Source organism: Halictus rubicundus, unplaced genomic scaffold, assembly GCF_050948215.1.
Source record: "Halictus rubicundus isolate RS-2024b unplaced genomic scaffold, iyHalRubi1_principal scaffold0127, whole genome shotgun sequence".
Lineage (NCBI taxonomy): Eukaryota > Metazoa > Arthropoda > Insecta > Hymenoptera > Halictidae > Halictus > Halictus rubicundus.
The window spans coordinates 592,418-664,506 of NW_027488668.1; positions in this window are offsets into that span (position 1 = coordinate 592,418).

Here is a 72,089-nt window from a genome sequence, read left to right on the forward strand (position 1 = left end):
ATCCTATCCTCTATCCTATCCTATCCTCTACCCTATAATACCATGTATCCTATCCTATTCTCTATCCTACCCTATCCTATCCTCTACCGTATGCTCTATCATATCCTATCAACTATCCTATCCTATCCTCAATCCTATCCTCTCCTCTATCATATCCTATCCTCTACCCTATCCTATCCTCTATCCTATCCTATCCTATCCTCTATCCTATCCTTTCCTCTATCCTATTATATCCTCTATCCTATCCGATCCTCTATCCTATCCTATCCTCTATCCTATCCTATCCTCTATCCTATCCTATGCTCTTACTAATCCTATCCTCTATTATATCCTATCCTCTATCCTATCCTATCCTCTATCCTATCCTATCCTCTATCCTATCCTATCCTCTATCCTATCCTATCCTCTATCCTATCCTATCCTCTATCCTATCCTATCCTATCCTCTATCCTCTATCCTATCCTATCCTCTATCCTATCCTATCCTCTATCCTATCCTATCCTCTATCCAATCCTATCCTCTATCCTATCCTATCCTCTATCCTATCCCATCATCAATCCTATCCTTTCGTCTATCCTATCCTCTATCCTATCCTATCCTCTTACTTATCCTATCCTCTATCCTATCCTATCCTCTATCCTATCCGATCCTCTATCCAATCCTATCCTCTATCCTATCCTGTCCTCTATCCTATCCTATCCTCTATCCTATCATTTCGTCTATCCTATCCTCTATCCTATCCTATCCTCTTACTTATCCTATCCTCTATCCTATCCTATCCTCTATCCTATCCGATCCTCTATCCAATCCTATCCTCTATCCTATCCTGTCCTCTATCGTATCCTGTCCTCTATCCTATCCTTTCCTCTATCCTATCCTATCCTCTATCATATCCTAACCTCTATCCTATCCTATCCTCTATCCTATCCTATCCTATCCTCTATCCTATCCTTTCCTCTATCCTATCCTATCCTCTATCCTAGCCTCTCATCTATCCTATCCTATCCTCTATCCTATCCTATGCTCTTACTAATCCTATCCTCTATTATATCCTATCCTCTATCCTATCCTATCCTCTATCCTATCCTATCCTCTATCCTATCCTATCCTCTATCCTATCCTATCCTCTATCCTATCCTATCCTCTATCCTATCCTATCCTCTATCCTGTCCTATCCTCTATCCTATCCTATCCTCTATCCTATCCTATCCTCTATCCTATTATATCCTATCCTCTATCCTATCCTATGCTCTTACTAATCCTATCCTCTATTATATCCTATCCTCTATCCTATCCTATCCTCTATCCTATCCTCTATCCTATCCTATCCTCTATCCTATCCTATCCTCTATCCTATCCTATCCTCTATCCTATCCTATCCTCTATCCTATCCTATCCTCTATCCTATCCTATCCTCTATCCTATCCTATCCTCTATCCTATCCTATCCTCTATCCAATCCTATCCTCCATCCTATCCTATCATCTATGCTATCAAATCCTCTATCCTATCCTATGCTCTTAGTAATCCTATCCTCTATCATATCCTATCCTCTATCCTATCCTATCCTCTATCCTATCCTATCCTCTATCCAATCTTATCCTCTGTCCTATCCTGTCCTCTATCCTATCCTATCCTCTATCCTATCCTATCCTCTATCCTATTATATCCTATCCTCTATCCTATCCTATGCTCTTACTAATCCTATCCTCTATTATATCCTATCCTCTATCCTATCCTATCCTCTATCCTATCCTCTATCCTATCCTATCCTCTATCCTCTCCTATCCTCTATCCTATCCTATCCTCTATCCTATCCTATCCTCTATCCTATCCTATCCTCTATCCTATCCTATCCTCTATCCTATCCTATCCTCTATCCAATCCTATCCTCCATCCTATCCTATCATCTATGCTATCAAATCCTCTATCCTATCCTATGCTCTTAGTAATCCTATCCTCTATCATATCCTATCCTCTATCCTATCCTATCCCCTATCCTATCCTATCCTCTATCCAATCTTATCCTCTGTCCTATCCTGTCCTCTATCCTATCCTATCCTCTATGCTATCCTATCCTCTATCCTATCCTATGCTCTTACTAATCCTATGCTCTTACTAATCCTATCCTCTATTATATCCTATCCTCTATCATATCCTATCCTCTATCCTATCCTATCCTCTTTCTTATCCTATCCTCTATCCTATCCTATCCTCCATCCTATCCTTTCCTCTATCCTATCCTATCCTCTATCCTATCCTATCCTCTATCCTATCCTATCCTCTATCCTATCCTATCCTCTATCCTATCCCATCATCAATCCTATCCTTTCGTCTATCCTATCCTCTATCCTATCCTATCCTCTTACTTATCCTATCCTCTATCCTATCCTATCCTCTATCCTATCCGATCCTCTATCCAATCCTATCCTCTATCCTATCCTGTCCTCTATCCTATCCTATCCTCTATCCTATCATTTCGTCTATCCTATCCTCTATCCTATCCTATCCTCTCACTTATCCTATCCTCTATCCTATCCTATCCTCTATCCTATCCGATCCTCTATCCAATCCTATCCTCTATCCTATCCTGTCCTCTATCCTATCCTATCCTCTATCCTATCCTTTCCCCTATCCTATCCTATCCTCTATCATATCCTAACCTCTATCCTATCCTATCCTCTATCCTATCCTATCCTATCCTCTATCCTATCCTTTCCTCTATCCTATCCTATCCTCTATCCTAGCCTCTCATCTATCCTATCCTATCCTCTATCCTATCCTATGCTCTTACTAATCCTATCCTCTATTATATCCTATCCTCTATCCTATCCTATCCTCTATCCTATCCTATCCTCTATCCTATCCTATCCTCTATCCTATCCTATCCTCTATCCTATCCTATCCTCTATCCTATCCTATCCTCTATCCTGTCCTATCCTCTATCCTATCCTATCCTCTATCCTATCCTATCCTCTATCCTATTATATCCTATCCTCTATCCTATCCTATGCTCTTACTAATCCTATCCTCTATTATATCCTATCCTCTATCCTATCCTATCCTCTATCCTATCCTCTATCCTATCCTATCCTCTATCCTATCCTATCCTCTATCCTATCCTATCCTCTATCCTATCCTATCCTCTATCCTATCCTATCCTCTATCCTATCCTATCCTCTATCCTATCCTATCCTCTATCCAATCCTATCCTCCATCCTATCCTATCATCTATGCTATCAAATCCTCTATCCTATCCTATGCTCTTAGTAATCCTATCCTCTATCATATCCTATCCTCTATCCTATCCTATCCTCTATCCTATCCTATCCTCTATCCAATCTTATCCTCTGTCCTATCCTGTCCTCTATCCTATCCTATCCTCTATGCTATCCTATCCTCTATCCTATCCTATGCTCTTACTAATCCTATGCTCTTACTAATCCTATCCTCTATTATATCCTATCCTCTATCATATCCTATCCTCTATCCTATCCTATCCTCTTTCTTATCCTATCCTCTATCCTATCCTATCCTCCATCCTATCCTTTCCTCTATCCTATCCTATCCTCTATCCTATCCTATCCTCTATCCTATCCTATCCTCTATCCTATCCTATCCTCTATCCTATCCCATCATCAATCCTATCCTTTCGTCTATCCTATCCTCTATCCTATCCTATCCTCTTACTTATCCTATCCTCTATCCTATCCTATCCTCTATCCTATCCGATCCTCTATCCAATCCTATCCTCTATCCTATCCTATCCTATCCTCTATCCTATCCTTTCCTCTATCCTATCCTATCCTCTATCCTAGCCTCTCATCTATAATATCCTATCCTCTATCCTATCCTATGCTCTTACTAATCCTATCCTCTATTATATCCTATCCTCTATCCTATCCTATCCTCTATCCAATCCTATCCTCCATCCTATCCTATCATCTATGCTATCAAATCCTCTATCCTATCCTATGCTCTTAGTAATCCTATCCTCTATCATATCCTATCCTCTATCCTATCCTATCCTCTATCCTATCCTATCCTCTATCCAATCTTATCCTCTGTCCTATCCTGTCCTCTATCCTATCCTATCCTCTATGCTATCCTATCCTCTATCCTATCCTATGCTCTTACTAATCCTATGCTCTTACTAATCCTATCCTCTATTATATCCTATCCTCTATCATATCCTATCCTCTATCCTATCCTATCCTCTTTCTTATCCTATCCTCTATCCTATCCTATCCTCCATCCTATCCTTTCCTCTATCCTATCCTATCCTCTATCCTATCCTATCCTCTATCCTATCCTATCCTCTATCCTATCCTATCCTCTATCCTATCCCATCATCAATCCTATCCTTTCGTCTATCCTATCCTCTATCCTATCCTATCCTCTTACTTATCCTATCCTCTATCCTATCCTATCCTCTATCCTATCCGATCCTCTATCCAATCCTATCCTCTATCCTATCCTATCCTATCCTCTATCCTATCCTTTCCTCTATCCTATCCTATCCTCTATCCTAGCCTCTCATCTATAATATCCTATCCTCTATCCTATCCTATGCTCTTACTAATCCTATCCTCTATTATATCCTATCCTCTATCCTATCCTATCCTATCCTCTATCCTATCCTATCCTCTATCCTATCCTATCCTCTATCCTATCCTATCCTCTATCCTATCCTATCCTCTATCCTATCCTATCCTCTATCCTATCCTATCCTCTATCCTATCCTATCCTCTATCCTATCCTATCCTCTATCCTATCCTATCCTCTATCCTATCCTATCCTCTATCCAATCCTATCCTCTATCCTATCCTATCCTCTATCCTATCCCATCATCAATCCTATCCTTTCGTCTATCCTATCCTCTATCCTATCCTATCCTCTTTCTTATCCTATCCTCTATCCTATCCTATCCTCTATCCTATCCGATCCTCTATCCAATCCTATCCTGTATCCTATCCTGTCCTCTATCCTATCCTATCCTCTATCCTATCCTTTCCTCTATCCTATCCTATCCTCTATCATATCCTATCCTCTATCCTATCCTATCCTCTATCCTATCCTATCCTATCCTCTATCCTATCCTTTCCTCTATCCTATCCTATCCTCTATCCTAGCCTCTCATCTATAATATCATATCCTCTATCCTATCCTATCCTCTATCCTATCCCATCATCAATCCTATCCTTTCGTCTATCCTATCCTCTATCCTATCCTATCCTCTTTCTTATCCTATCCTCTATCCTATCCTATCCTCTATCCTATCCGATCCTCTATCCAATCCTATCCTCTATCCTATCCTATCCTCTATCCTATCCTCTATCCTATCCTATTCTCTATCCTATCCTATCCTCTATCCTATCCTATCCTCTACCCTATAATACCATGTATCCTATCCTATTCTCTATCCTACCCTATCCTATCCTCTATCGTATGCTCTATCATATCCTATCAACTATCCTATCCTATCCTCAATCCTATCCTCTCCTCTATCATATCCTATCCTCTATCCTATCCTATCCTCTATCCTATCCTATCCTATCCTCTATCCTCTCCTTTCCTCTATCCTATTATATCCTCTATCCTATCCGATCCTCTATCCTATCCTATCCTCTATCCTATCCTATCCTCTATCCTATCCTATGCTCTTACTAATCCTATCCTCTATTATATCCTATCCTCCATCCTATCCTATCCTCTATCCTATCCTTTCCTATATCCTATCCTATCCTCTATCCTATCCTATCCTCTATCCTATCCTATCCTCTATCCTATACTATCCTCTATCCTATCCTATCCTCTATCCTATCCTATCCTCTATCCTATCCTATCCTCTATCCTATCCTATCCTCTATCCTATCCTATCCTCTATCCTATCCTATCCTCTATCCTATCCTATCCTCTATCCTATCCTATCCTCTATCCTATCCTATCCTCTATCCTATCCTATCCTCTATCCTATCCTATCCTCTATCCTATCCTATCCTCTATCCTATCCTATCCTATCCTCTATCCTATCCTATCCTCTATCCTATCCTATCCTCTATCCTATCCTATCCTCTATCCAATCCTATCCTCTATCCTATCCTATCCTCTATCCTATCCCATCATCAATCCTATCCTTTCGTCTATCCTATCCTCTATCCTATCCTATCCTCTTACTTATCCTATCCTCTATCCTATCCTATCCTCTATCCTATCCGATCCTCTATCCAATCCTATCCTCTATCCTATCCTGTCCTCTATCCTATCCTATCCTCTATCCTATCATTTCGTCTATCCTATCCTCTATCCTATCATTTCGTCTATCCTATCCTCTATCCTATCCTATCCTCTATCCTATCCTATCCTCTATCCTATCCTATCCTCTATCCTATCCTATCCTCTATCCTATCCTATCCTCTATCCAATCCTATCCTCTATCCTATCCTATCCTCTATCCTATCCCATCATCAATCCTATCCTTTCGTCTATCCTATCCCATCATCAATCCTATCCTTTCGTCTATCCTATCCTCTATCCTATCCTATCCTCTTTCTTATCCTATCCTCTATCCTATCCTATCCTCTATCCTATCCGATCCTCTATCCAATCCTATCCTGTATCCTATCCTGTCCTCTATCCTATCCTATCCTCTATCATATCCTATCCTCTATCCTATCCTATCCTCTATCCTATCCTATCCTATCCTCTATCCTATCCTTTCCTCTATCCTATCCTATCCTCTATCCTAGCCTCTCATCTATAATATCCTATCCTCTATCCTATCCTATCCTCTATCCTATCCCATCATCAATCCTATCCTTTCGTCTATCCTATCCTCTATCCTATCCTATCCTCTTTCTTATCCTATCCTCTATCCTATCCTATCCTCTATCCTATCCGATCCTCTATCCAATCCTATCCTCTATCCTATCCTATCCTCTATCCTATCCTCTATCCTATCCTATTCTCTATCCTATCCTATCCTCTGTCCTATCCTATCCTCTACCCTATAATACCATGTATCCTATCCTATTCTCTATTCTACCCTATCCTATCCTCTATCGTATGCTCTATCATATCCTATCAACTATCCTATCCTATCCTGAATCCTATCCTCTCCTCTATCATATCCTATCCTCTATCCTATCCTATCCTCTATCCTATCCTATCCTATCCTCTATCCTATCCTTTCCTCTATCCTATTATATCCTCTATCCTATCCGATCCTCTATCCTATCCTATCCTCTATCCTATCCTATCCTCTATCCTATCCTATGCTCTTACTAATCCTATCCTCTATTATATCCTATCCTCCATCCTATCCTATCCTCTATCCTATCCTTTCCTATATCCTATCCTATCCTCTATCCTATCCTATCCTCTATCCTATCCTATCCTCTATCCTATCCTATCCTCTATCCTATACTATCCTCTATCCTATCCTATCCTCTATCCTATCCTATCCTCTATCCTATCCTATCCAATCCCCTATCCTATCCTCTATCCTATCCTATCCTCAATCCTATCGAATCCTCTATCCTATCCTATCCTCTATCCTATCCTATCCTCTATCCTATCCTATCCTCTATCCTATCCTATCCTCTATCCTATCCTATCCTCTATCATATCCTATCCTCTATCCTATTCTATCCTCTATCCTATTCTATCCTCTATCCTATCCAATCCTATATCCTATCCTCTATCCTATCCTATCCTCTATCCTATTCTATCCTCTATCCTATCCAATCCTATATCCTATTCTCTATCCTATCCTATCCTCTATCCTATCCTATCCTCTATCGTATCCTATCCTCTATCCTATCCAATCCCATATCGTATCCTCTATCCTAACATATCCTCTATCCTATCCTATCCTCTATCCTATCCAATGCTATATCGCATCCTCTATCCTATCCTATCCTCTATCCTATCCTATCCTCTATCATATCCAGTCCTCTATCCTATCCTCTATCATATCCTATCCTCTTTACTATAATATCATCTATCCTATCCTATCCTATCCTCTATCCTTTCCTATCCTCTATCCTATCCTATCCTCTATCCTATCCTATCCTATCCTCTATCCTATCCTATCCTCTATCCTATCCTCTATCCTATCCTATCCTCCATCCAATCCTATCCTCTATCCTATCCTATCCTCTATCCTATCCAGTCCCGTATCCTATCCTCTATCATATCCTATCCTCTTTACTATAATATCATCTACCCTATCCTATCCTATCATCTATACTATCCTATCCTCTATCCTATCCTATCCTCTATCCTATCCAATCCTCTATCCTATCCTATCCTCTATCCAATCCTATCCTCTATCCTATCCTATCATATCCTCTATCCTATCCTATCCTCTATCCTATCCTATCCTATATCCTATCCTATCCTCTATCCTATCCAATCCCCTATCCTCTCCTCTATCCTATCCTATACTCTATCCTATTCTACACTCTATCCTATCCTTTCCGCTATCCTATCCTATCCTCTATCCTATATTATCCTCTATCGTATCCTATCCTCTATCCTATCCACTCCTACATCGTATCCTCTAGCCTATCCTATCCTCTATCCTATCCTATCCTCTATCCTATCCTATCCTCTATCCTATCCTATCCTCTATCCTACCCTATCCTCTATCCTATCCTATCCTCTATCCTATCCACTCCTACATCGTATCCTCTAGCCTATCCTATCCTCTATCCTATCCTATCCTCTATCCTATCCTATCCTCTATCCTATCCTATCCTCTATCCTACCCTATCCTCTATCCTATCCTATCCTCTATCCTATCCTATCCTCTATCCTATCCTATCCTCTATCCTATCCTTTCCTCTATCCTATCCTATCCTCTATCCTATTCTATCCTCTATCCTATCCTATCCTCTATCCTATCCTATCCTCTATCCTATCCTATCCTCTATCGTATCCTATCCTCTATCCTATCCTATCCTCAATCCTATCCAGTCCTCTATCCTATCCTATCCTCTATCCTATCCTATCCTCTATCATATCCTATCCTCTATCCTATTCTATCCTCTATCCTATTCTATCCTCTATCCTATCCAATCCTATATCCTATCCTCTATCCTATCCTATCCTCTATCCTATTCTATCCTCTATCCTATCCAATCCTATATCCTATTCTCTATCCTATCCTATCCTCTATCCTATCCAATCCCATATCGTATCCTCTATCCTAACATATCCTCTATCCTATCCTATCCTCTATCCTATCCTATCCTCTATCCTATCCTATCCTCTATCCTATCCTATCCTCTATCCTATCCAATGCTATATCGCATCCTCTATCCTATCCTATCCTCTATCCTATCCTATCCTCTATCATATCCAGTCCTCTATCCTATCCTCTATCATATCCTATCCTCTTTACTATAATATCATCTATCCTATCCTATCCTATCCTCTATCCTTTCCTATCCTCTATCCTATCCTATCCTCTATCCTATCCTATCCTCTATCCTATCCTATCCTATCCTATCCTCTATCCTATCCTATCCTCTATCCTATCCTCTATCCTATCCTATCCTCCATCCAATCCTATCCTCTATCCTATCCTATCCTCTATCCTATCCAGTCCCGTATCCTATCCTCTATCATATCCTATCCTCTTTACTATAATATCATCTATCCTATCCTATCCTATCCTCTATCCTTTCCTATCCTCTATCCTATCCTATCCTCTATCCTATCCTATCCTCTATCCTATCCTATCCTATCCTCTATCCTATCCTGTCCTCTATCCTATCCTCTATCCTATCCTATCCTCCATCCAATCCTATCCTCTATCCTATCCTATCCTCTATCCTATCCAGTCCCGTATCCTATCCTCTATCATATCCTATCCTCGTTACTATAATATCATCTACCCTATCCTATCCTATCATCTATACTATCCTATCCTCTATCCTATCCTATCCTCTATCCTATCCAATCCTCTATCCTATCCTATCCTCTATCCAATCCTATCCTCTATCCTATCCTATCATATCCTCTATCCTATCCTATCGTCTATCCTATCCTATCCTATATCCTATCCTATCCTCTATCCTATCCAATCCCCTATCCTCTCCTCTATCCTATCCTATACTCTATCCTATTCTACACTCTATCCTATCCTTTCCGCTATCCTATCCTATCCTCTATCCTATATTATCCTCTATCGTATCCTATCCTCTATCCTATCCACTCCTACATCGTATCCTCTAGCCTATCCTATCCTCTATCCTATCCTATCCTCTATCCTATCCTATCCTCTATCCTATCCTATCCTCTATCCTACCCTATCCTCTATCCTATCCTATCCTCTATCCTATCCTATCCTCTATCCTATCCTATCCTCTATCCTATCCTTTCCTCTATCCTATCCTATCCTCTATCCTATTCTATCCTCTATCCTATCCTATCCTCTATCCTATCCTATCTATCCTATCCTATCCTCTATCCTATCCTATCCTCTATCCTATCCTATCCTCTATCCTATCCTCTATCCTATCCTATCCTCTATCCTATCCAGTCCCGTATCCTATCCTCTATCATATCCTATCCTCTTTACTATAATATCATCTACCCTATCCTATCCTATCATCTATACTATCCTATCCTCTATCCTATCCTATCCTCTATCCTATCCAATCCTCTATCCTATCCTATCCTCTATCCAATCCTATCCTCTATCCTATCCTATCATATCCTCTATCCTATCCTATCCTCTATCCTATCCTATCCTATATCCTATCCTATCCTCTATCCTATCCAATCCCCTATCCTCTCCTCTATCCTATCCTATACTCTATCCTATTCTACACTCTATCCTATCCTTTCCGCTATCCTATCCTATCCTCTATCCTATCCTATCCTCTATCGTATCCTATCCTCTATCCTATCCACTCCTACATCGTATCCTCTAGCCTATCCTATCCTCTATCCTATCCTATCCTCTATCCTATCCTATCCTCTATCCTGTCCTATCCTCTATCCTACCCTATCCTCTATCCTATCCTATCCTCTATCCTATCCTATCCTCTATCCTATCCTATCCTTTCCTCTATCCTATCCTATCCTCTATCCTATTCTGTCCTCTATCCTATCCTATCCTCTATCCTATCCTATCCTCTATCCTATCCTATCCTCTATCCTATCCTATCCTCTATCCTATCCAGTCCCGTATCCTATCCTCTATCATATCCTATCCTCTTTAGTATAATATCATCTACCCTATCCTATCCTATCCTCTATACTATCCTATCCTCTATCCTATCCTATCCTCTATCCTATCCAATCCTCTATCCTATCCTATCCTCTATCCAATCCTATCCTCTATCCTATCCTATCATATCCTCTATCCTATCCTATCCTCTATCCTATCCTATGCTCTATCCTATCCTATCCTCTATCCTATCCTATCCTCTATCCTATCCTATCCTCTATCCTATCCTATCCTGTATCGTATCCTATCCTCTATCCTATCCAATCCCATATCGTATCCTCTATCCTATCATATCCTCTATCCTATCCTATCCTCTATGCTATCCTATCCTCTATTCTATCCTATCCTCTATCCAATCCTCTATCCTATCCTATCCTCTATCCAATCCTATCCTGTATCCTATCCTATCATATCCTCTATCCTATCCTATCCTCTATCCTATCCTATGCTCTATCCTATCCTATCCTCTATCCTATCCTATCCTCTATCCTATCCTATCCTCTATCCTATCCTATCCTGTATCCTATCCTATCCTCTATCCTATCCAATCCCCTATCCTGTCCTCTATCCTATCCTATACTCTATCATATCCTAACATCTATCCTATCTTATCCTCTATCCTATCATATCCTCTATCCTATCCTATCCTGTATCCTATCCTATCCTCTATTCTATCCAATCCCCTATCCTATCATATCCTCTATCCTAGCCTATCCTCTATCGTATCGTATCCTCTATCCTATCCTATCCTGTATCCTATCCTATCCTCTATCCTATCCAATCCTCTATCCTATCCTATCCTCTATCCAATCCTATCCTCTATCCTATCCTATCTTATCCTCTATCCTATCCTATCCTCTATCCTATCCTATGCTCTATCCTATCCTATCCTCTATCCTATCCTTTCCTCTATCCTATCCTATCCTCTATCCTATCCTATCCTGTATCGTATCCTATCCTCTATCCTATCCAATCCCATATCGTATCCTCTATCCTATCATATCCTCTATCCTATCCTATCCTCTATGCTATCCTATCCTCTATTCTATCCTATCCTCTATCCTATCCTCTATCCTATCCTATCCTCCATCCAATCCTATCCTCTATCCTATCCTATCCTCTATCCTATCCTATCCTCTATCCTATTCTATCCTCTATCCTATCCAAACCTATATCCTATTCTCTATCCTATCCTATCCTCTATCCTATCCTATCCCTCTATCCTATCCTATCCTCTATCCTATCCTTTCCTCTATCCTATCCTATCCTCTATCCTATCCAGTCCCGTATCCTATCCTCTATCATATCCTATCCTCTTTACTATAATATCATCTACCCTATCCTATCCTATCATCTATACTATCCTATCCTCTATCCTTTCCTATCTTCTATCCTATCCAATCCTCTATCCTATCCTATCCTCTATCCAATCCTATCCTCTATCCTATCCTATCATATCCTCTATCCTATCCTATCCTCTATCCTATCCTATGCTCTATCCTATCCTATCCTCTATCCTATCCTATCCTCTATCCTATCCTATCCTGTATCCTATCCTATCCTCTATCCTATCCAATCCCCTATCCTGTCCTCTATCCTATCCTATACTCTATCATATCCTAACATCTATCCTATCTTATCCTCTATCCTATCATATCCTCTATCCTATCCTATCCTGTATCCTATCCTATCCTCTATTCTATCCAATCCCCCTATCCTATCATATCCTCTATCCTATCCTATCCTCTATCGTATCGTATCCTCTATCCTATCCTATCCTGTATCCTATCCTATCCTCTATCCTATCCAATCCTATATCCTATTCTCTATCCTATCCTATCCTCTATCCTATCCTATCCTCTATCGTATCCTATATCCTATTCTATCCTCAATCCTATCCAATCCTATATCCTATTCTCTATCCTATCCCTATCCTCTATCCTATCCTATCCTCTATCGTATCCTATCCTCCTATCCTATCCAATCCCATATCGTATCCTATCCTCTATCCTATCATATCCTCTATCCTATCCTATCCTGTATCCTATCCTATCCTCTATCCTATCCTCTATCCTATCCTATCCTCTATCCTATCCTATCCTATATCCTATCCTATCCTCTATCCTATCCAATCCCCTATCCTCTCCTCTATCCTATCCTATACTCTATCCTATTCTACACTCTATCCTATCCTTTCCGCTATCCTATCCTATCCTCTATCTCCTATATTATCCTCTATCGTATCCTATCCTCTATCCTATCCACTCCTACATCGTATCCTCTAGCCTATCCTATCCTCTATCCTATCCTATCCTCTATCCTATCCTATCCTCTATCCTATCCTATCCTCTATCCTACCCTATCCTCTATCCTATCCTATCCTCTATCCTATCCTATCCTCTATCCTACCCTATCCTCTATCCTATCCTATCCTCTATCCTATCCTATCCTCTATCCTATCCTATCCTCTATCCTATCCTTTCCTCTATCCTATTCTATCCTCTATCCTATCCTATCCTCTATCCTATCCTATCCTCTATCATATCCTATCCTCTTTACTATAATATCATCTACCCTATCCTATCCTATCATCTATACTAATCCTATCCTCTATCCCTATCCTATCCTCTATCCTATCCAATCCTCTATCCTATCCTATCCTCTATCCAATCCTATCCTCTATCCTATCCTATCATATCCTCTATCCTATCCTATCCTCTATCCTATCCTATCCTATATCCTATCCTATCCTCTATCCTATCCAATCCCCTATCCTCTCCTCTATCCTATCCTATACTCTATCCTATTCTACACTCTATCCTATCCTTACCGCTATCCTATCCTATCCTCTATCCTATCCTATCCTCTATCGTATCCTATCCTCTATCCTATCCACTCCTACATCGTATCCTCTAGCCTATCCTATCCTCTATCCTAATCCTATCCTCTATCCTATCCTATCCTCTATCCTATCCTATCCTCTATCCTACCCTATCCTCTATCCTATCCTATCCTCTATCCTATCCTATCCTCTATCCTATCCTATCCTTTCCTCTATCCTATCCTATCCTCTATCCTATTCTGTCCTCTATCCTATCCTATCCTCTATCCTATCCTATCCTCTATCCTATCCTATCCTCTATCCTATCCTATCCTCTATCCTATCCAGTCCCGTATCCTATCCTCTATCATATCCTATCCTCTTTAGTATAATATCATCTACCCTATCCTATCCTATCCTCTATACTATCCTATCCTCTATCCTATCCTATCCTCTATCCTATCCAATCCTCTATCCTATCCTATCCTCTATCCAATCCTATCCTCTATCCTATCCTATCATATCCTCTATCCTATCCTATCCTCTATCCTATCCTATGCTCTATCCTATCCTATCCTCTATCCTATCCTATCCTCTATCCTATCCTATCCTCTATCCTATCCTATCCTGTATCGTATCCTATCCTCTATCCTATCCAATCCCATATCGTATCCTCTATCCTATCATATCCTCTATCCTATCCTATCCTCTATGCTATCCTATCCTCTATTCTATCCTATCCTCTATCCAATCCTCTATCCTATCCTATCCCTATCCAATCCTATCCTGTATCCTATCCTATCATATCCTCTATCCTATCCTATCCTCTATCCTATCCTATGCTCTATCCTATCCTATCCTCTATCCTATCCTATCCTCTATCCTATCCTATCCTCTATCCTATCCTATCCTGTATCCTATCCTATCCTCTATCCTATCCAATCCCCTATCCTGTCCTCTATCCTATCCTATACTCTATCATATCCTAACATCTATCCTATCTTATCCTCTATCCTATCATATCCTCTATCCTATCCTATCCTGTATCCTATCCTATCCTCTATTCTATCCAATCCCCTATCCTATCATATCCCTCTATCCTAGCTATCCTCTATCGTATCGTATCCTCTATCCTATCCTATCCTGTATCCTATCCTATCCTCTATCCTATCCAATCCTATATCCTATTCTCTATCCTATCCTATCCTCTATCCTATCCTATCCTCAATCCTATCCTATCCTCTATCCTATCCTATCCTCTATCCTATCCTATCCTCTATCCTATCCTATCCTCTATCCTATCCAGTCCCGTATCCTATCCTCTATCATATCCTATCCTCTTTACTATAATATCATCTACCCAATCCTATCCTATCCTCTATCCTATCCTTTCCTCTATCCTATTATATCCTCTATCCTATCCGATCCTCTATCCTATCCTATCCTCTATCCTATCCTATTCTCTATCCTATCCTATGCTCTTACTAATCCTATCCTCCTATTATATCCTATCCTCTATCCTATCCTATCCTCTATCCTATCCTTTCCTATATCCTATCCTATCCTCTATCCTATCCTATCCTCTATCCTATCCTATCCTCTATCCTATCCTATGCTCTTACTAATCCTATCCTCTATTATATCCTATCCTCTATCCTATCCTATCCTCTATCCTATCCTTTCCTATATCCTATCCTATCCTATATCCTATCCTATCCTCTATCCTATCCTATCCTCTATCCTATACTATCCTCTATCCTATCCTATCCTCTATCCTATCCTATCCTCTATCCTATCCAGTCCTCTATCCTAATCCTCTATCATATCCTATCCTCTTTACTATAATATCATCTATCCTATCCTATCCTATCCTCTATCCTTTCCTATCCTCTATCCTATCCTATCCTCTATCCTATCCTATCCTCTATCCTATCCTATCCTCTATCCTATCCTATCCTCTATCCTATCCTCTATCCTATCCTATCCTCCATCCAATCCTATCCTCTATCCTATCCTATCCTCTTATCCTATCCTATCCTCTATCGTATCCTATCCTCTATCCTATCCAATCCCATATCGTATCCTCTATCCTATCATATCCTCTATCCTATCCTATCCTCTATGCTATCCTATCCTCTATTCTATCCTATCCTCTATCCTATCCTCTATCCTATCCTATCCTCCATCCAATCCTATCCTCTATCCTATCCTATCCTCTATCCTATCCTATCATATCCTCTATCCTATCCTATCCTATATCCTATCCTATCCTCTATACTATTGTATCCTCTATCCTACCCTATTCTCTATCCTATCCTATCCAATCCCCTATCCTATCCTCTATCCTATCCTATCCTCAATCCTATCGAATCCTCTATCCTATCCTATCCTCTATCCTATCCTATCCTCTATCCTATCCTATCCTCTATCCTATCCTATCCTCTATCCTATCATATCCTCTATCCTATCCTATCCTGTACCCTATCCTATCCTCTATTCTATCCAATTCCCTATCCTATCCTGTATCCTATCCTATCCTCTATCCTATCCTATCCTCTATCGTATCCTATCCTCTATCCTATCCTATCCTCAATCCTATCCTATCCTCTATCCTATCCTATCCTCTATCCTATCCTATCCTCTATCATATCCTATCCTCTATCCTATCCTATCCTCTATCCTATTCTATCCTCTATCCTATCCAATCCTATATCCTATCCTCTATCCTATCCTATCCTCTATCCTATTCTATCCTCTATCCTATCCAATCCTATATCCTATTCTCTATCCTATCCTATCCTCTATCCTATCCTATCCTCTATCGTATCCTATCCTCTATCCTATCCAATCCCATATCGTATCCTCTATCCTAACATATCCTCTATCCTATCCTATCCTCTATCCTATCCTATCCTCTATCCTATCCTATCCTCTATCCTATCCTATCCTCTATCCTATCCAATGCTATATCGCATCCTCTATCCTATCCTATCCTCTATCCTATCCTATCCTCTATCCTATCCAGTCCTCTATCCTATCCTCTATCATATCCTATCCTCTTTACTATAATATCATCTATCCTATCCTATCCTATCCTCTATCCTTTCCTATCCTCTATCCTATCCTATCCTCTATCCTATCCTATCCTCTATCCTATCCTATCCTATCCTCTATCCTATCCTATCCTCTATCCTATCCTATCCTCTATCCTATCCTATCCTCTATCCTATCCTATCCTGTATCCTATCCTATCCTCTATCCTATCCAATCCCCTATCCTCTCCTCTATCCTATCCTATACTCTATCATATCCTAACATCTATCCTATCTTATCCTCTATCCTATCATATCCTCTATCCTATCCTATCCTGTATCCTATCCTATCCTCTATTCTATCCAATCCCCTATCCTATCATATCCTCTATCCTATCCTATCCTCTATCGTATCGTATCCTCTATCCTATCCTATCCTGTATCCTATCCTATCCTCTATCCTATCCAATCCTATATCCTATTCTCTATCCTATCCTATCCTCTATCCTATCCTATCCTCTATCGTATCCTATCCTCTATCCTATCCAATCCCATATCGTATCCTATATCCTATTCTATCCTCTATCCTATCCAATCCTATATCCTATTCTCTATCCTATCCTATCATCTATCGTATCCTATCCTCTATCCTATCCAATCCCATATCGTATCCTCTATCCTATCATATCCTCTATCCTATCCTATCCTCTATGCTATCCTATCCTCTATTCTATCCTATCCTCTATCCTATCCTCTATCCTATCCTATCCTCCATCCAATCCTATCCTCTATCCTATCCTATCCTCTATCCTATCCTATCCTCTATCCTATTCTATCCTCTATCCTATCCAAACCTATATCCTATTCTCTATCCTATCCTATCCTCTATCCTATCCTATCCTCTATCGTATCCTATCCTCTATCCTATCCAATCCCATATCGTATCCTATCCTCTATCCTATCATATCCTCTATCCTATCCTATCCTGTATCCTATCCTATCCTCTATCCTATCCTCTATCCTATCCTATCCTCTATCCTATCCTATCCTATATCCTATCCTATCCTCTATCCTATCCAATCCCCTATCCTCTCCTCTATCCTATCCTATACTCTATCCTATTCTACACTCTATCCTATCCTTTCCGCTATCCTATCCTATCCTCTATCCTATATTATCCTCTATCGTATCCTATCCTCTATCCTATCCACTCCTACATCGTATCCTCTAGCCTAACCTATCCTCTATCCTATCCTATCCTCTATCCTATCCTATCCTCTATCCTATCCTATCCTCTATCCTACCCTATCCTCTATCCTATCCTATCCTCTATCCTATCCTATCCTCTATCCTATCCTATCCTCTATCCTATCCTTTCCTCTATCCTATCCTATCCTCTATCCTATTCTATCCTCTATCCTATCCTATCCTCTATCCTATCCTATCCTCTATCCTATCCTATCCTCTATCCTATCCTATCCTCTATCCTATCCTATCCTCTATCCTATCCTATCCTCTATCCTATCCTATCCTCTATCCTATCCTATCCTCTATCCTATCCTCTATCCTATCCAGTCCCGTATCCTATCCTCTATCATATCCTATCCTCTTTACCATAATATCATCTACCCTATCCTATCCTATCATCTATACTATCCTATCCTCTATCCTATCCTATCCTCTATCCTATCCAATCCTCTATCCTATCCTATCCTCTATCCAATCCTATCCTCTATCCTATCCTATCATATCCTCTATCCTATCCTATCCTCTATCCTATCCTATCCTATATCCTATCCTATCCTCTATCCTATCCAATCCCCTATCCTCTCCTCTATCCTATCCTATACTCTATCCTATTCTACACTCTATCCTATCCTTTCCGCTATCCTATCCTATCCTCTATCCTATCCTATCCTCTATCGTATCCTATCCTCTATCCTATCCACTCCTACATCGTATCCTCTAGCCTATCCTATCCTCTATCCTATCCTATCCTCTATCCTATCCTATCCTCTATCCTATCCTATCCTCTATCCTACCCTATCCTCTATCCTATCCTATCCTCTATCCTATCCTATCCTCTATCCTATCCTATCCTTTCCTCTATCCTATCCTATCCTCTATCCTATTCTGTCCTCTATCCTATCCTATCCTCTATCCTATCCTATCCTCTATCCTATCCTATCCTCTACCCTATCCTATCCTCTATCCTATCCTATCTTCTATCCTATCCTATCCTCTATCCTATCCTATCCTCTATCCTATCCAGTCCCGTATCCTATCCTCTATCATATCCTATCCTCTTTACTATAATATCATCTACCCTATCCTATCCTATCCTCTATACTATCCTATCCTCTATCCTATCCTATCCTCTATCCTATCCAATCCTCTATCCTATCCTATCCTCTATCCAATCCTATCCTCTATCCTATCCTATCTTATCCTCTATCCTATCCTATCCTCTATCCTATCCTATCCTCTATCCTATCCAGTCCCGTATCCTATCCTCTATCATATCCTATCCTCTTTACTATAATATCATCTACCCTATCCTATCCTATCATCTATACTATCCTATCCTCTATCCTATCCTATCCTCTATCCTATCCAATCCTCTATCCTATCCTATCCTCTATCCAATCCTATCCTATCCTCTATCCAATCCTATCCTCTATCCTATCCTATCATATCCTCTATCCTATCCTATCCTCTATCCTATCCTATGCTCTATCCTATCCTATCCTCTATCCTATCCTATCCTCTATCCTATCCTATCCTGTATCCTATCCTATCCTCTATCCTATCCAATCCCCTATCCTGTCCTCTATCCTATCCTATACTCTATCATATCCTAACATCTATCCTATCTTATCCTCTATCCTATCATATCCTCTATCCTATCCTATCCTGTATCCTATCCTATCCTCTATTCTATCCAATCCCCTATCCTATCATATCCTCTATCCTATCCTATCCTCTATCCTATCCTATCCTCTATCCTATCCTATCCTCTATCCTATCCAGTCCCGTATCCTATCCTCTATCATATCCTATCCTCTTTACTATAATATCATCTACCCTATCCTATCCTATCATCTATACTATCCTATCCTCTATCCTATCCTATCCTCTATCCTATCCAATCCTCTATGCTATCCTATCCTCTATCCAATCCTATCCTCTATCCTATCCTATCATATCCTCTATCCTATCCTATCCTCTATCCTATCCTATCCTATATCCTATCCTATCCTCTATCCTATCCAATCCCCTATCCTCTCCTCTATCCTATCCTATACTCTATCCTATTCTACACTCTATCCTATCCTTACCGCTATCCTATCCTATCCTCTATCCTATCCTATCCTCTATCGTATCCTATCCTCTATCCTATCCACTCCTACATCGTATCCTCTAGCCTATCCTATCCTCTATCCTATCCTATCCTCTATCCTATCCTATCCTCTATCCTATCCTATCCTCTATCCTACCCTATCCTCTATCCTATCCTATCCTCTATCCTATCCTATCCTCTATCCTATCCTATCCTTTCCTCTATCCTATCCTATCCTCTATCCTATTCTGTCCTCTATCCTATCCTATCCTCTATCCTATCCTATCCTCTATCCTATCCTATCCTCTATCCTATCCTATCCTCTATCCTATCCTATCCTCTATCCTATCCAGTCCCGTATCCTATCCTCTATCATATCCTATCCTCTTTACTATAATATCATCTACCCTATCCTATCCTATCCTCTATACTATCCTATCCTCTATCCTATCCTATCCTCTATCCTATCCAATCCTCTATCCTATCCTATCCTCTATCCAATCCTATCCTCTATCCTATCCTATCATATCCTCTATCCTATCCTATCCTCTATCCTATCCTATGCTCTATCCTATCCTATCCTCTATCCTATCCTATCCTCTATCCTATCCTATCCTCTATCCTATCCAATCCTCTATCCTATCCTATCCTCTATCCAATCCTATCCTCTATCCTATCCTATCATATCCTCTATCCTATCCTATCCTCTATCCTATCCTATCCTATATCCTATCCTATCCTCTATCCTATCCAATCCCCTATCCTCTCCTCTATCCTATCCTATACTCTATCCTATTCTACACTCTATCCTATCCTTTCCGCTATCCTATCCTATCCTCTATCCTATCCTATCCTCTATCGTATCCTATCCTCTATCCTATCCACTCCTACATCGTATCCTCTAGCCTATCCTATCCTCTATCCTATCCTATCCTCTATCCTATCCTATCCTCTATCCTATCCTATCCTCTATCCTACCCTATCCTCTATCCTATCCTATCCTCTATCCTATCCTATCCTCTATCCTATCCTATCCTTTCCTCTATCCTATCCTATCCTCTATCCTATTCTGTCCTCTATCCTATCCTATCCTCTATCCTATCCTATCCTCTATCCTATCCTATCCTCTATCCTATCCTATCCTCTATCCTATCCTATCCTCTATCCTATCCTATCCTCTATCCTATCCTATCCTCTATCCTATCCAGTCCCGTATCCTATCCTCTATCATATCCTATCCTCTTTACTATAATATCATCTACCCTATCCTATCCTATCCTCTATACTATCCTATCCTCTATCCTATCCTATCCTCTATCCTATCCAATCCTCTATCCTATCCTATCCTCTATCCAATCCTATCCTCTATCCTATCCTATCTTATCCTCTATCCTATCCTATCCTCTATCCTATCCTATCCTCTATCCTATCCAGTCCCGTATCCTATCCTCTATCATATCCTATCCTCTTTACTATAATATCATCTACCCTATCCTATCCTATCATCTATACTATCCTATCCTCTATCCTATCCTATCCTCTATCCTATCCAATCCTCTATCCTATCCTATCCTCTATCCAATCCTATCCTATCCTCTATCCAATCCTATCCTCTATCCTATCCTATCATATCCTCTATCCTATCCTATCCTCTATCCTATCCTATGCTCTATCCTATCCTATCCTCTATCCTATCCTATCCTCTATCCTATCCTATCCTGTATCCTATCCTATCCTCTATCCTATCCAATCCCCTATCCTGTCCTCTATCCTATCCTATACTCTATCATATCCTAACATCTATCCTATCTTATCCTCTATCCTATCATATCCTCTATCCTATCCTATCCTGTATCCTATCCTATCCTCTATTCTATCCAATCCCCTATCCTATCATATCCTCTATCCTATCCTATCCTCTATCCTATCCTATCCTCTATCCTATCCTATCCTCTATCCTACCCTATCCTCTATCCTATCCTATCCTCTATCCTATCCTATCCTCTATCCTATCCTATCCTTTCCTCTATCCTATCCTATCCTCTATCCTATTCTGTCCTCTATCCTATCCTATCCTCTATCCTATCCTATCCTCTATCCTATCCTATCCTCTATCCTATCCTATCCTCTATCCTATCCTATCCTCTATCCTATCCAGTCCCGTATCCTATCCTCTATCATATCCTATCCTCTTTACTATAATATCATCTACCCTATCCTATCCTATCCTCTATACTATCCTATCCTCTATCCTATCCTATCCTCTATCCTATCCAATCCTCTATCCTATCCTATCCTCTATCCAATCCTATCCTCTATCCTATCCTATAATATCCTCTATCCTATCCTATCCTCTATCCTATCCTATGCTCTATCCTATCCTATCCTCTATCCTATCCTATCCTCTATCCTATCCTATCCTCTATCCTATCCTATCCTCTATCCTATCCTATCCTGTATCGTATCCTATCCTCTATCCTATCCAATCCATATCGTATCCTCTATCCTATCATATCCTCTATCCTATCCTATCCTCTATGCTATCCTATCCTCTATTCTATCCTATCCTCTATCCTATCCTCTATCCTATCCTATCCTCCATCCAATCCTATCCTCTATCCTATCCTATCCTCTATCCTATCCAGTCCTCTATCCTATCCTCTATCATATCCTATCCTCTTTACTATAATATCATCTATCCTATCCTATCCTAACCTCTATCCCTTTCCTATCCTCTATCCTATCCTATCCTCTATCCTATCCTATCCTCTATCCTATCCTATCCTATCCTCTATCCTATCCTATCCTCTATCCTATCCTCTATCCTATCCTATCCTCCATCCAATCCTATCCTCTATCCTATCCTATCCTCTATCCTATCCTATCCTCTATCCTATTCTATCCTCTATCCTATCCAAACCTATATCCTATTCTCTATCCTATCCCTATCCTCTATCCTATCCTATCCTCTATCGTATCCTATCCTCTATCCTATCCAATCCCATATCGTATCCTATCCTCTATCTTATCATATCCTCTATCCTATCCTATCCTGTATCCTATCCTATCCCTCTATCCTATCATATCCTCTATCCTATCCTCTATCCTATCCTATCCTATATCCCATCCTATCCTCTATCCTATCCAATCCCCTATCCTCTCCTCTATCCTATCCTATACTCTATCCTATTCTACACTCTATCCTATCCTTTCCGCTATCCTATCCTATCCTCTATCCTATCCTATCCTCTATCGTATCCTATCCTCTATCCTATCCACTCCTACATCGTATCCTCTAGCCTATCCTATCCTCTATCCTATCCTATCCTCTATCCTATCCTATCCTCTATCCTATCCTATCCTCTATCCTACCCTATCCTCTATCCTATCCTATCCTCTATCCTATCCTATCCTCTATCCTATCCTATCCTCTATCCTATCCTTTCCTCTATCCTATCCTATCCTCTATCCTATTCTATCCTCTATCCTATCCTATCCTCTATCCTATCCTATCCTCTATCCTATCCTATCCTCTATCCTATCCTATCCTCTATCCTATCCTATCCTCTATCCTATCCTATCCTCTATCCTATCCTATCCTGTATCCTATCCTATCCTCTATCCTATCCAATCCCCTATCCTCTCCTCTATCCTATCCTATACTCTATCATATCCTAACATCTATCCTATCTTATCCTCTATCCTATCATATCCTCTATCCTATCCTGTATCCTATCCTATCCTCTATTCTATCCAATCCCCTATCCTATCATATCCTCTATCCTATCCTATCCTCTATCGTATCGTATCCTCTATCCTATCCTATCCTGTATCCTATCCTATCCTCTATCCTATCCAATCCTATATCCTATTCTCTATCCTATCCTATCCTCTATCCTATCCTATCCTCTATCGTATCCTATCCTCTATCCTATCCAATCCCATATCGTATCCTATATCCTATTCTATCCTCTATCCTATCCAATCCTATATCCTATTCTCTATCCTATCCTATCCTCTATCGTATCCTATCCTCTATCCTATCCAATCCCATATCGTATCCTCTATCCTATCATATCCTCTATCCTATCCTATCCTCTATGCTATCCTATCCTCTATTCTATCCTATCCTCTATCCTATCCTCTATCCTATCCTCTATCCTATCCTATCCTCCATCCAATCCTATCCTCTATCCTATCCTATCCTCTATCCTATCCTATCCTCTATCCTATTCTATCCTCTATCCTATCCAAACCTATATCCTATTCTCTATCCTATCCTATCCTCTATCCTATCCTATCCTCTATCGTATCCTATCCTCTATCCTATCCAATCCCATATCGTATCCTATCCTCTATCCTATCATATCCTCTATCCTATCCTATCCTGTATCCTATCCTATCCTCTATCCTATCCTCTATCCTATCCTATCCTCTATCCTATCCTATCCTATATCCTATCCTATCCTCTATCCTATCCAATCCCCTATCCTCTCCTCTATCCTATCCTATACTCTATCCTATTCTACACTCTATCCTATCCTTTCCGCTATCCTATCCTATCCTCTATCCTATATTATCCTCTATCGTATCCTATCCTCTATCCTATCCACTCCTACATCGTATCCTCTAGCCTAACCTATCCTCTATCCTATCCTATCCTCTATCCTATCCTATCCTCTATCCTATCCTATCCTCTATCCTACCCTATCCTCTATCCTATCCTATCCTCTATCCTATCCTATCCTCTATCCTATCCTATCCTCTATCCTATCCTTTCCTCTATCCTATCCTATCCTCTATCCTATTCTATCCTCTATCCTATCCTATCCTCTATCCTATCCTATCCTCTATCCTATCCTATCCTCTATCCTATCCTATCCTCTATCCTATCCTATCCTCTATCCTATCCTATCCTCTATCCTATCCTCTATCCTATCCTATCCTCTATCCTATCCAGTCCCGTATCCTATCCTCTATCATATCCTATCCTCTTTACTATAATATCATCTACCCTATCCTATCCTATCATCTATACTATCCTATCCTCTATCCTATCCTATCCTCTATCCTATCCAATCCTCTATCCTATCCTATCCTCTATCCAATCCTATCCTCTATCCTATCCTATCATATCCTCTATCCTATCCTATCCTCTATCCTATCCTATCCTATATCCTATCCTATCCTCTATCCTATCCAATCCCCTATCCTCTCCTCTATCCTATCCTATACTCTATCCTATTCTACACTCTATCCTATCCTTTCCGCTATCCTATCCTATCCTCTATCCTATCCTATCCTCTATCGTATCCTATCCTCTATCCTATCCACTCCTACATCGTATCCTCTAGCCTATCCTATCCTCTATCCTATCCTATCCTCTATCCTATCCTATCCTCTATCCTATCCTATCCTCTATCCTACCCTATCCTCTATCCTATCCTATCCTCTATCCTATCCTATGCTCTATCCTATCCTATCCTTTCCTCTATCCTATCCTATCCTCTATCCTATTCTGTCCTCTATCCTATCCTATCCTCTATCCTATCCTATCCTCTATCCTATCCTATCCTCTATCCTATCCTATCCTCTATCCTATCCTATCCTCTATCCTATCCTATCCTCTATCCTATCCAGTCCCGTATCCTATCCTCTATCATATCCTATCCTCTTTACTATAATATCATCTACCCTATCCTATCCTATCCTCTATACTATCCTATCCTCTATCCTATCCTATCCTCTATCCTATCCAATCCTCTATCCTATCCTATCCTCTATCCAATCCTATCCTCTATCCTATCCTATCTTATCCTCTATCCTATCCTATCCTCTATCCTATCCTATCCTCTATCCTATCCAGTCCCGTATCCTATCCTCTATCATATCCTATCCTCTTTACTATAATATCATCTACCCTATCCTATCCTATCATCTATACTATCCTATCCTCTATCCTATCCTATCCTCTATCCTATCCAATCCTCTATCCTGTCCTATCCTCTATCCAATCCTATCCTCTATCCTATCCTATCATATCCTCTATCCTATCCTATCCTCTATCCTATCCTATGCTCTATCCTATCCTATCCTCTATCCTATCCTATCCTCTATCCTATCCTATCCTGTATCCTATCCTATCCTCTATCCTATCCAATCCCCTATCCTGTCCTCTATCCTATCCTATACTCTATCATATCCTAACATCTATCCTATCTTATCCTCTATCCTATCATATCCTCTATCCTATCCTATCCTGTATCCTATCCTATCCTCTATTCTATCCAATCCCCTATCCTATCATATCCTCTATCCTATCCTATCCTCTATCCTATCCTATCCTCTATCCTATCCTATCCTCTATCCTATCCAGTCCCGTATCCTATCCTCTATCATATCCTATCCTCTTTACTATAATATCATCTACCCTATCCTATCCTATCATCTATACTATCCTATCCTCTATCCTATCCTATCCTCTATCCTATCCAATCCTCTATCCTATCCTATCCTCTATCCAATCCTATCCTCTATCCTATCCTATCATATCCTCTATCCTATCCTATCCTCTATCCTATCCTATCCTATATCCTATCCTATCCTCTATCCTATCCAATCCCCTATCCTCTCCTCTATCCTATCCTATACTCTATCCTATTCTACACTCTATCCTATCCTTACCGCTATCCTATCCTATCCTCTATCCTATCCTATCCTCTATCGTATCCTATCCTCTATCCTATCCACTCCTACATCGTATCCTCTAGCCTATCCTATCCTCTATCCTATCCTATCCTCTATCCTATCCTATCCTCTATCCTATCCTATCCTCTATCCTATCCAGTCCCGTATCCTATCCTCTATCATATCCTATCCTCTTTACTATAATATCATCTACCCTATCCTATCCTATCCTCTATACTATCCTATCCTTTATCCTATCCTATCCTCTATCCTATCCAATCCTCTATCCTATCCTATCCTCTATCCAATCCTATCCTCTATCCTATCCTATCATATCCTCTATCCTATCCTATCCTCTATCCTATCCTATGCTCTATCCTATCCTATCCTCTATCCTATCCTATCCTCTATCCTATCCAATCCTCTATCCTATCCTATCCTCTACCCTACCCTATTCTCTATCCTATCCTATCCAATCCCCTATCCTATCCTCAATCCTATCGAATCCTCTATCCTAACATATCCTCTATCCTATCCTATCCTCTATCCTATCCTATCCTCTATCCTATCCTATCCTCTATCCTATCCAGTCCCGTACCCTATCCTCTATCATATCCTATCCTCTTTACTATAATATCATCTATCCTATCCTATCCTATCCTCTATCCTATCCTTCTATCCTATCCTATCCTCTATCCTATCCTATCCTCTATCCTATCCTATCCTCTATCCTATCATATCCTCTATCCTATCATATCCTCTATCCTATCCTATCCTCTATCCTATCCTATCCTCTACCCTATCCTATCCTCTATCATATCCTATCCTCTATCCTATCCTATCCTCTATCTTATTCTATCCTCTATCCTATCCAATCCTATATCCTATTCTCTATCCTATCCTATCCTCTATCGTATCCTATCCTCTATCCTATCCAATCCCATATCGTATCCTCTATCCTATCATATCCTCTATCCTATCCTATCCTCTATCCTATCCTATCCTCTATTCTATCCTATCCTCTATCGTATCCTATCCTCTATCCTATCCAATCCTATATCGTATCCTCTATCCTATCCTATCCTCTATCCTATCCAGTCCCCTATCCTATCCTCTATCATATCTTATCCTCTTTACTATAATATCATCTACCCTATCCTATCCTATCCTCTATCCTATCCTATCCTCTATCCTATCCAGTCCCGTATCCTATCCTCTATCATATCCTATCCTCTTTACTATAATATCATCTACCCTATCCTATCCTATCATCTATACTATCCTATCCTCTATCCTATCCTATCCTCTATCCTATCCAATCCTCTATCCTATCCTATCCTCTATCCAATCCTATCCTCTATCCTATCCTATCATATCCTCTATCCTATCCTATCCTCTATCCTATCCTATCCTATATCCTATCCTATCCTCTATCCTATCCAATCCCCTATCCTCTCCTCTATCCTATCCTATACTCTATCCTATTCTACACTCTATCCTATCCTTTCCGCTATCCTATCCTATCCTCTATCCTATCCTATCCTCTATCGTATCCTATCCTCTATCCTATCCACTCCTACATCGTATCCTCTAGCCTATCCTATCCTCTATCCTATCCTATCCTCTATCCTATCCTATCCTCTATCCTATCCTATCCTCTATCCTACCCTATCCTCTATCCTATCCTATCCTCTATCCTATCCTATGCTCTATCCTATCCTATCCTTTCCTCTATCCTATCCTATCCTCTATCCTATTCTGTCCTCTATCCTATCCTATCCTCTATCCTATCCTATCCTCTATCCTATCCTATCCTCTATCCTATCCTATCCTCTATCCTATCCTATCCTCTATCCTATCCTATCCTCTATCCTATCCAGTCCCGTATCCTATCCTCTATCATATCCTATCCTCTTTACTATAATATCATCTACCCTATCCTATCCTATCCTCTATACTATCCTATCCTCTATCCTATCCTATCCTCTATCCTATCCAATCCTCTATCCTATCCTATCCTCTATCCAATCCTATCCTCTATCCTATCCTATCTTATCCTCTATCCTATCCTATCCTCTATCCTATCCTATCCTCTATCCTATCCAGTCCCGTATCCTATCCTCTATCATATCCTATCCTCTTTACTATAATATCATCTACCCTATCCTATCCTATCATCTATACTATCCTATCCTCTATCCTATCCTATCCTCTATCCTATCCAATCCTCTATCCTGTCCTATCCTCTATCCAATCCTATCCTCTATCCTATCCTATCATATCCTCTATCCTATCCTATCCTCTATCCTATCCTATGCTCTATCCTATCCTATCCTCTATCCTATCCTATCCTCTATCCTATCCTATCCTGTATCCTATCCTATCCTCTATCCTATCCAATCCCCTATCCTGTCCTCTATCCTATCCTATACTCTATCATATCCTAACATCTATCCTATCTTATCCTCTATCCTATCATATCCTCTATCCTATCCTATCCTGTATCCTATCCTATCCTCTATTCTATCCAATCCCCTATCCTATCATATCCTCTATCCTATCCTATCCTCTATCCTATCCTATCCTCTATCCTATCCTATCCTCTATCCTATCCAGTCCCGTATCCTATCCTCTATCATATCCTATCCTCTTTACTATAATATCATCTACCCTATCCTATCCTATCATCTATACTATCCTATCCTCTATCCTATCCTATCCTCTATCCTATCCAATCCTCTATCCTATCCTATCCTCTATCCAATCCTATCCTCTATCCTATCCTATCATATCCTCTATCCTATCCTATCCTCTATCCTATCCTATCCTCTATCGTATCCTATCCTCTATCCTATCCACTCCTACATCGTATCCTCTAGCCTATCCTATCCTCTATCCTATCCTATCCTCTATCCTATCCTATCCTCTATCCTATCCTATCCTCTATCCTATCCAGTCCCGTATCCTATCCTCTATCATATCCTATCCTCTTTACTATAATATCATCTACCCTATCCTATCCTATCCTCTATACTATCCTATCCTTTATCCTATCCTATCCTCTATCCTATCCAATCCTCTATCCTATCCTATCCTCTATCCAATCCTATCCTCTATCCTATCCTATCATATCCTCTATCCTATCCTATCCTCTATCCTATCCTATGCTCTATCCTATCCTATCCTCTATCCTATCCTATCCTCTATCCTATCCTCAATCCTATCGAATCCTCTATCCTAACATATCCTCTATCCTATCCTATCCTCTATCCTATCCTATCCTCTATCCTATCCTATCCTCTATCCTATCCAGTCCCGTACCCTATCCTCTATCATATCCTATCCTCTTTACTATAATATCATCTATCCTATCCTATCCTCTATCCTATCCTTCTATCCTATCCTATCCTCTATCCTATCCTATCCTCTATCCTATCCTATCCTCTATCCTATCATATCCTCTATCCTATCATATCCTCTATCCTATCCTATCCTCTATCCTATCCTATCCTCTACCCTATCCTATCCTCTATCATATCCTATCCTCTATCCTATCCTATCCTCTATCTTATTCTATCCTCTATCCTATCCAATCCTATATCCTATTCTCTATCCTATCCTATCCTCTATCGTATCCTATCCTCTATCCTATCCAATCCCATATCGTATCCTCTATCCTATCATATCCTCTATCCTATCCTATCCTCTATCCTATCCTATCCTCTATTCTATCCTATCCTCTATCGTATCCTATCCTCTATCCTATCCAATCCTATATCGTATCCTCTATCCTATCCTATCCTCTATCCTATCCAGTCCCCTATCCTATCCTCTATCATATCTTATCCTCTTTACTATAATATCATCTACCCTATCCTATCCTATCCTCTATCCTATCCTATCCTCTATCCTATCCTATCCTCTATCCTATCCTATCCTCTATCCTATCCTATCCTCTATCCAATCCTATCCTCTATCCTATCGTATCATATCCTCTATCCTATCCTATCCTCTATCCTATCCTATCCTCTATACTATTGTATCTTCTACCCTACCCTATTCTCTATCCTATCCAATCCAATCCCCTATCCTATCCTCAATCCTATCGAATCCAATCCCCTATCCTATCCTCAATCCTATCGAATCCTCTATCCTATCCTATCCTCTATGCTAACCTGTCCTCTACCCTATCCTATCCTCTATTCTATCCTATCCTCTATCCTATCATATCCTCTATCCTATCCTATCCTCTATCCTATCCTGTCCTCTATCCTATCATATCCTCTATCCTATCCAATCCTATATCCTATTCTCTATCCTATCCTATCCTCTATCCAATCCTATCCTCTATCGTATCCTATCCTCTATCCTATCCAATCCCATATCGTATCCTATATCCTATTCTATCCTCTATCCTATCCAATCCTATATCCTATTCTCTATCCTATCCTATCCTCTATCCTATCCTATCTTCTATCGTATCCTATCCTCTATCCTATCCAATCCCATATCGTATCCTCTATCCTATCATATCCTCTATCCTATCCTATCCTCTATGCTATCCTATCCTCTATTCTATCCTATCCTCTATCGTATCCTATCCTCTATCCTATCCAATGCTATATCGCATCCTCTATCCTATCCTATCCTCTATCCTATCCTATCCTCTATCCTATCCAGTCCTCTATCCTGTCCTCTATCATATCCTATCCTCTTTACTATAATATCATCTATCCTATCCTATCCTATCCTCTATCCTTTCCTATCCTCTATCCTATCCTATCCTCTATCCTATCCTATCCTCTATCCTATCCTATCCTCTATCCTATCCTATCATATCCTCTATCCTATCCTATCCTCTATCCTATCCTATGCTCTATAATATCCTATCCTCTATCCTATCCTATCCTCTATCCTATCCTATCATGTCCTCTATCCTATCCTATCCTATATCCTATCCTATCCTCTATACTATTGTATCCTCTATCCTACCCTATTCTCTATCCTATCCTATCCAATCCCCTATCCTATCCTCTATCCTATCCTATCCTCAATCCTATCGAATCCTCTATACTATCCTATCCTCTATCCTATCCTATCCTCTATCCTATCCTATCCTCTATCCTATCCTATCGTCTATCCTATCATATCCTCTATCCTATCCTATCCTGTACCCAATCCTATCCTCTATTCTATCCAATTCCCTATCCTATCCTGTATCCTATCCTATCCTCTATCCTATCCTATCCTCTATCGTATCCTATCCTCTATCCTATCCTATCCTCTATCCTATCCTATCCTCTATCCTATCCTATCCTCTATCCTCTATCCTATCCTCTATCATATCCTATCCTCTATCCTATCCTATCCTCTATCCTATTCTATCCTCTATCCTATCCAATCCTATATCCTATCCTCTATCCTATCCTATCCTCTATCCTATTCTATCCTCTATCCTATCCACTCCTATATCGTATCCTCTAGCCTATCCTATCCTCTATCCTATCCTATCCTCTATCCTATCCTATCCTCTATCCTATCCTATCCTCTATCCTATCCTATCCTCTATCCTATCGTATCCTCTAGCCTATCCTATCCTCTATTCTATCCTATCCTCTATCCTATCATATCCTCTATCCTATCCTATCCTCTATCCTATCCTGTCCTCTATCCTATCATATCCTCTATCCTATCCAATCCTATATCCTATTCTCTATCCTATCCTATCCTCTATCCAATCCTATCCTCTATCGTATCCTATCCTCTATCCTATCCAATCCCATATCGTATCCTATATCCTATTCTATCCTCTATCCTATCCAATCCTATATCCTATTCTCTATCCTATCCTATCCTCTATCCTATCCTATCTTCTATCGTATCCTATCCTCTATCCTATCCAATCCCATATCGTATCCTCTATCCTATCATATCCTCTATCCTATCCTATCCTCTATGCTATCCTATCCTCTATTCTATCCTATCCTCTATCGTATCCTATCCTCTATCCTATCCAATGCTATATCGCATCCTCTATCCTATCCTATCCTCTATCCTATCCTATCCTCTATCCTATCCAGTCCTCTATCCTGTCCTCTATCATATCCTATCCTCTTTACTATAATATCATCTATCCTATCCTATCCTCTATCCTATCCTGTCCTCTATCCTATCATATCCTCTATCCTATCCAATCCTATATCCTATCCTCTATCCTTTCCTATCCTCTATCCTATCCTATCCTCTATCCTATCCTATCCTCTATCCTATCCTATCCTCTATCCTATCCTATCATATCCTCTATCCTATCCTATCCTCTATCCTATCCTATGCTCTATAATATCCTATCCTCTATCCTATCCTATCCTCTATCCTATCCTATCCTCTATCCTATCCTATCATGTCCTCTATCCTATCCTATCCTATATCCTATCCTATCCTCTATACTATTGTATCCTCTATCCTACCCTATTCTCTATCCTATCCTATCCAATCCCCTATCCTATCCTCTATCCTATCCTATCCTCAATCCTATCGAATCCTCTATACTATCCTATCCTCTATCCTATCCTATCCTCTATCCTATCCTATCCTCTATCCTATCCTATCGTCTGTCCTATCATATCCTCTATCTTATCCTATCCTGTACCCAATCCTATCGTCTATTCTATCCAATTCCCTATCCTATCCTGTATCCTATCCTATCCTCTATCCTATCCTATCCTCTATCGTATCCTATCCTCTATCCTATCCTATCCTCTATCCTATCCTATCCTCTATCCTATCCTATCCTCTATCCTCTATCCTATCCTCTATCATATCCTATCCTCTATCCTATCCTATCCTCTATCCTATTCTATCCTCTATCCTATCCAATCCTATATCCTATCCTCTATCCTATCCTATCCTCTATCCTATTCTATCCTCTATCCTATCCACTCCTATATCGTATCCTCTAGCCTATCCTATCCTCTATCCTATCCTATCCTCTATCCTATCCTATCCTCTATCCTATCCTATCCTCTATCCTATCCTATCCTCTATCCTATCGTATCCTCTAGCCTATCCTATCCTGTATCCTATCCTATCCTCTATCCTATCCTATCCTCTATCCTATCCTATCCTCTATCCTATCCTATCCTCTATCCTATCCTATCCTCTATCCTATCCTATCCTCTATCCTATCCTATCCTCTATCCTATCCTATCCTCTATCCTATCCTAGCCTCTATCCTATCCTATCCTCTATCCTATCCAGTCCCGTATCCTATCCTCTATCATATCCTATCCTCTTTACTATAATATCATCTATCCTATCCTATCCTATCCTCTATCCTATCCTATCCTCTATCCTATCCTATCCTGTATCCTATCCTATCCTCTATTCTATCCAATCCCCTATCCTATCCTATCCTCTATCCTATCCTATCCTCTATCCTATCATATCCTCTATCCTATCCTATCCTCTATCCTATCCTATCCTCTACCCTATCCTATCCTCTATCATATCCTATCCTCTCTCCTATCCTATCCTCTATCCTATTCTATCCTCTATCCTATCCAATCCTATATCCTATTCTCTATACTATCCTATCCTCTATCCTATCCTATCCTCTATCGTATCCTATCCTCTATCCTATCCAATCCCATATCGTATCCTCTATCCTATCATATCCTCTATCCTATCCTATCCTCTATCCTATCCTATCCGCTATCCTATCCTATCCTCTATCCAATCCTATCCTCTATCCTATCCTATCATATCCTCTATCCTATCCTATCCTCTATCCTATCCTATGCTCTATCCTATCCTATCCTCTATCCTATCCTATCCTCTATCCTATCCTATCCTCTATCCTACCCTATCCTCTATCCTATCCTATCATATCCTCTATCCTATCCTATCCTCTATCCTATCCTATTCTCTATCCTATCCTATCCTCTATCCTGTCCTATCCTCTATCCTATTCTATACTCTATCCTATCCTTTCCGCTATCCTATCCTATCCTCTATCCTATCCTATCCTCTATCGTATCCTATCCTCTATCCTATCCTATCCTCTATCCTATCCTATCCTCTATCCTATCCAGTCCCCTATCCTATCCTCTATCATATCCTATCCTCTTTACTATAATATCATCTATCCTATCCTATCCTATCCTATCCTCCATCCTATCCTATCCTCTATCCTATCCTATCCTCTATCCTATCCAGTCCCCTATCCTATCCTCTATCATATCCTATCCTCTTTACTATAATATCATCTATCCTATCCTATCCGATCCTCTATCCTATCCTATCCTCTATCCTATCCTATCCTCTATCCTATCCTATCCTATCCTCTATCCTATCCTATCCTCTATCCTATCCTATCCTCTATCCTATCCTATCCTCTATCCTATCCTATCCTATCCTATCCTCCATCCTATCCTATCCTCTATCCTATCCTATCCTCTATCCTATCCAGTCCCCTATCCTATCCTCTATCATATCCTATCCTCTTTACTATAATATCATCTATCCTATCCTATCCGATCCTCTATCCTATCCTATCCTCTATCCTATCCTATCCTCTATCCTATCCTATCCTATCCTCTATCCTATCCGATCCTCTATCCTATCCTATCCTCTATCCTATCCTATTCTCTATCCTATCCTATCCTCTATCCTATCCTATCCTCTATCCTATCATATCCTCTATCCTATCCTATCCGGTATCCTATCCTATCCTCTATTCTATCCAATCCCCTATCCTATTCTCTATCCTATCCTATCCTCTATCATATCCTATCCTCTATCCTATCTTATCCTCTATCCTATTCTATCCTCTATCCAATCCAATCCTATATCCTATTCTCTATCCTATCCTATCCTATCCTCTATCTTATCCTACCCTCTATCCTATCCTATCATCTATCCTATCCTATCCTCTATCCTATCCTATCCTCTATCCTATCCTATCCTCTATCCTATCCAGTCCCGTATCCTATCCTCTATCATATCCTATCCTCTTTACTATAATATCATCTATCCTATCCTATCCTATCCTCTATCCTATCCTATCCTCTATCCTATCCTATCCTCTATCCTATCCTATCCTCTATCCTATCCTATCCTCTATCATATCCTATCCTCTTTACTATAATATCATCTATCCTATCCTATCCTATCCTCTATCCTATCCTATCCTCTATCCTATCCCATCCTGTATCCTATCCTATCCTCTATTCTATCCATTCCCCTATCCTATCCTATCCTCTATCCTATCCCATCCTCTATCCTATCATATCCTCTATCCTATCCTATCCTCTATCCTATCCTATCCTCTACCCTATCCTATCCTCTATCATATCCTATCCTCTTTACTATAATATCATCTATCCTATCCTATCCTATCCTCTATCCTATCCTATCCTCTATCCTATCCTATCCTCTATCCTATCCTATCCTCTATCCTATCCTATCCTCTATCATATCCTATCCTCTTTACTATAATATCATCTATCCTATCCTATCCTATCCTCTATCCTATCCTATCCTCTATCCTATCCTATCCTCTATTCTATCCTATCCTCTATCGTATCTTATCCTCTATCCTATCCAATCCTATATCGTATCCTCTATCCTATCCTATCCTCTATCCTATCCTATCCTCCATCCTATGCTATCCTCTATCCTATCCTATCCTCTATACTATCCAGTCCCCTATCCTATCCTCTATCATATCCTATCCTCTTTACTATAATATCATCTACCCTATCCTATCCTATCCTCTATCCTATCCTATCCTCTATCCTATCCTATCCTCTATCGTATCCTATCCTCTATCCTATCCTACCCTCTATCCTATCCTATCCTCTATCCTATCCTCTCCTCAATCCTATCCTATCCTCTATCCTATCCTACCCTCTATCCTATCCTATCCTATATCCTATCCTATCCTCTATCCTATCCTATCCTCTATCCTATTCTATCCTCTATCCTATCCAATCCTACATCCTATTCTCTATCCTATCCTATCCTCTATCGTATCCTATCCTCTATTATATCCAATCCCATATCGTATCCTCTATCCTAGCCTATCCTCTATCCTATCCTATCCTCTATCCTATCCTATCCTCTATCGTATCCTATCCTCTATCCTATCCAATCCTATATCGTATCCTCTATCCTATCCTATCCTCTATCCTATCCTATCCTCCATCCTATCCTATCCTCTATCCTATCGTATCCTCTATACTATCCAGTCCCCTATCCTATCCTCTATCATATCCTATCCTCTTTACTATAATATCATCTATCCTATCCTATCCTATCCTCTATCCTATCCTATCCTCTATCCTATCCTATCCTCTATCCTATCCTATCCTCTATCCTATCCTATCCTCTATTCTATCCTATCCTCTATCGTATCCTATCCTCTATCCTATCCAATCCTATATCGTATCCTCTATCCTATCCTATCCTCTATCCTATCCTATCCTCCATCCTATGCTATCCTCTATCCTATCCTATCCTCTATACTATCCAGTCCCGTATCCTATCCTCTATCATATCCTATCCTCTTTACTATAATATCATCTATCCTCTATCCTATCCTATCCTCTATCCTATCCTATCCTCTATCCTATCCTATCCTCTATCCTATCCTATCCTCTATCCTATCCTATCCTCTGTCTTATCCTATCCTCTATCCTATCCTATCCTCTATCCTATCCTCTCCTCAATCCTATCCTATCCTCTATCCTATCCTCTATCCTATCCTCTCCTCAATCCTATCCTATCCTCTATCCTATTCTATCCTCTATCCTATCCAATCCTATATCCTATTCTCTATCCTATCCTATCCTATCCTCTATCCTATTCTCTATCCTATCCTATCCTATCCTCTATCCTATCCTACCCTCTATCCTATCCTATCCTATATCCTATCCTATCCTCTATCCTATCCTATCCTCTATCCTATTCTATCCTCTATCCTATCCAATCCTATATCCTATTCTCTATCCTATCCTATCCTCTATCGTATCCTATCCTCTATTATATCCAATCCCATATCGTATCCTCTATCCTATCCTATCCTCTATCCTATCCTATCCTCTATCCTATCCTATCCTCTATTCTATCCTATCCTCTATCGTATCCTATCCTCTATCCTATCCAATCCTATATCGTATCCTCTATCCTATCCTATCCTCTATCCTATCCTATCCTCCATCCTATCCTATCCTCTATCCTATCCTATCCTCTATACTATCCAGTCCCCTATCCTATCCTCTATCATATCCTCTCCTCTTTACTATAATATCATCTATCCTATCCTATCCTATCCTCTATCCTATCCTATCCTCTATCCTATCCTATCCTCTATCCTATCCTATCCTCTATCCTATCCTATCCTCTACCCTATCCTATCCTCTATCCTATCCTATCCTCTATCCCATCCTATCCTCTATCCTATCCTATCCTCTATCCTATCATATCCTCTATCCTATCCTATCCTGTACCCTATCCTATCCTCTATTCTATCCAATCCCCTATCCTATCCACTATCCTATCCTATCCTCTATCCTATCTTATCCTCTATCCTATCCTATCCTCTATCCTATCCTATCCTGTATCCTATTCTATCCTCTATCCTATCCAATCCTATATCCTATTCTCTATCCTATCCTATACTATCCTCTATCCTATCCTACCCTCTATCCTATCCTATCCTATATCCTATCATATCCTCTATCCTATCCTATCCTGTATCCTATTCTATCCTCTATCCTATCCAATCCTATATCCTATTCTCTATCCTATCCTATCCTATCCTCTATCCTATCCTACCCTCTATCCTATCCTATCCTATATCCTATCCTATCCTCTATCCTATCCTATCCTCTATCCTATTCTATCCTCTATCCTATCCAATCCTATATCCTATTCTCTATCCTATCCTATCCTCTATCGTATCCTATCCTCTATTATATCCAATCCCATATCGTATCCTCTATCCTATCCTATCCTCTATCCTATCCTATCCTCTATCCTATCCTATCCTCTATTCTATCCTATCCTCTATCGTATCTTATCCTCTATCCTATCCAATCCTATATCGTATCCTCTATCCTATCCTATCCTCTATCCTATCCTATCCTCCATCCTATGCTATCCTCTATCCTATCCTATCCTCTATACTATCCAGTCCCCTATCCTATCCTCTATCATATCCTATCCTCTTTACTATAATATCATCTACCCTATCCTATCCTATCCTCTATCCTATCCTATCCTCTATCCTATCCTATCCTCTATCCTATCCTATCCTCTATCCTATCCTATCCTCTGTCTTATCCTATCCTCTATCCTATCCTATCCTCTATCCTATCCTCTCCTCAATCCTATCCTATCCTCTATCCTATCCTCTATCCTATCCTCTCCTCAATCCTATCCTATCCTCTATCCTATTCTATCCTCTATCCTATCCAATCCTATATCCTATTCTCTATCCTATCCTATCCTATCCTCTATCCTATTCTCTATCCTATCCTATCCTATCCTCTATCCTATCCTACCCTCTATCCTATCCTATCCTATATCCTATCCTATCCTCTATCCTATCCTATCCTCTATCCTATTCTATCCTCTATCCTATCCAATCCTATATCCTATTCTCTATCCTATCCTATCCTCTATCGTATCCTATCCTCTATTATATCCAATCCCATATCGTATCCTCTATCCTATCCTATCCTCTATCCTATCCTATCCTCTATCCTATCCTATCCTCTATTCTATCCTATCCTCTATCGTATCCTATCCTCTATCCTATCCAATCCTATATCGTATCCTCTATCCTATCCTATCCTCTATCCTATCCTATCCTCCATCCTATCCTATCCTCTATCCTATCCTATCCTCTATACTATCCAGTCCCCTATCCTATCCTCTATCATATCCTCTCCTCTTTACTATAATATCATCTATCCTATCCTATCCTATCCTCTATCCTATCCTATCCTCTATCCTATCCTATCCTCTATCCTATCCTATCCTCTATCCTATCCTATCCTCTACCCTATCCTATCCTCTATCCTATCCTATCCTCTATCCCATCCTATCCTCTATCCTATCCTATCCTCTATCCTATCATATCCTCTATCCTATCCTATCCTGTACCCTATCCTATCCTCTATTCTATCCAATCCCCTATCCTATCCACTATCCTATCCTATCCTCTATCCTATCTTATCCTCTATCCTATCCTATCCTCTATCCTATCCTATCCTGTATCCTATTCTATCCTCTATCCTATCCAATCCTATATCCTATTCTCTATCCTATCCTATACTATCCTCTATCCTATCCTACCCTCTATCCTATCCTATCCTATATCCTATCATATCCTCTATCCTATCCTATCCTGTATCCTATTCTATCCTCTATCCTATCCAATCCTATATCCTATTCTCTATCCTATCCTATCCTATCCTCTATCCTATCCTACCCTCTATCCTATCCTATCCTATATCCTATCCTATCCTCTATCCTATCCTATCCTCTATCCTATTCTATCCTCTATCCTATCCAATCCTATATCCTATTCTCTATCCTATCCTATCCTCTATCGTATCCTATCCTCTATTATATCCAATCCCATATCGTATCCTCTATCCTATCCTATCCTCTATCCTATCCTATCCTCTATCCTATCCTATCCTCTATTCTATCCTATCCTCTATCGTATCTTATCCTCTATCCTATCCAATCCTATATCGTATCCTCTATCCTATCCTATCCTCTATCCTATCCTATCCTCCATCCTATGCTATCCTCTATCCTATCCTATCCTCTATACTATCCAGTCCCCTATCCTATCCTCTATCATATCCTATCCTCTTTACTATAATATCATCTACCCTATCCTATCCTATCCTCTATCCTATCCTATCCTCTATCCTATCCTATCCTCTATCGTATCCTATCCTCTATCCTATCCTACCCTCTATCCTATCCTATCCTCTATCCTATCCTCTCCTCAATCCTATCCTATCCTCTATCCTATCCTACCCTCTATCCTATCCTATCCTATATCCTATCCTATCCTCTATCCTATCCTATCCTCTATCCTATTCTATCCTCTATCCTATCCAATCCTACATCCTATTCTCTATCCTATCCTATCCTCTATCGTATCCTATCCTCTATTATATCCAATCCCATATCGTATCCTCTATCCTAGCCTATCCTCTATCCTATCCTATCCTCTATCCTATCCTATCCTCTATCGTATCCTATCCTCTATCCTATCCAATCCTATATCGTATCCTCTATCCTATCCTATCCTCTATCCTATCCTATCCTCCATCCTATCCTATCCTCTATCCTATCGTATCCTCTATACTATCCAGTCCCCTATCCTATCCTCTATCATATCCTATCCTCTTTACTATAATATCATCTATCCTATCCTATCCTATCCTCTATCCTATCCTATCCTCTATCCTATCCTATCCTCTATCCTATCCTATCCTCTATCCTATCCTATCCTCTATCCTATCCTATCCTCTATTCTATCCTATCCTCTATCGTATCCTATCCTCTATCCTATCCAATCCTATATCGTATCCTCTATCCTATCCTATCCTCTATCCTATCCTATCCTCCATCCTATGCTATCCTCTATCCTATCCTATCCTCTATACTATCCAGTCCCGTATCCTATCCTCTATCATATCCTATCCTCTTTACTATAATATCATCTATCCTCTATCCTATCCTATCCTCTATCCTATCCTATCCTCTATCCTATCCTATCCTCTATCCTATCCTATCCTCTATCCTATCCTATCCTCTGTCTTATCCTATCCTCTATCCTATCCTATCCTCTATCCTATCCTCTCCTCAATCCTATCCTATCCTCTATCCTATCCTCTATCCTATCCTCTCCTCAATCCTATCCTATCCTCTATCCTATTCTATCCTCTATCCTATCCAATCCTATATCCTATTCTCTATCCTATCCTATCCTATCCTCTATCCTATTCTCTATCCTATCCTATCCTATCCTCTATCCTATCCTACCCTCTATCCTATCCTATCCTATATCCTATCCTATCCTCTATCCTATCCTATCCTCTATCCTATTCTATCCTCTATCCTATCCAATCCTATATCCTATTCTCTATCCTATCCTATCCTCTATCGTATCCTATCCTCTATTATATCCAATCCCATATCGTATCCTCTATCCTATCCTATCCTCTATCCTATCCTATCCTCTATCCTATCCTATCCTCTATTCTATCCTATCCTCTATCGTATCCTATCCTCTATCCTATCCAATCCTATATCGTATCCTCTATCCTATCCTATCCTCTATCCTATCCTATCCTCCATCCTATCCTATCCTCTATCCTATCCTATCCTCTATACTATCCAGTCCCCTATCCTATCCTCTATCATATCCTCTCCTCTTTACTATAATATCATCTATCCTATCCTATCCTATCCTCTATCCTATCCTATCCTCTATCCTATCCTATCCTCTATCCTATCCTATCCTCTATCCTATCCTATCCTCTACCCTATCCTATCCTCTATCCTATCCTATCCTCTATCCCATCCTATCCTCTATCCTATCCTATCCTCTATCCTATCATATCCTCTATCCTATCCTATCCTGTACCCTATCCTATCCTCTATTCTATCCAATCCCCTATCCTATCCACTATCCTATCCTATCCTCTATCCTATCTTATCCTCTATCCTATCCTGTCCTCTATTCTATCCTATCCTCTATCTTATCATATCCTCTATCCTATCCTATACTCTATCCTATTCTATCCTCTATCCTATCCTATCCTCAATCCAATCCTATACTCTATCCTATCCTATCCTCTATCGTATCCTATCCTCTGTGCTATCCAATCCTCTATCCTATCCTCTATCTTATCCTATCTTCTATATTATAATATTCTCTATCCTATCCTATCCTCTATCCTATCCAATCCTGTATCCTATCCTCTATCCTATCCTATCCTCTATCCTATACTATCCTCTACCCTATCTTATCCTCTATCCTATCCTGTACTCTATTCTATCATATCCTCTATTCTATCCAATCCCCTATCCTATCCTCTATCCTATCCTATCCTCTATCCTATCCTATCCTCCATCCTATGCTATCCTCTATCCTATCCTATCCTCTATACTATCCAGTCCCGTATCCTATCCTCTATCATATCCTATCCTCTTTACTATAATATCATCTATCCTATCCTATCCTATCCTCTATCCTATCCTATCCTCTATCCTATCCTATCCTCTATCCTATCCTATCCTCTATCCTATCCTATCCTCTGTCCTATCCTATCCTCTATCCTATCCTATCCTCTATCCTATCCTCTCCTCAATCCTATCCTATCCTCTATCCTATCCTCTATCCTATCCTCTCCTCAATCCTATCCTATCCTCTATCCTATTCTATCCTCTATCCTATCCAATCCTATATCCTATTCTCTATCCTATCCTATCCTATCCTCTATCCTATTCTCTATCCTATCCTATCCTATCCTCTATCCTATCCTACCCTCTATCCTATCCTATCCTATATCCTATCCTATCCTCTATCCTATCCTATCCTCTATCCTATTCTATCCTCTATCCTATCCAATCCTATATCCTATTCTCTATCCTATCCTATCCTCTATCGTATCCTATCCTCTATTATATCCAATCCCATATCGTATCCTCTATCCTATCCTATCCTCTATCCTATCCTATCCTCTATCCTATCCTATCCTCTATTCTATCCTATCCTCTATCGTATCCTATCCTCTATCCTATCCAATCCTATATCGTATCCTCTATCCTATCCTATCCTCTATCCTATCCTATCCTCCATCCTATCCTATCCTCTATCCTATCCTATCCTCTATACTATCCAGTCCCCTATCCTATCCTCTATCATATCCTCTCCTCTTTACTATAATATCATCTATCCTATCCTATCCTATCCTCTATCCTATCCTATCCTCTATCCTATCCTATCCTCTATCCTATCCTATCCTCTATCCTATCCTATCCTCTATCCTATCCTATCCTCTACCCTATCATATCCTCTATCCTATCCTATCCTCTATCCCATCCTATCCTCTATCCTATCCTATCCTCTATCCTATCATATCCTCTATCCTATCCTATCCTATCCTGTACCCTATCCTATCCTCTATTCTATCCAATCCCCTATCCTATCCTCTATCCTATCCTATCCTCTATCCTATCTTATCCTCTATCCTATCCTGTCCTCTATCCTATTCTATCCTCTATCCTATCCTATCCTCAATCCAATCCTATACTCTATCCTATCCTATCCTCTATCGTATCCTATCCTCTATGCTATCCAATCCTCTATCCTATCCTCTATCTTATCCTATCTTCTATATTATAATATTCTCTATCCTATCCTATCCTCTATCCTATCCAATCCTGTATCCTATCCTCTATCCTATCCTATCCTCTATCCTATCCTATCCTCTACCCTATCTTATCCTCTATCCTATCCTGTACTCTATTCTATCATATCCTCTATCTTATCCTATCCACTATCCTATCCTATCCTCTATCCTATAAAATCCTCTATCGTATCCTCTATCCTATCCTACCCTCTATCCTATCCTACCCTCTATCCTATCGTATCCTCTATCCTATCCTATCCTAAATCCTATCCTATCCTCAATCCTATCCTATCCTGAACCCTATCCTATCCTCAACGCTATCGTATCCCGTATTCTATCCTATCCTCTATCCTATCCTATCCTCTATGCTATCCTATCCTCTATCCTATCCTATCCTCAATCCTATCCTATCCTCTATCATATCCTACCCTCTATCGTATCCTATCCTCTATCCTATCCAATCCTCTATCCTATAATCTATCCTATCCTATCCTCTATCCTATCCTATACTCAATCCTATCCTATCCTATCCTCCATCCTGTCCGATCCTCCATCCTATCCAATCCCCTATCCTATCCTTCTCTACCCTATCCTATCCTCTATCCTATCCTATCCTCTATCCTATCCTATCCTCTATCAAATCTTATCCTCTATCCTATCCTATAGTCTATCCTATTCTATCCTCTATCCTATCCTATCCTCAATCCAATGCTATACTCTATCCTATCCTATCCTCTATCCTATCCTATCCTCTATCCTATCCTCTCCTCAATCCTATCCTATCCTCTATCCTATCCTCTATCCTATCCTCTCCTCAATCCTATCCTATCCTCTATCCTATCCTATCCTCTATCCTATTCAATCTCATATCCTATTCTATCCTCTATCATATCCTATCCTCTATCGTATCCTATCTTCTATCGTATCCTATCCTCTATCCTATCCAAGCCTCTATCCTATCCTCTATCCTATCCTATCCTCTATCCTATCCTATACTCAATCCTATCCTATCCTATCCTCCATCCTGTCCGATCCTCCATCCTATCCAATCCCCTATCCTATCCTCTATCCTATCCTCTCCTCAATCCTATCCTATCCTCTATCCTATCCTATCCTCTATCCTATTCAATCTCATATCCTATCCTATCCTCTATCATATCCTATCCTCTATCGTATCCTATCTTCTATCGTATCCTATCCTCTATCCTATCCAATCCTCTATCCTATCCTCTATCCTATCCTATTCTCTATAGTATCCTATCCTCAATCCTATCCTATCCTATCCTCCATCCTATCCTATCCTCCATCCTATCCAATCCCCTATCCTATACTCAATCCTATCCTATCCTCATTCCTATCCTATCCTCAATCCTATCGTATCCTCTATCCTATCCTATCCTCTATCCTATCCTATCATATCCTCTATCCTATCCTATCCTCTATCCTATCCTATGCTCTATAATATCCTATCCTCTATCCTATCCTATCCTCTATCCTATCCTATCATGTCCTCTATCCTATCCTATCCTATATCCTATCCTATCCTCTATACTATTGTATCCTCTATCCTACCCTATTCTCTATCCTATCCTATCCAATCCCCTATCCTATCCTCTATCCTATCCTATCCTCAATCCTATCGAATCCTCTATACTATCCTATCCTCTATCCTATCCTATCCTCTATCCTATCCTATCCTCTATCCTATCCTATCGTCTATCCTATCATATCCTCTATCCTATCCTATCCTGTACCCAATCCTATCCTCTATTCTATCCAATTCCCTATCCTATCCTGTATCCTATCCTATCCTCTATCCTATCCTATCCTCTATCGTATCCTATCCTCTATCCTATCCTATCCTCTATCCTATCCTATCCTCTATCCTATCCTATCCTCTATCCTCTATCCTATCCTCTATCATATCCTATCCTCTATCCTATCCTATCCTCTATCCTATTCTATCCTCTATCCTATCCAATCCTATATCCTATCCTCTATCCTATCCTATCCTCTATCCTATTCTATCCTCTATCCTATCCACTCCTATATCGTATCCTCTAGCCTATCCTATCCTCTATCCTATCCTATCCTCTATCCTATCCTATCCTCTATCCTATCCTATCCTCTATCCTATCCTATCCTCTATCCTATCGTATCCTCTAGCCTATCCTATCCTGTATCCTATCCTATCCTCTATCCTATCCTATCCTCTATCCTATCCTATCCTCTATCCTATCCTATCCTCTATCCTATCCTATCCTCTATCCTATCCTATCCTCTATCCTATCCTATCCTCTATCCTATCCTAGCCTCTATCCTATCCTATCCTCTATCCTATCCAGTCCCGTATCCTATCCTCTATCATATCCTATCCTCTTTACTATAATATCATCTATCCTATCCTCTATCCTATCCTATCCTGTATCCTATCCTATCCTCTATCCTATCCAATCCTATATCCTATTCTCTATCCTATCCTATCCTCTATCCTATCCTATCCTCTATCGTATCCTATCCTCTATCCTATCCAATCCCATATCGTATCCTATATCCTATTCTATCCTCTATCCTATCCAATCCTATATCCTATTCTCTATCCTATCCTATCCTCTATCGTATCCTATCCTCTATCCTATCCAATCCCATATCGTATCCTCTATCCTATCATATCCTCTATCCTATCCTATCCTCTATGCTATCCTATCCTCTATTCTATCCTATCCTCTATCCTATCCTCTATCCTATCCTCTTTCCTATCCTATCCTCCATCCAATCCTATCCTCTATCCTATCCTATCCTCTATCCTATCCTATCCTCTATCCTATTCTATCCTCTATCCTATCCAAACCTATATCCTATTCTCTATCCTATCCTATCCTCTATCCTATCCAGTCCCGTATCCTATCCTCTATCATATCCTATCCTCTTTACTATAATATCATCTACCCTATCCTATCCTATCATCTATACTATCCTATCCTCTATCCTATCCTATCCTCTATCCTATCCAATCCTCTATCCTATCCTATCCTCTATCCAATCCTATCCTCTATCCTATCCTATCATATCCTCTATCCTATCCTATCCTCTATCCTATCCTATCCTATATCCTATCCTATCCTGTATCCTATCCAATCCCCTATCCTCTCCTCTATCCTATCCTATACTCTATCCTATTCTACACTCTATCCTATCCTTTCCGCTATCCTATCCTATCCTCTATCCTATCCTATCCTCTATCGTATCCTATCCTCTATCCTATCCACTCCTACATCGTATCCTCTAGCCTATCCTATCCTCTATCCTATCCTATCCTCTATCCTATCCTATCCTCTATCCTATCCTATCCTCTATCCTACCCTATCCTCTATCCTATCCTATCCTCTATCCTATCCTATGCTCTATCCTATCCTATCCTTTCCTCTATCCTATCCTATCCTCTATCCTATTCTGTCCTCTATCCTATCCTATCCTCTATCCTATCCTATCCTCTATCCTATCCTATCCTCTATCCTATCCTATCCTCTATCCTATCCTATCCTCTATCCTATCCTATCCTCTATCCTATCCAGTCCCGTATCCTATCCTCTATCATATCCTATCCTCTTTACTATAATATCATCTACCCTATCCTATCCTATCCTCTATACTATCCTATCCTCTATCCTATCCTATCCTCTATCCTATCCAATCCTCTATCCTATCCTATCCTCTATCCAATCCTATCCTCTATCCTATCCTATCTTATCCTCTATCCTATCCTATCCTCTATCCTATCCTATCCTCTATCCTATCCAGTCCCGTATCCTATCCTCTATCATATCCTATCCTCTTTACTATAATATCATCTACCCTATCCTATCCTATCATCTATACTATCCTATCCTCTATCCTATCCTATCCTCTATCCTATCCAATCCTCTATCCTGTCCTATCCTCTATCCAATCCTATCCTCTATCCTATCCTATCATATCCTCTATCCTATCCTATCCTCTATCCTATCCTATGCTCTATCCTATCCTATCCTCTATCCTATCCTATCCTCTATCCTATCCTATCCTGTATCCTATCCTATCCTCTATCCTATCCAATCCCCTATCCTGTCCTCTATCCTATCCTATACTCTATCATATCCTAACATCTATCCTATCTTATCCTCTATCCTATCATATCCTCTATCCTATCCTATCCTGTATCCTATCCTATCCTCTATTCTATCCAATCCCCTATCCTATCATATCCTCTATCCTATCCTATCCTCTATCCTATCCTATCCTCTATCCTATCCTATCCTCTATCCTATCCAGTCCCGTATCCTATCCTCTATCATATCCTATCCTCTTTACTATAATATCATCTACCCTATCCTATCCTATCATCTATACTATCCTATCCTCTATCCTATCCTATCCTCTATCCTATCCAATCCTCTATCCTATCCTATCCTCTATCCAATCCTATCCTCTATCCTATCCTATCATATCCTCTATCCTATCCTATCCTCTATCCTATCCTATCCTATATCCTATCCTATCCTCTATCCTATCCAATCCCCTATCCTCTCCTCTATCCTATCCTATACTCTATCCTATTCTACACTCTATCCTATCCTTACCGCTATCCTATCCTATCCTCTATCCTATCCTATCCTCTATCGTATCCTATCCTCTATCCTATCCACTCCTACATCGTATCCTCTAGCCTATCCTATCCTCTATCCTATCCTATCCTCTATCCTATCCTATCCTCTATCCTATCCTATCCTCTATCCTATCCAGTCCCGTATCCTATCCTCTATCATATCCTATCCTCTTTACTATAATATCATCTACCCTATCCTATCCTATCCTCTATACTATCCTATCCTCTATCCTATCCTATCCTCTATCCTATCCAATCCTCTATCCTATCCTATCCTCTATCCAATCCTATCCTCTATCCTATCCTATCATATCCTCTATCCTATCCTATCCTCTATCCTATCCTATGCTCTATCCTATCCTATCCTCTATCCTATCCTATCCTCTATCCTATCCAATCCTCTATCCTATCCTATCCTCTACCCTACCCTATTCTCTATCCTATCCTATCCAATCCCCTATCCTATCCTCAATCCTATCGAATCCTCTATCCTAACATATCCTCTATCCTATCCTATCCTCTATCCTATCCTATCCTCTATCCTATCCTATCCTCTATCCTATCCAGTCCCGTACCCTATCCTCTATCATATCCTATCCTCTTTACTATAATATCATCTATCCTATCCTATCCTATCCTCTATCCTATCCTTCTATCCTATCCTATCCTCTATCCTATCCTATCCTCTATCCTATCCTATCCTCTATCCTATCATATCCTCTATCCTATCATATCCTCTATCCTATCCTATCCTCTATCCTATCCTATCCTCTACCCTATCCTATCCTCTGTCATATCCTATCCTCTATCCTATCCTATCCTCTATCCTATCCTATCCTCTATCCTATCCTATCCAGTCCCCTATCCTATCCTCTATCATATCTTATCCTCTTTACTATAATATCATCTACCCTATCCTATCCTATCCTCTATCCTATCCTATCCTCTATCCTATCCTATCCTCTATCCTATCTTATCCTCTATCCTATCCTATCCTCTATCCAATCCTATCCTCTATCCTATCGTATCATATCCTCTATCCTATCCTATCCTCTATCCTATCCTATCCTCTATACTATTGTATCTTCTACCCTACCCTATTCTCTATCCTATCCAATCCAATCCCCTATCCTATCCTCAATCCTATCGAATCCTCTATCCTATCCTATCCTCTATGCTAACCTGTCCTCTACCCTATCCTATCCTCTATTCTATCCTATCCTCTATCCTATCATATCCTCTATCCTATCCTATCCTCTATCCTATCCTGTCCTCTATCCTATCATATCCTCTATCCTATCCAATCCTATATCCTATTCTCTATCCTATCCTATCCTCTATCCAATCCTATCCTCTATCGTATCCTATCCTCTATCCTATCCAATCCCATATCGTATCCTATATCCTATTCTATCCTCTATCCTATCCAATCCTATATCCTATTCTCTATCCTATCCTATCCTCTATCCTATCCTATCTTCTATCGTATCCTATCCTCTATCCTATCCAATCCCATATCGTATCCTCTATCCTATCATATCCTCTATCCTATCCTATCCTCTATGCTATCCTATCCTCTATTCTATCCTATCCTCTATCGTATCCTATCCTCTATCCTATCCAATGCTATATCGCATCCTCTATCCTATCCTATCCTCTATCCTATCCTATCCTCTATCCTATCCAGTCCTCTATCCTGTCCTCTATCATATCCTATCCTCTTTACTATAATATCATCTATCCTATCCTATCCTCTATCCTATCCTGTCCTCTATCCTATCATATCCTCTATCCTATCCAATCCTATATCCTATCCTCTATCCTTTCCTATCCTCTATCCTATCCTATCCTCTATCCTATCCTATCCTCTATCCTATCCTATCCTCTATCCTATCCTATCATATCCTCTATCCTATCCTATCCTCTATCCTATCCTATGCTCTATAATATCCTATCCTCTATCCTATCCTATCCTCTATCCTATCCTATCCTCTATCCTATCCTATCATGTCCTCTATCCTATCCTATCCTATATCCTATCCTATCCTCTATACTATTGTATCCTCTATCCTACCCTATTCTCTATCCTATCCTATCCAATCCCCTATCCTATCCTCTATCCTATCCTATCCTCAATCCTATCGAATCCTCTATACTATCCTATCCTCTATCCTATCCTATCCTCTATCCTATCCTATCCTCTATCCTATCCTATCGTCTGTCCTATCATATCCTCTATCTTATCCTATCCTGTACCCAATCCTATCGTCTATTCTATCCAATTCCCTATCCTATCCTGTATCCTATCCTATCCTCTATCCTATCCTATCCTCTATCGTATCCTATCCTCTATCCTATCCTATCCTCTATCCTATCCTATCCTCTATCCTATCCTATCCTCTATCCTCTATCCTATCCTCTATCATATCCTATCCTCTATCCTATCCTATCCTCTATCCTATTCTATCCTCTATCCTATCCAATCCTATATCCTATCCTCTATCCTATCCTATCCTCTATCCTATTCTATCCTCTATCCTATCCACTCCTATATCGTATCCTCTAGCCTATCCTATCCTCTATCCTATCCTATCCTCTATCCTATCCTATCCTCTATCCTATCCTATCCTCTATCCTATCCTATCCTCTATCCTATCGTATCCTCTAGCCTATCCTATCCTGTATCCTATCCTATCCTCTATCCTATCCTATCCTCTATCCTATCCTATCCTCTATCCTATCCTATCCTCTATCCTATCCTATCCTCTATCCTATCCTATCCTCTATCCTATCCTATCCTCTATCCTATCCTATCCTCTATCCTATCCTAGCCTCTATCCTATCCTATCCTCTATCCTATCCAGTCCCGTATCCTATCCTCTATCATATCCTATCCTCTTTACTATAATATCATCTATCCTATCCTATCCTATCCTCTATCCTATCCTATCCTCTATCCTATCCTATCCTGTATCCTATCCTATCCTCTATTCTATCCAATCCCCTATCCTATCCTATCCTCTATCCTATCCTATCCTCTATCCTATCATATCCTCTATCCTATCCTATCCTCTATCCTATCCTATCCTCTACCCTATCCTATCCTCTATCATATCCTATCCTCTCTCCTATCCTATCCTCTATCCTATTCTATCCTCTATCCTATCCAATCCTATATCCTATTCTCTATACTATCCTATCCTCTATCCTATCCTATCCTCTATCGTATCCTATCCTCTATCCTATCCAATCCCATATCGTATCCTCTATCCTATCATATCCTCTATCCTATCCTATCCTCTATCCTATCCTATCCGCTATCCTATCCTATCCTCTATCCAATCCTATCCTCTATCCTATCCTATCATATCCTCTATCCTATCCTATCCTCTATCCTATCCTATGCTCTATCCTATCCTATCCTCTATCCTATCCTATCCTCTATCCTATCCTATCCTCTATCCTACCCTATCCTCTATCCTATCCTATCATATCCTCTATCCTATCCTATCCTCTATCCTATCCTATTCTCTATCCTATCCTATCCTCTATCCTGTCCTATCCTCTATCCTATTCTATACTCTATCCTATCCTTTCCGCTATCCTATCCTATCCTCTATCCTATCCTATCCTCTATCGTATCCTATCCTCTATCCTATCCTATCCTCTATCCTATCCTATCCTCTATCCTATCCAGTCCCCTATCCTATCCTCTATCATATCCTATCCTCTTTACTATAATATCATCTATCCTATCCTATCCTATCCTCCATCCTATCCTATCCTCTATCCTATCCTATCCTCTATCCTATCCAGTCCCCTATCCTATCCTCTATCATATCCTATCCTCTTTACTATAATATCATCTATCCTATCCTATCCGATCCTCTATCCTATCCTATCCTCTATCCTATCCTATCCTCTATCCTATCCTATCCTATCCTCTATCCTATCCTATCCTCTATCCTATCCTATCCTCTATCCTATCCTATCCTCTATCCTATCCTATCCTCTATCCTATCCTATCCTCTATCCTATCCAGTCCCCTATCCTATCCTCTATCATATCCTATCCTCTTTACTATAATATCATCTATCCTATCCTATCCGATCCTCTATCCTATCCTATCCTCTATCCTATCCTATTCTCTATCCTATCCTATCCTCTATCCTATCCTATCCTCTATCCTATCATATCCTCTATCCTATCCTATCCGGTATCCTATCCTATCCTCTATTCTATCCAATCCCCTATCCTATTCTCTATCCTATCCTATCCTCTATCATATCCTATCCTCTATCCTATCTTATCCTCTATCCTATTCTATCCTCTATCCAATCCAATCCTATATCCTATTCTCTATCCTATCCTATCCTATCCTCTATCTTATCCTACCCTCTATCCTATCCTATCATCTATCCTATCCTATCCTCTATCCTATCCTATCCTCTATCCTATCCTATCCTCTATCCTATCCAGTCCCGTATCCTATCCTCTATCATATCCTATCCTCTTTACTATAATATCATCTATCCTATCCTATCCTATCCTCTATCCTATCCTATCCTCTATCCTATCCTATCCTCTATCCTATCCTATCCTCTATCCTATCCTATCCTCTATCATATCCTATCCTCTTTACTATAATATCATCTATCCTATCCTATCCTATCCTCTATCCTATCCTATCCTCTATCCTATCCCATCCTGTATCCTATCCTATCCTCTATTCTATCCAATCCCCTATCCTATCCTATCCTCTATCCTATCCCATCCTCTATCCTATCATATCCTCTATCCTATCCTATCCTCTATCCTATCCTATCCTCTACCCTATCCTATCCTCTATCATATCCTATCCTCTCTCCTATCCTATCCTCTATCCTATTCTATTCTCTAGCCTATCCAATCCTATATCTTATTCTCTATACTATCCTATCCTCTATCCTATCCTATCCTCTACCGTATCCTATCCTCTATTATATCCAATCCCATATCGTATCCTCTATCATATCCTATCCTCTTTACTATAATATCATCTATCCTATCCTATCCGATCCTCTATCCTATCCAATCCTATATCGTATCCTCTAACCTATCCTATCCTCTATCCTATCCTATCCTCTATCCTATCCAGTCCCCTATCCTATCCTATATCATATCCTATCCTCTATCCTATCCAATCCCCTATCCTATCCACTCCTACATCGTATCCTATCCTCTATCCTATCCACTCCTACATCGTATCCTCTAGCCTATCCTATCCTCTATCCTATCCTATCCTCTATCCTATCCTATCCTCTATCGTATCCTATCCTCTATCCTATCCTATCCTATCCTCTATCCTATCCTATCCTCTATCCTATCCAGTCCCCTATCCTATCCTCTATCATATCCTATCCTCTTTACTATAATATCAACTATCCTATCCTCTATCCTATCCTATCCTATACTCTATCATATCCTAACCACTATCCTATCTTATCCTCTATCCTATTCTATACTCTATCCTATCCTTTCCGCTACCCTATCCTATCCTATATCCTATCCTATCCTCTATCGTATCCTATCCTCTATCCTATCCACTCCTATATCGTATCCTCTAGCCTATCCTATCCTCTATCCTATCCTATCCTCTATCCTAACCTATCCTCTATCGTTTCCTATCCTCTATCCTATCCTATCCAATCCTCTATCATATCCAGTCCCCTATCCTATCCTCTATCATATCCTATCCTCTTTACTATAATATCAACTATCCTATCCTCTATCCTATCCTATCCTCTATCCTATCCTATCCTATCCTATCCTCTATCCTATCCTATCCTCTATCCCATCCTATCCTCTATCCTATCCTATCCTCTATCCTATCATATCCTCTATCCTATCCTATCCTGTATCCTATCCTATCCTCTATTCTATCCAATCCCCTATCCTATCCTATCCTCTATCCTATCCTATCCTGTATCCTGTTCTATCCTCTATCCTATCCAATCCTATATCCTATTCTCTATCCTATCCTATACTATCCTCTTTCCTATCCTACCCTCTATCCTATCCTATCCTATATCCTATCATATCCTCTATCCTATCCTATCCTGTATCCTATTCTATCCTCTATCCTATCCAATCCTATATCCTATTCTCTATCCTATCCTATCCTATCCTCTATCCTATCCTACCCTCTATCCTATCCTATCCTATATCCTATCCTATCCTCTATCCTATCCTATCCTCTATCCTATTCTATCCTCTATCCTATCCAATCCTATATCCTATTCTCTATCCTATCCTATCCTCTATCGTATCCTATCCTCTATTATATCCAATCCCATATCGTATCCTCTATCCTATCCTATCCTCTATCCTATCCTATCCTCTATCCTATCCTATCCTCTATTCTATCCTATCCTCTATCGTATCTTATCCTCTATCCTATCCAATCCTATATCGTATCCTCTATCCTATCCTATCCTCTATCCTATCCTATCCTCCATCCTATGCTATCCTCTATCCTATCCTATCCTCTATACTATCCAGTCCCCTATCCTATCCTCTATCATATCCTATCCTCTTTACTATAATATCATCTATCCTATCCTATCCTATCCTCTATCCTATCCTATCCTCTATCCTATCCTATCCTCTATCGTATCCTATCCTCTATCCTATCCTATCCTCTATCCTATCCTATCCTCTACCCTATCCTCTCCTCAATCCTATCCTATCCTCTATCCTATCCTCTATCCTATCCTCTCCTCAATCCTATCCTATCCTCTATCCTATTCTATCCTCTATCCTATCCAATCCTATATCCTATTCTCTATCCTATCCTATCCTATCCTCTATCCTATCCTACCCTCTATCCTATCCTATCCTATATCCTATCCTATCCTCTATCCTATCCTATCCTCTATCCTATTCTATCCTCTATCCTATCCAATCCTACATCCTATTCTCTATCCTATCCTATCCTCTATCGTATCCTATCCTCTATTATATCCAATCCCATATCGTATCCTCTATCCTAGCCTATCCTCTATCCTATCCTATCCTCTATCCTATCCTATCCTCTATCGTATCCTATCCTCTATCCTATCCAATCCTATATCGTATCCTCTATCCTATCCTATCCTCTATCCTATCCTATCCTCCATCCTATCCTATCCTCTATCCTATCCTATCCTCTATACTATCCAGTCCCCTATCCTATCCTCTATCATATCCTATCCTCTTTACTATAATATCCTCTATCCTATCCTATCCTGTACCCTATCCTATCCTCTATTCTATCCAATCCCCTATCCTATCCTCTATCCTATCCTATCCTCTATCCTATCTTATCCTCTATCCTATCCTGTACTCTATTCTATCATATCCTCTATCTTATCCTATCCACTATCCTATCCTATCCTCTATCCTATCCTATCCTGAACCCTATCCTATCCTCAACGCTATCGTATCCCGTATTCTATCCTATCCTCTATCCTATCCTATCCTCTATGCTATCCTATCCTCTATCGTATCCTATCTTCTATCGTATCCTATCCTCTATCCTATCCAATCCTCTATCCTATCCTCTATCCTATCCTATCCTCTATCCTATCCTATACTCAATCCTATCCTATCCTATCCTCCATCCTGTCCGATCCTCCATCCTATCCAATCCCCTATCCTATCCTCAATCATATCCTATCCTCTATCCTATCCTATCCTCTATCCTATCCTATACTCAATCCTATCCTATCCTATCCTCCATCCTGTCCGATCCTCCATCCTATCCAATCCCCTATCCTATCCTCAATCCTATCCTATCCTCTATCCTATCCTATCCTCTATCCTATCCTATACTCAATCCTATCCTATCCTATCCTCCATCCTGTCCGATCCTCCATCTTATCCAATCCCCTATCCTATCCTTCTCTACCCTATCCTATCCTCTATCCTATCCTATCCTCTATCCTATCCTATCCTCTATCCTATCTTATCCTCTATCCTATCCAATCCTATATCCTATTCTCTATCCTATCCAATCCTATATCCTATTCTCTATCCTATCCTATACTATCCTCTATCCTATCCTACCCTCTATCCTATCCTATCCTATATCCTATCATATCCTCTATCCTATCCTATCCTGTATCCTATTCTATCCTCTATCCTATCCAATCCTATATCCTATTCTCTATCCTATCCTATCCTATCCTCTATCCTATCCTACCCTCTATCCTATCCTATCCTATATCCTATCCTATCCTCTATCCTATCCTATCCTCTATCCTATTCTATCCTCTATCCTATCCAATCCTATATCCTATTCTCTATCCTATCCTATCCTCTATCGTATCCTATCCTCTATTATATCCAATCCCATATCGTATCCTCTATCCTATCCTATCCTCTATCCTATCCTATCCTCTATCCTATCCTATCCTCTATTCTATCCTATCCTCTATCGTATCTTATCCTCTATCCTATCCAATCCTATATCGTATCCTCTATCCTATCCTATCCTCTATCCTATCCTATCCTCCATCCTATGCTATCCTCTATCCTATCCTATCCTCTATACTATCCAGTCCCCTATCCTATCCTCTATCATATCCTATCCTCTTTACTATAATATCATCTATCCTATCCTATCCTATCCTCTATCCTATCCTATCCTCTATCCTATCCTATCCTCTATCGTATCCTATCCTCTATCCTATCCTATCCTCTATCCTATCCTATCCTCTATCCTATCCTCTCCTCAATCCTATTCTATCCTCTATCCTATCCTCTATCCTATCCTCTCCTCAATCCTATCCTATCCTCTATCCTATCCTATCCTCTATCCTATCCAGTCCCCTATCCTATCCTCTATCATATCCTATCCTCTTTACTATAATATCAACTATCCTATCCTCTATCCTATCCTATCCTCTATCCTATCCTATCCTATACTCTATCATATCCTAACCTCTATCCTATCTTATCCTCTATCCTATTCTATACTCTATCCTATCCTTTCCGCTACCCTATCCTATCCTATATCCTATCCTATCCTCTATCGTATCCTATCCTCTATCCTATCCACTCCTATATCGTATCCTCTAGCCTATCCTATCCTCTATCCTATCCTATCCTCTATCCTAACCTATCCTCTATCGTATCCTATCCTCTATCCTATCCTATCCAATCCTCTATCCTATCCAGTCCCCTATCCTATCCTCTATCATATCCTATCCTCTTTACTATAATATCAACTATCCTATCCTCTATCCTATCCTATCCTCTATCCTATCCTATCCTATCCTATCCTCTATCCTATCCTATCCTCTATCCTATCATATCCTCTATCCTATCCTATCCTGTATCCTATCCTATCCTCTATTCTATCCAATCCCCTATCCTATCCTATCCTCTATCCTATCCTATCCTGTATCCTATTCTATCCTCTATCCTATCCAATCCTATATCCTATTCTCTATCCTATCCTATACTATCCTCTATCCTATCCTACCCTCTATCCTATCCTATCCTATATCCTATCATATCCTCTATCCTATCCTATCCTGTATCCTATTCTATCCTCTATCCTATCCAATCCTATATCCTATTCTCTATCCTATCCTATCCTATCCTCTATCCTATCCTACCCTCTATCCTATCCTATCCTATATCCTATCCTATCCTCTATCCTATCCTATCCTCTATCCTATTCTATCCTCTATCCTATCCAATCCTATATCCTATTCTCTATCCTATCCTATCCTCTATCGTATCCTATCCTCTATTATATCCAATCCCATATCGTATCCTCTATCCTATCCTATCCTCTATCCTATCCTATCCTCTATCCTATCCTATCCTCTATTCTATCCTATCCTCTATCGTATCTTATCCTCTATCCTATCCAATCCTATATCGTATCCTCTATCCTATCCTATCCTCTATCCTATCCTATCCTCCATCCTATGCTATCCTCTATCCTATCCTATCCTCTATACTATCCAGTCCCCTATCCTATCCTCTATCATATCCTATCCTCTTTACTATAATATCATCTACCCTATCCTATCCTATCCTCTATCCTATCCTATCCTCTATCCTATCCTATCCTCTATCGTATCCTATCCTCTATCCTATCCTATCCTCTATCCTATCCTATCCTCTATCCTATCCTCTCCTCAATCCTATCCTATCCTCTATCCTATCCTACCCTCTATCCTATCCTATCCTATATCCTATCCTATCCTCTATCCTATCCTATCCTCTATCCTATTCTATCCTCTATCCTATCCAATCCTACATCCTATTCTCTATCCTATCCTATCCTCTATCGTATCCTATCCTCTATTATATCCAATCCCATATCGTATCCTCTATCCTAGCCTATCCTCTATCCTATCCTATCCTCTATCCTATCCTATCCTCTATCGTATCCTATCCTCTATCCTATCCAATCCTATATCGTATCCTCTATCCTATCCTATCCTCTATCCTATCCTATCCTCCATCCTATCCTATCCTCTATCCTATCGTATCCTCTATACTATCCAGTCCCCTATCCTATCCTCTATCATATCCTATCCTCTTTACTATAATATCATCTATCCTATCCTATCCTATCCTCTATCCTATCCTATCCTCTATCCTATCCTATCCTCTATCCTATCCTATCCTCTATCCTATCCTATCCTCTATTCTATCCTATCCTCTATCGTATCCTATCCTCTATCCTATCCAATCCTATATCGTATCCTCTATCCTATCCTATCCTCTATCCTATCCTATCCTCCATCCTATGCTATCCTCTATCCTATCCTATCCTCTATACTATCCAGTCCCGTATCCTATCCTCTATCATATCCTATCCTCTTTACTATAATATCATCTATCCTCTATCCTATCCTATCCTCTATCCTATCCTATCCTCTATCCTATCCTATCCTCTATCCTATCCTATCCTCTATCCTATCCTATCCTCTGTCTTATCCTATCCTCTATCCTATCCTATCCTCTATCCTATCCTCTCCTCAATCCTATCCTATCCTCTATCCTATCCTCTATCCTATCCTCTCCTCAATCCTATCCTATCCTCTATCCTATTCTATCCTCTATCCTATCCAATCCTATATCCTATTCTCTATCCTATCCTATCCTATCCTCTATCCTATTCTCTATCCTATCCTATCCTATCCTCTATCCTATCCTACCCTCTATCCTATCCTATCCTATATCCTATCCTATCCTCTATCCTATCCTATCCTCTATCCTATTCTATCCTCTATCCTATCCAATCCTATATCCTATTCTCTATCCTATCCTATCCTCTATCGTATCCTATCCTCTATTATATCCAATCCCATATCGTATCCTCTATCCTATCCTATCCTCTATCCTATCCTATCCTCTATCCTATCCTATCCTCTATTCTATCCTATCCTCTATCGTATCCTATCCTCTATCCTATCCAATCCTATATCGTATCCTCTATCCTATCCTATCCTCTATCCTATCCTATCCTCCATCCTATCCTATCCTCTATCCTATCCTATCCTCTATACTATCCAGTCCCCTATCCTATCCTCTATCATATCCTCTCCTCTTTACTATAATATCATCTATCCTATCCTATCCTATCCTCTATCCTATCCTATCCTCTATCCTATCCTATCCTCTATCCTATCCTATCCTCTATCCTATCCTATCCTCTACCCTATCCTATCCTCTATCCTATCCTATCCTCTATCCCATCCTATCCTCTATCCTATCCTATCCTCTATCCTATCATATCCTCTATCCTATCCTATCCTGTACCCTATCCTATCCTCTATTCTATCCAATCCCCTATCCTATCCACTATCCTATCCTATCCTCTATCCTATCTTATCCTCTATCCTATCCTGTCCTCTATTCTATCCTATCCTCTATCTTATCATATCCTCTATCCTATCCTATACTCTATCCTATTCTATCCTCTATCCTATCCTATCCTCAATCCAATCCTATACTCTATCCTATCCTATCCTCTATCGTATCCTATCCTCTGTGCTATCCAATCCTCTATCCTATCCTCTATCTTATCCTATCTTCTATATTATAATATTCTCTATCCTATCCTATCCTCTATCCTATCCAATCCTGTATCCTATCCTCTATCCTATCCTATCCTCTATCCTATACTATCCTCTACCCTATCTTATCCTCTATCCTATCCTGTACTCTATTCTATCATATCCTCTATTCTATCCAATCCCCTATCCTATCCTCTATCCTATCCTATCCTCTATCCTATCCTATCCTCCATCCTATGCTATCCTCTATCCTATCCTATCCTCTATACTATCCAGTCCCGTATCCTATCCTCTATCATATCCTATCCTCTTTACTATAATATCATCTATCCTATCCTATCCTATCCTCTATCCTATCCTATCCTCTATCCTATCCTATCCTCTATCCTATCCTATCCTCTATCCTATCCTATCCTCTGTCCTATCCTATCCTCTATCCTATCCTATCCTCTATCCTATCCTCTCCTCAATCCTATCCTATCCTCTATCCTATCCTCTATCCTATCCTCTCCTCAATCCTATCCTATCCTCTATCCTATTCTATCCTGTATCCTATCCAATCCTATATCCTATTCTCTATCCTATCCTATCCTATCCTCTATCCTATTCTCTATCCTATCCTATCCTATCCTCTATCCTATCCTACCCTCTATCCTATCCTATCCTATATCCTATCCTATCCTCTATCCTATCCTATCCTCTATCCTATTCTATCCTCTATCCTATCCAATCCTATATCCTATTCTCTATCCTATCCTATCCTCTATCGTATCCTATCCTCTATTATATCCAATCCCATATCGTATCCTCTATCCTATCCTATCCTCTATCCTATCCTATCCTCTATCCTATCCTATCCTCTATTCTATCCTATCCTCTATCGTATCCTATCCTCTATCCTATCCAATCCTATATCGTATCCTCTATCCTATCCTATCCTCTATCCTATCCTATCCTCCATCCTATCCTATCCTCTATCCTATCCTATCCTCTATACTATCCAGTCCCCTATCCTATCCTCTATCATATCCTCTCCTCTTTACTATAATATCATCTATCCTATCCTATCCTATCCTCTATCCTATCCTATCCTCTATCCTATCCTATCCTCTATCCTATCCTATCCTCTATCCTATCCTATCCTCTATCCTATCCTATCCTCTACCCTATCATATCCTCTATCCTATCCTATCCTCTATCCCATCCTATCCTCTATCCTATCCTATCCTCTATCCTATCATATCCTCTATCCTATCCTATCCTATCCTGTACCCTATCCTATCCTCTATTCTATCCAATCCCCTATCCTATCCTCTATCCTATCCTATCCTCTATCCTATCTTATCCTCTATCCTATCCTGTCCTCTATCCTATTCTATCCTCTATCCTATCCTATCCTCAATCCAATCCTATACTCTATCCTATCCTATCCTCTATCGTATCCTATCCTCTATGCTATCCAATCCTCTATCCTATCCTCTATCTTATCCTATCTTCTATATTATAATATTCTCTATCCTATCCTATCCTCTATCCTATCCAATCCTGTATCCTATCCTCTATCCTATCCTATCCTCTATCCTATCCTATCCTCTACCCTATCTTATCCTCTATCCTATCCTGTACTCTATTCTATCATATCCTCTATCTTATCCTATCCACTATCCTATCCTATCCTCTATCCTATAAAATCCTCTATCGTATCCTCTATCCTATCCTACCCTCTATCCTATCCTACCCTCTATCCTATCGTATCCTCTATCCTATCCTATCCTAAATCCTATCCTATCCTCAATCCTATCCTATCCTGAACCCTATCCTATCCTCAACGCTATCGTATCCCGTATTCTATCCTATCCTCTATCCTATCCTATCCTCTATGCTATCCTATCCTCTATCCTATCCTATCCTCAATCCTATCCTATCCTCTATCATATCCTACCCTCTATCGTATCCTATCCTCTATCCTATCCAATCCTCTATCCTATAATCTATCCTATCCTATCCTCTATCCTATCCTATACTCAATCCTATCCTATCCTATCCTCCATCCTGTCCGATCCTCCATCCTATCCAATCCCCTATCCTATCCTTCTCTACCCTATCCTATCCTCTATCCTATCCTATCCTCTATCCTATCCTATCCTCTATCAAATCTTATCCTCTATCCTATCCTATAGTCTATCCTATTCTATCCTCTATCCTATCCTATCCTCAATCCAATGCTATACTCTATCCTATCCTATCCTCTATCCTATCCTATCCTCTATCCTATCCTCTCCTCAATCCTATCCTATCCTCTATCCTATCCTCTATCCTATCCTCTCCTCAATCCTATCCTATCCTCTATCCTATCCTATCCTCTATCCTATTCAATCTCATATCCTATTCTATCCTCTATCATATCCTATCCTCTATCGTATCCTATCTTCTATCGTATCCTATCCTCTATCCTATCCAATCCTCTATCCTATCCTCTATCCTATCCTATCCTCTATCCTATCCTATACTCAATCCTATCCTATCCTATCCTCCATCCTGTCCGATCCTCCATCCTATCCAATCCCCTATCCTATCCTCTATCCTATCCTCTCCTCAATCCTATCCTATCCTCTATCCTATCCTATCCTCTATCCTATTCAATCTCATATCCTATCCTATCCTCTATCATATCCTATCCTCTATCGTATCCTATCTTCTATCGTATCCTATCCTCTATCCTATCCAATCCTCTATCCTATCCTCTATCCTATCCTATTCTCTATAGTATCCTATCCTCAATCCTATCCTATCCTATCCTCCATCCTATCCTATCCTCCATCCTATCCAATCCCCTATCCTATACTCAATCCTATCCTATCCTCATTCCTATCCTATCCTCAATCCTATCGTATCCTCTATCCTATTGTATCCTCTATCCTATCCTATCCTCTATCCTATCCTATCCTCAATCCTATCCTATCCTCAATCCTATCCTATCCTATCCTCTATAGTATCCTATCATCTATCATATCCTATCCTCTATCCTATCCTATCGTCTATCCTATACTATCCTCTATCCTATCCTATCCTCTATCCTATAATATATTCTATCCCATCCTAATATCTATCCTATCAATCCCCTATCCTATCCTCTATCCTATCCTATCCTCTATCCTATCCAATTCTCTATCCTATCCTATCCTCTATCCAATCCTATCCTTAATCCTATCCTATCCTCAATCCTAACCTATCCTCTATCCTATCCTATTCTCTATCCTATCCTATCCTCTATCCTATCCTATCCTCTATCCTATCCTATCCTCTATCCTATCTTATCCTCTATCCTATCCTGTCCTCTATTCTATCCTATCCTCTATCTTATCATATCCTCTATCGTATCCTATACTCTATCCTATTCTATCCTCTATCCTATCCTACCCTCAATCCAATGCTATACTCTAACCTATCCTATCCTCTATCGTATCCTATCCTCTATCGTATCCAATCCTCTACCCTATCCTCTATCCTATCCTATCCTCTATCCTATCCTATCATCTATCCTATCCTATTCTCTATCCTATCCTATCCTCTATCCTATCCTATCCACTATCGTATGCTCTATCCTATCCTCTATCCTATCCCATCCACTATCGTATGCTCTATCCTATCCTATCCTCTATCCTATCCAATCCCCTATCCTATCCTCTACCCTATCCTATCCTCAACCCTATAATACCATGTATCCTATCCTATTCTCTATCCTATCCTATCGTCTATCGTATGCTCTATCCTATCCTATCCACTATCCTATCCTATCCTCTATCCAATCCTATCGTCTATCCTATCCTATCCTCTATCCTATCCTATCCTCTATCCTATCCTATCCTCTATCCCATCCTATCCTCTATCCTATCCTATCCTCTATCCTATCATATCCTCTATCCTATCCTATCCTGTATCCTATCCTATCCTCTATTCTATCCAATCCCCTATCCTATCCTATCCTCTATCCTATCCTATCCTGTATCCTATTCTATCCTCTATCCTATCCAATCCTATATCCTATTCTCTATCCTATCCTATCCTATCCTCTATCCTATCCTACCCTCTATCCTATCCTATCCTATATCCTATCATATCCTCTATCCTATCCTATCCTGTATCCTATTCTATCCTCTATCCTATCCAATCCTATATCCTATTCTCTATCCTATCCTATCCTCCATCCTATCCTATCCTCAATCCTATCCTATCCTCAATCCTATCCTATCCTATCCTCTATCCTATCCTATCATCTATCATATCCTATCCTCTATCCTATCCTATCGTCTATCCTATCCTATCCTCTATCCTATAATATATTCTATCCCATCCTAATCTCTATCCTATCAATCCCCTATCCTATCCTCTATCCTATCCTATCCTCTATCCTATCCAATTCTCTATCCTATCCTATCCTCTATCATATCCTATCCTCTATCCCATCCTATCCTCTATCCTATCCTATCCTCTATCCTTTCCTCTATCCTATCCTCTATCCTATCCTATCCTCTATCCTATCCTCTCCTCAATCCTATCCTATCCTCAATCCTATCCTATCCTCTATCCTATCTTATCCTCTATCCTATCCTGTACTCTATTCTATCCTATCCTCTATCCTATCCTATCCTCTATCCTATCCTATCCTCTATCCTATCCAATTCTCTATCCTATCCTATCCTCTATCCTACCCTATCCTCTATCCTATCCTATCCTCTATCCTATCCTCTCCTCAATCCTATCCTATCCTCAATCCTAACCTAACCTCTATCCTATCTGTTAAGATATATGGTACATTTATATTGTGTGTGTGGAGACGCTGCGCAGGAAGCGCTGCGCAGATGATGCGACCGGTAAGCGAACAGTGTTTTGTTTCTTATTCGTTGGCCGGCGTTCGAGCTGTATTGTCATAGAAGAGTTTCTCAGACGTTGTGTTTTATAATAAAGTTAATTTAGTTTTTCCAGTTATAGTTATAAACAGAGCCTTTTATTCACGAATCCTTTCACTATCCTATCCTCTATCCCATCCAATCCTCTATCCTATCCTCTATCCTATCCTATCCTCTATCCTATCCTATCCTCAATCCTATCCTATCCTCAATCCTATCCTATCCTATCCTCTTTCCTATCCTATTATCTATCATATCCTATCCTCTATCCTATCCTATCGTCTATCCTATCCTATCCTCTATCCTATCCTATCCTCTATCCTATCCTCTCCTCAATCCTATCCTATCCTCAATCCTATCCTATCCTCTATCCTATCTTATCCTCTATCCTATCCTGTACTCTATTCTATCCTATCCTCTATCTTATCCTATCCACTATCCAATCCTATCCTCTATCCTATAATATCCTCTATCCTATTCTATCCTATCCTCTATCCTCTCCTCTATCATATCCTCTACCCTATTCTATCCTCAATCCAATCCTATCCTCTATCCTATAATATCCTCTATCCTATCCTATCCTATCCTCTATCCTTTCCTCTATCCTATCCTCTATCCTTTTCTATCCTCTATCCTATTGTATCCTCTATTCTATCCTATCCTCAATCCAATCCTATCCTCTATCCTATAATATCCTCTATCCTATCCTATCCTATCCTCTATCCTATCCTATCCTCTATCCTATCCTATCCTCTATCCTATCTTATCCTCTATCCTATCCTGTCCTCTATTCTATCCTATCCTCTATCTTATCATATCCTCTATCGTATCCTATACTCTATCCTATTCTATCCTCTATCCTATCCTACCCTCAATCCAATGCTATACTCTAACCTATCCTATCCTCTATCGTATCCTATCCTCTATCGTATCCAATCCTCTATCCTATCCTCTATCCTATCCTATCCTCTATCCTATCCTATCATCTATCCTATCCTATTCTCTATCCTATCCTATCCTCTATCCTATCCTATCCACTATCGTATGCTCTATCCTATCCTATCCTCTATCCTATCCCATCCACTATCGTATGCTCTATCCTATCCTATCCTCTATCCTATCCAATCCCCTATCTTATCCTCTACCCTATCCTATCCTCAACCCTATAATACCATGTATCCTATCCTATTCTCTATCCTATCCTATCGTCTATCGTATGCTCTATCCTATCCTATCCACTATCCTATCCTATCCTCTATCCAATCCTATCGTCTATCCTATCCTATCCTCTATCCTATCCTATCCTCTATCCTATCCTATCCTCTATCCCATCCTATCCTCTATCCTATCCTATCCTCTATCCTATCATATCCTCTATCCTATCCTATCCTGTATCCTATCCTATCCTCTATTCTATCCAATCCCCTATCCTATCCTATCCTCTATCCTATCCTATCCTGTATCCTATTCTATCCTCTATCCTATCCAATCCTATATCCTATTCTCTATCCTATCCTATCCTATCCTCTATCCTATCCTACCCTCTATCCTATCCTATCCTATATCCTATCATATCCTCTATCCTATCCTATCCTGTATCCTATTCTATCCTCTATCCTATCCAATCCTATATCCTATTCTCTATCCTATCCTATCCTCCATCCTATCCTATCCTCAATCCTATCCTATCCTCAATCCTATCCTATCCTATCCTCTATCCTATCCTATCATCTATCATATCCTATCCTCTATCCTATCCTATCGTCTATCCTATCCTATCCTCTATCCTATAATATATTCTATCCCATCCTAATCTCTATCCTATCAATCCCCTATCCTATCCTCTATCCTATCCTATCCTCTATCCTATCCAATTCTCTATCCTATCCTATCCTCTATCATATCCTATCCTCTATCCCATCCTATCCTCTATCCTATCCTATCCTCTATCCTTTCCTCTATCCTATCCTCTATCCTATCCTATCCTCTATCCTATCCTCTCCTCAATCCTATCCTATCCTCAATCCTATCCTATCCTCTATCCTATCTTATCCTCTATCCTATCCTGTACTCTATTCTATCCTATCCTCTATCCTATCCTATCCTCTATCCTATCCTATCCTCTATCCTATCCAATTCTCTATCCTATCCTATCCTCTATCCTACCCTATCCTCTATCCTATCCTATCCTCTATCCTATCCTCTCCTCAATCCTATCCTATCCTCAATCCTAACCTAACCTCTATCCTATCCTATCCTCTATCCCATCCAATCCTCTATCCTATCCTCTATCCTATCCTATCCTCTATCCTATTCTATCCTCAATCCTATCCTATCCTCAATCCTATCCTATCCTATCCTCTTTCCTATCCTATCATCTATCATATCCTATCCTCTATCCTATCCTATCGTCTATCCTATCCTATCCTCTATCCTATCCTATCCTCTATCCTATCCTCTCCTCAATCCTATCCTATCCTCAATCCTATCCTATCCTCTATCCTATCTTATCCTCTATCCTATCCTGTACTCTATTCTATCCTATCCTCTATCTTATCCTATCCACTATCCAATCCTATCCTCTATCCTATAATATCCTCTATCCTATTCTATCCTATCCTCTATCCTCTCCTCCATCATATCCTCTACCCTATTCTATCCTCAATCCAATCCTATCCTCTATCCTATAATATCCTCTATCCTATCCTATCCTATCCTCTATCCTTTCCTCTATCCTATCCTCTATCCTTTTCTATCCTCTATCCTATTGTATCCTCTATTCTATCCTATCCTCAATCCAATCCTATCCTCTATCCTATAATATCCTCTATCCTATCCTATCCTATCCTCTATCCTATCCTCTATCCTATCCTCTATCCTATCCTCTATCCTATCCTATCCTCTATCCTCTCCTCTCCTCAATCCTATCCTATCCTCAATCCTATCCTATCCTCTATCCTATCTTATCCTCTATCCTATCCTGTACTCTATTCTATCCTATCCTCTATCTTATCCTATCCACTATCCTATCCTATCCTCAATCCAATCCTATACTCTATCCTATCCTATTCTCTATCCTATCATATCCTCTATCCTATCCTCTCCTCAATCCTATCCTATCCTCATTCCTAACCTATCCTCTATCCTATCCTCTCCTCAATCCTATCCTATCCTCAATCCTAACCTATCCTCTATCATATCCTATTCTCTATACTATCCTATCCTCAATCCAATCCTATCCTCCATCCTATCCAATCCCCTATCCTATCCTCAATCCTATCCTATCCTCATTCCTATCCTATCCTCAATCCTAACCTATCCTCTATCATATCCTATTCTCTATACTATCCTATCCTCAATCCAATCCTATACTCTATCCTATCCTATCCTCTATCCTATCCTATCCTCTATCCTATCCAATTCTCTATCCTATCCTATCCTCTATCATATCCTATCCTCTATCCTATCCTATCCTCTATCCTATCCTATCCTCTATCCTATCCTCTCCTCAATCCTATCCTATCCTCAATCCTAACCTAACCTCTATCCTATCCTATTCGCTATCCTATCCTACCCTCTATCCTATCCTATCCTCTATCCTATCCTATCCTCTATCCTATCCTCTATCCTATAATATATTCTATCCCATCCTAATCTCTATCCTATCAATCCCCTATCCTATCCTCTATCCTATCCTATCCTCTATCCTATCCAATTCTCTATCCTATCCTATCCTCTATCATATCCTATCCTCTATCCTATCCTATCCTCTATCCTATCCTATCCTCTATCCTATCCTCTCCTCAATCCTATCCTATCCTCAATCCTAACCTAACCTCTATCCTATCCTATTCTCTATCCTATCCTACCCTCTATCCTATCCTATCCTCTATCCTATCCTATCCTCTATCCTATCCTCTCCTCAATCCTATCCTATCCTCTATCCTATCCTCTATCCTATCCTCTCCTCAATCCTATCCTATCCTCTATCCTATCCTATCCCCTATCCTATTCAATCTCATATCCTATCCTATCCTCTATCATATCCTATCCTCTATCGTATCCTATATTCTATCGTATCTGTTTCGTATCTTTCCCTGCTTGGAAAGATTCGCGGGGAACTAAAAGGAATGCAACTAAATTCGCGAGGAAATTTAACGGATTGTGTATGAGAGTGTATGTGGAATGGTATGAAAGTATGCTGAGTGAAAGTGGAAAAAGCGGACTGTATGAATGAATTGAATGGAAGGCGGATTTGCAAATAAATTAACTGTATTTTCACACTGTAATGTTTCAGTTTGTCACAAAGGTTGAGAATTATAATAAATTGACTGATAAGCAATCGATCTCGAAAACTTTCTCTTCTTACGTAATCGCACAGCTGACTCGGAATTCAGAAAGAGAGCGAGTAACGGTTCTCTCTCGGTTTTATTACTTCGATCCTTCGGGAAGTTCGTCACGCGCAGATGTTTCCGGTTTTTCGTCGAGAACCTTCCAGAAGAATCGAGCCTGTTTTCCGCGAATCACGCTTGAGGGTTTTGCCCGCGCGAGCCTCGATTACAGACGCTGTTTGTCGGTGTTCTCGCGCGTGTTGCGGGACACTCTGTGATTGGCAGCCGCGCGGTTGAGCACGGTGAGGCGTTATGGCGTTCGCGCGCCAATCTCAAACAGTATCCTATCCTCTATCCTATCCTATCCTCTATCCTATCCTCTATCCTATCCTCTACCCTATCCTATCTTCTATCCTATCCTATTCTCTATCCTATCCTATCCTATGCACTATCGTATGCTCTATCCTATCCTATCCTCTATCCTATCCAGTCCCCTATCCTATCCTCTACCCTAGAATACTATGTATCCTATCCTATTCTCTATCCTATCCTATCCTATCCTCTATCCTATCCTATTCTCTATCCTACCCTATCCTCTATCCTATAATATCCTCTATGCCATCCTAATCTCTATCCTATCAATCCCCTATCCTATCCTCTATCCTATGAACTTCTCTATCCTATCCTATCCTCTACCATATCGTATCCTCTATCCTATCCTATCCTATATCCTATTCTATCCTCTATCTTATTTAATGCCCTATCCTATCCTCAATCCTATCCCATCCTCTATCCCATCCTATCCTCAATCCTATCCTATCCACTATGCTATCCTATCCTCTATCCTATAATATCCTCTATCCTATCCTATCCTCTATCCTATCCTATCCTCCATCCTATCCTATCCTCCACCCCATCCAATCCCCTATTCTATCCTCAATCCTATCCTATCCTCATTCCTATCCTATCCTCAATCCTATCGTATCCTCAATCCTATCCTATCCTCTATCCTATCCTATCCCCTATCCTATTCAATCTCATATCCTATCCTATCCTCTATCATATCCTATCCTCTATCGTATCCTATATTCTATCGTATCTGTTTCGTATCTTTCCCTGCTTGGAAAGATTCGCGGGGAACTAAAAGGAATGCAACTAAATTCGCGAGGAAATTTAACGGATTGTGTATGAGAGTGTATGTGGAATGGTATGAAAGTATGCTGAGTGAAAGTGGAAAAAGCGGACTGTATGAATGAATTGAATGGAAGGCGGATTTGCAAATAAATTAACTGTATTTTCACACTGTAATGTTTCAGTTTGTCACAAAGGTTGAGAATTATAATAAATTGACTGATAAGCAATCGATCTCGAAAACTTTCTCTTCTTACGTAATCGCACAGCTGACTCGGAATTCAGAAAGAGAGCGAGTAACGGTTCTCTCTCGGTTTTATTACTTCGATCCTTCGGGAAGTTCGTCACGCGCAGATGTTTCCGGTTTTTCGTCGAGAACCTTCCAGAAGAATCGAGCCTGTTTTCCGCGAATCACGCTTGAGGGTTTTGCCCGCGCGAGCCT